Source organism: Elephas maximus, chromosome 2 (genome assembly GCF_024166365.1).
Source record: "Elephas maximus indicus isolate mEleMax1 chromosome 2, mEleMax1 primary haplotype, whole genome shotgun sequence".
Lineage (NCBI taxonomy): Eukaryota > Metazoa > Chordata > Mammalia > Proboscidea > Elephantidae > Elephas > Elephas maximus.
Genome location: NC_064820.1, coordinates 162,472,895 through 162,544,983, shown reverse-complemented (window position 1 = coordinate 162,544,983; position 72,089 = coordinate 162,472,895). Strand labels below are relative to the sequence as shown.

Genomic DNA, 72,089 nt, shown 5'->3' with positions numbered 1-72,089 from the left:
TGCTGAAGCTCCACGTGATCCCTGTGTCTCTTTCAGACAGGTACTACATGTCTGTCGTCCAGAAGAGTAAACACAGGGGAATGGAATCTTGGGCGTCACGGGGATTTTCGGAGTCCAAATTAGCCAAGGTGTGCCTAGAGAAAGCAAGTATTCTACATGGTCACTGGAACTGCATCACAGAAAGCATTTTCTGGGCACGAATCAGCTTGTTCATTTTTTAATCAAGACCTCAGTCAAATGCCAGTGATTTTTGATTTTTGAATCAAAATGACCAAAGGGCTCAATGTATGGTTTTTAAATTTAATTTGTAAAAAGAAAATTTTTAATTCACTTCGGAAAGTTACTAATAAACTTGAAATGATTAATGTTTAGCATTTCTCCTTTTTTTGCAAAGGAAAGAGAGCAGTCATAGTAAAGCTCTCCATATTTTAACTCCTTGAAAAAATGCATTTCATGTAGATTAGATGAATCTCATTAACTGTCATAACCAATTTATTGGGATTCCATAACTTTCTCTGAGGGAGCAGTTAAAGGTTTTTGGCTGTAACGATAATGAGAAAGTTTGTCTTAATTCATAAACAGCTATTTAAAATGTTAAATTTTTTCACTTTGAGAAAAATATATACATAATTCAGATATTGTCTCCTTTGTCTGAGGACATTTCTTTTCTTTTTGGAAAATGCACATCTGTAGAAACTTTAATTTGATCCATCTCAATATTTACAATGAATTTTCTGTCTTTAGAAATGGTGAATAAAGATTATCGAATCTGATCATCAAACAGGATGCTATGGCTTTTTTTTTTTTTTTTAATCACAAATGGAGCCTGACTATGATATAAACAAGGAAGATTTTCTTTTAATTGCCTCTGAGAAAATTTTTCAAAGACCTGAACTTAAAGAGAATAAAAAAGAGAGGAGAAAATAGCCGGCAGAGGGAAGAGGGAAGAATAATAAAAAGGGAGGAAAAACTATGCTTGCAAGCATTAAGAGCAGTTTCATTCTAAGGTGGCGTGAACACACACACACACACACACACACTCATATGTACATAATGTGTAAGTTCCTTACAGAAAGTTGTAGGTCAGATGCTAGACACTAAAAGTAAAAAGACATTAAAGAAGAATCTTGAAGTCATATTTAGATTTCTCCTGAACACTTTACGAGAAGAGGAGTCTGAGGGTATTTAGAAAAATATAAATGTAAAATTGTTTAAGAAAAGCCATGAAATTTTCAAGTAACAGTTATACCTGTCATGATATTGAACTGTTTTTGCCTTGTTAGGTGAGATAATGTAAAGAGCAGAGCCTTGAAACTTTAAAATGCATCACATATACTTCGTTTTGGGTACTGCCACTATTTTTTTTTTCCTCCTTCCCATACCACAATCACAGCTTTCTCCTACCTTTTGCCTTCTTCTCCTTGCCTTCTTCTCCTTGCCTTCTTCTCCTTTGTCATGGATTGAATTGTGTCACAAAAACATATCTGTCAACTTGGCTAGGCCGTGATGCCCAGGATTGGTTGATCGTACACCATTTTGTCATTTGATATGATTTTCCGATGTGTTGTAAATCCTGTCTCTATGAGTTAATGAGTTGGGATTAGTGGCCATTGTGTTAATGAGGCAGGACCCAATCTACAAGATTAGGTGGTGTTTTAAGCCAATCTCTTTTGAGATATAAAAGAAAGGAGGGAGCAGAGAGACAGGTGGACCTCATACCACCAAGAAACAAGAGCCAGGAGAATAGTGCGTCCTTTCTACCCAGGTCCCTGCACTGAGAAGCTACTCGACGGGGGGAAGATTGGTAACTAGGACCTTCCCCCAGAACCAACAGAGAAAGAAAGCCTTCTCCTGGAGCTGGCACCCTGAATTCTGACTTCTAGCCTCCTAAAAGACTGTGAGAAAATAAATTTCTCTTTGTTAAAGCCATCCACCTGTGGTTATTTCTATTATAGCAGCACTAGACTAATAAGACATCCTTCTTTGACTACAATGTATAGGGCTGATCTAAGCATAATCTCATGTCTAAAAATGACAACTGTTCATAAGCATTAAGAAATAATGAAAAATAACATAGCAGTGGTAGTCAGCAGTGTTGCATCATAAAGTCCACGGTAGCCTTTCTAAAATTTATTTTTAAACATCTCCCTCTCATCTGAATATTTTATTTATGGCCATTGCTTCTCATGCTTTGCTCTAAACACTTAAAATTGCTGTTCACCTGAATGTTGCTCTTGTCTTATTCACCATCTTGCTTAACTTTCTCAGCCTCTGACAACCTTCAAGAGCTTTTCTTCAATATGAGATTTTTGCTCTTTCTTGAGTAGAATGAGTCGACCCCCTTTTCTGAAAGTCTTCAGTTCTGCATAGTCAGCATTTACCTGGCTCTCACCACTACAGAGCTTTGGAGCTGGAAAGCACAACCTAAGAACTGGTTTGTGAGTGATGTAGGGGAACATTTCCAGCATATGTGCTTTAAGAAATCTAGCACTTTGGATAATAATTTTTATTAAATTTCTGAGGCCATCTAAAAGGTTTTTTTTTTAATAATTATTTTTATACAGCTTTAAGGATAGGGTAAGGAGTAATCTCTGAGGAATCAGCTTCTTAAATAAGAAGCTGAGATAATAGAAGGTTATAAAGAAGTTACTGGAAAAAAATGTTAACAAACACTATAGAAGCTGTGTGTAATTCTAGTCTTTTGGCTGCAGAGTAAGTAGATGAGAGCCTTTTAAGTTTTGTTTTCTGTAACACTTTGAAGGAAAAACAGGGTATGTTTTAAGAATCTTAACTTTTAAGGGTATTTCAATGAATTGATTCATGCAAAAAAAAAAATGAAACAGGGAAAAGAAAAAAAGAAAGGCAAGTGTAAGAGAAGGCAATAGAAATCAGGGCTCTTAAACAGACATACTAGAATGTAGTCCTAACATTCATGCAGTTGACTCCCAAAATATAGCTATTCACACTTTGTTTTATGTAATTAAAGACAAGAGTACTGTGAGATTATATTTTTCCATCTCTAATTTATTAAGTAAATACTATACTTTTACTCACAAATATCACCATTAGGGTAGTATCTACAAACTCATCCACATTTTATTTAATAAACATTTTAAGAGATCTTAATTTTGATTCTACAAGTTTTGCTACTGATTCGAAAATTGCATTTCATCTGCTGAGGTGCAGCTTCATTGTTTTTAGAATGCCTAGGTTGAGTCCAATACACATATATTTGTGTTTGTGTGTTTTAATATTTAATTGAAACATAAACATTTTCCGTCCCCCAATATTGCTCATACATATTAAAATGTACTGTTTTGAAATATCACTTCTCAGTCACTTGTATCCTTATGCCCTAGGCCCTTGAGGTCTTTCACCATTTAACCTAGGTCATGAGGTAAAGGCATATTTTCAAGGAGGGACAGCCACCATCTTGATAAAATCACTGCTCAACATTAAATTATGAAGGGGCCTTTTTAAGGTCCCTAGACAGCACTGGGTATGGGCTGGGTAGCCATATGCTAGAAGTTGTAGGGTGGCTATGAATTGGAATCAGCTCTATGGCAATGGTTCTTCTTTTTTTTTTTCTTTTCTAAGTGGTGCAATAGGTTAAGTACTTGACTACTAACCAAAAGGTTGGCAGTTTGAACCCACCCACAGGCACCTAGGAAGAGAGGCCTGGCTATCTGCTTCCAAAAGGTCACAGCCTTGAAAACCCTATGGAGCGCAGTTCTTCTCTGCAAACAAGGAGTCACCATGAGTCTGAAGCAACTTGAAAGCAACTAGTTACTGGTAGCCATATATTATTCTAAAATCAGGAATTTTTTTTTTTTTTGAAACAATTTGATTTTTGTTCAGAGAGAAAATTATTTTTCTTGGAACTCAATTTGACCACAGAGGAAACAGAAGAAATCTTTCCTAGCACTGAGGGGAAGGGTCTGGAAGACAAGGAAAAAGAAGTTCCAGAGTTAGAAGTCACTTTCCTGACTTAGCGCTCAATCCCTGCCTCGCGGAGGAGGATGAAGATGCATCGTCTAGCCTGAAATGGGTTCAGCAGAGTGGCAGTAACAAGGAGGTGTCTAGGTATTTTGAGTTGAGAGCAGTTTCATGGAATCTCTCATGTTTCAATGAAGATCAGAAAATGCAGCAAAAATTCATAGTACCCAGAATAGGTAAGTACCGAGAGAGCTGATGAACTGGAGAGTTTTGATTTCAGGGCGAGGAGGCACAAAGAGACATTACAAGAGAAAATTTAACAGGTGAGAACCATAATTCAGCAGAGGGTGCTAGCACATCAGACAGATAATAAGTGGAGGGGAGGGGGACAGGCAGGATGTACAGTGACCAGAGGAGACATGTTTCACTAAAGTAACTCCTGGGAGAATAGAAGTCAATATCCAGGAACCGACTGGTAAAAAACGCCTCACCAGGGACTGATGTAAATGAAACACTGCTCTGTCGATGTCATAAAGGTGTATAAGATTTCTCCTAGATTCATATAGCATGTTCAGGATTTTTCATGAATGAAGAATGAGGAGAACCAATGAAAAGGAAGAATCAGAAAGACACATTAACTTAGTAAAATGTGACATCCTTAAGGGGAGAAATTTTGTTGATTTTGTCCAATGTGATATACTCTGTACTTTTGATTATGGTTAACAATAGGTACTCAATAAAGGTTTTTCGAATGACTGAGATTGAAATACTTTAAGTTGGAAAGATAAACTTTTAGTGTTATTACTGTGAAATCAAGATGAGAACAGTTAAAATAAAAAATAAGAAAATTTTATTTTTTGATAGTTATAAACCATAGCTGATACAAAATTTAATCCCATTCTATTCAGTATATTAGGCCCATTCTTCAGTAATGTCATATCAGAAAAAAAGAGACTCATTCATTGATCGTGGCCTTAAGGATATTTACCTCATTCTTCCATTCAATATGGTTTAAAGAAACATTTACATTTCTCCTGAGAATAGACTTAGTACTTATAAATCATCACTCTCTGATTGATAAGAAAGAGCATAGAGCCCCTAAAAAAATAAAATACTTAGGAATAACTCTAACCAAGGATCTAAAGGACCTATACAAAGAAAACTACAAAACACTACTTAAAGAACCCAAAAGAGATTTACATAAATGGAAAAACATATCATGCCCATGGATAGGTAGGCTCAACATTGGAAAAATAATAATTCTACCCAAAACAATTTGCAAATACAATGCACTCCCAATCCAAATACCAACAACAGTCCTTAAAAAGATGAAAAAACTTATCGTTAACTCTATGCAAAAAGTGAAGAACCCCAGGTAAGTAAAGCACTATTGAAGAAGAAGAATAAAGTAGGAAGACTAGCACTACCTGACCTCAGAACCTACTGTACAGCTATGGTAGTCAAAACAGCCTGGTACTGGTAAATGACAGGTACATTAACCAACGGAACAGAATAGAGAAACCCAGATGTAAACCCATCCACCTATGATCACCTGATCTTCGACAAGGGCTCAAAGTCCATCAAATGGGGAAAAGACAGTCTTTTTAACAAACGGTGCTGGCAAAACTGGGTGTCCATCTGCAAAAAATGAAACAGGACCTATACCTCACACCATATACAAAAACTATTCAAAATGGAACAAAGACCTAAATATAAAGCCCAAAACTATGAAGTTCATAGAAGAAAAAATAGGATCAATGATAGAGGCCCTAATACACAGCATTAGCAGGACACAAACCACAACCAACAATGCCCAAACTCCAGAAGATAAGCTAGGTAACTGGGACTTTCTAAAAATTAAACATCTATGCTCATCAAAAGACTTCACCAACAGAATAAAAAGAGAACCTACAGACTGGGGGAAAAAAAAAAATTGGCTATTACAAATCAGACAAAGGTCTAATCTCTAAAACCTACAAGAAAATGTAACATTTCTACAATAAAAAGACAAATAATCCAATATGAAAAATGGGCAAAGGGAATGAATATACACTTTACCAAAGAAGACATTCAAGCGGCCAACAGACACATGAGGAAATGCTAATGATCACAAACCATTAGAGAAACGCAAATCAAAACCACAGTGAGATACCATCTCACCCCGGCATTACTGGCACAAATCAATAAAATAGGAAATAACAAATGTTGGAGAGGCTGCAGAGAGATCGGAACTTTTATGCACTACTGGTGGGAATGCAAAACGATACAACCATTTTGGAAAATGATATGGCGGTTCCTTAGAAAGCTAAAAATAGAAATACCATATGATGCAGCAATCCTACCCTTAGGAATATATCTTAGAGAAATAACAGTCACCACACGAATAGACATATGCACACCCATATTCATTGCAGCATTGTTCACAATAGCAAAAAGATGGAAACAACCTAGATGCTCATCAACAGACAAAAGGATAAACTGTGGTACGTAAACACAATGGAATATTATTCAACAATAAAGAGCAAAGATAACATGGATGAATCTGAAGGGCATTATGCTGACTGAGATAAGTCAATCACAAAAGGACAAAGATTGTATGAGACACTACTATAAAAACTCATGAAAAGGTTTACACACAAAAAGAAACAATCTTTGATGGTTATGAGGGAGGGGAATGGTGGGGATGGAAAAGCACTAAATAGACAATAGATAAGTGGTAACGTTGATGAACGGTAATACAGTACAGAGTACTGGGGAAGCCAGCACAGCTTGTGCAAGGCAAGGTCATGGAAGCTCCATAGACACATCCAAACTCCCTGAGGGTCCAAATTCCTGGGCTGAGGGCTGTGGGATCTATAGTCTCGGGGAACATCTAACTCAACTGGCATGACATAATTTATAAAGAAAATGTTCTACATTCTACCGTGGTGAGCAGTGTCTGGGGTCTTCAAAGCCTGTGAGTGACCATCTAGGACACTCCACTGGTATCACCTCTTTGGGGTCATGGAAGAATGAAGAAAACTAAAGATACAAGGCAAAGATTAGTCCAAAGAACTAATGGACCACATCTACCACAGCCTCCACCAGACTGAGTCCAGTACAACTAGAGGATGCCTGGCCACCACCACTGACTGCTGTGACAGGGATCATGACAGAAGGTCCCAGACAGAGCTGGAGAAAAATGTAGAACAAAATTCTAACTCAAAAAGAAAGGCCAGACTTGCTGGCCTGACAGAGACTGGAGAAACCCTGACTGTATGGCCCCCAGACGTCCTAAAAAACTAAAATAAAAAGAAAGAGCATAGATTTTGATGCCAGATGGACCTGGGATGTACCCTTCACTTCTGTCTCAGACTACGTAATTTGATAAATGTTAATTTACCTCTCTGAGTCTTAGTATTCTTAGTAAGAATGACTTTTTTTCTATCTTATACCAAGTTTACTGACTTGCTTGGCTCACAAATGCCTTTATTTTTTTGTCCAAACTTTGTACTGAGTCTCTCAAGATTGTTTTAGTCTTTAGTATGCCATCACATTAGCAAATTCTCCCAGTTTTTTAATCTATGATAAATTTATTAAACATGTCTTCTTAGTCATCCTCAATGTTACCGACAAAATGTTAAACAAAACGAAGATATTTCACCAATTTATCCCTAAGAGATTACTTTACTGAATTCAATATTCATATTTATTCTGGCATGATGCCAAGCTTTTCACCCTTATGAAATGCAATGAGGCAAGCTTGGCATGACATTCTCTTAATAAATCTATGTAGACTACTAGTCATCCTCACCTTCTTTCTTAAATGCTCATAATACTGTATTTCCTGCTCCTCCCCACAATAGGCCTTACACTCCTTCCAAAATAAAGTCTACATAGTTTCTCATTTATTTCTCTTATATTCCTGTTTTCCTACCTTAATTCATGTATTACCTTTACCAGTTCTGTAATCTCTACGTGTATAGATCATACAGTGAGAAGTCAATAAATCGTATAATGAGACATCTAAATTACAGTACTCTTCACGGAACCTTTCTTAATCCATTAAAGCAGACATCCTAAATTGGTAGCTTTAAGATCATCTCTGGCTTATCAATGTATTTCCTTTGTTCCACATGGTGGTTTTAATTTTTTTTTTTTAATTATCCCACAACTTTTAGAATTTGAGTATTTAACATAAAATAAAAATAAAAAACCATATTTTTCTGTTAACATTTGGGCCCCTCATTATTATGGTAAAGCCAGCTGGCATTTATTCATACCTGCTTCATTCCTATGTGCTCCTGTTTCACTCATTTGCCTAACTTGTTGCTGGCCACTGTAAACATTTCGGTTTGAGGGTCCTGCCTTTTGACAATAATATTTTTTTTTCTTATTAATTCTTATGTTACATATCTGTTCTCGTCTTGTGAAACTATTCTATCTTTTAATATTATACCCATTTGATATCTCGTCTATTTTTCTAGATGCTCCTTGTGGACATTCTATACCTTCTTGTTGTTATTATTAGTTGACATCTAGTCAGGACTGGCTCCTGACAACCTTACTATTACAGAGGAAAACATTACCTGGTCCTGAACCATCTTCATTATTGTTGGTATGTTTGGGTCCATCGTTGCAGCTATTGCACTAATCCATCTCACTGAGGGTTTCCTTCATTTATGCTAGCCTTCTGCTTTACCAAATATGTCCTTTTCTAGCAATTGGTCTTTCCTAATGACATGTCCAAAGCAAGTCAAGTCCCTTTTTCTAGGGAATATTCTGGTCGTATTTCTTCTAAGACTGATTTGTTCATTCTTTTGGCAGACCATAGTATTTTCAATATTTTTTCTCAACACCACAATTTGAACGCATCAATTCTTCCATCTTCCCTTGTCATTGTTCAACTGACACATGGATATGAGGCAATTGAGAAGACCACAGCAGCTTGGGTCAGATATGCTATGGTCATCAAAGTGACTTTTTTTTTTTAATTTGAAGAGTTTTGTTTTTTTTTTTTGCAGCAGATTTTCCCAATGTAACATGTCATTTGATTTCTTGAATGCTGTTTCTATAGGCATTAATTGTTGATGCAAATAGAATGAAATCATTGACAGCTTTAATTTCTTCTCCATTTATCATGATGTTATCATTCCATCTGTGAGAATTTTTATTTTCTTCAGGTTCAGGTGTAATCCATACTGTAAGCTGTAGTCATTGACCCGCATACGTGCTTCAAGTTGTCTTCATTTTTGGAAAGCAAGGTTATATTTCTGCATATGGCAAGTTGTTAACAAATTTTCCTCTAATGCTGATGCTGCATCATCTTCATATATTCCAGCTTCTCAGATTATTTATTAAGCATGCAGATTGAATTAATAAAGTGAAATAATATAACCTTGCTGCACTGTTTTTCAATTTTGGACCATGCAGTATCCCCTTATTCTGTTGGAACAACTGCCTCTTGATTCTTCTACATTTCCACATGAGCACAATTAAGTGTTTTGAAATTTCTATTCTTTGCATTGTTATCCATAATTTGTTATGATCCACATAGTTGAATGTCTTCGCATATTCAGTAAGGCACAGGTAAGTGTTTTATAGCCTACATCCGGTTAATCTTTAATTCTCAAATCCCATCTTGTATTTAGGAATTATTCCACAAATACTTATTCCAAAAATATGATTTTAAATAATCACATGTTTACCAGAGATCAATAATAACTATTTTAATCAACATTTTCCATAGTACATCTTATACCTTTTTATAAACATATAAATATCAGCTTAACTCTGGGTTTCTACCATTCTCCTTTCATTTTCTTTATTCCCTATAGATGTTTTTGAACAAGACTGCAGTCTTGTAAACTTTTATATCCCTGTATACAAGGTTCTTATACTCACTGATTCTCAAGCAAGAAAGCATAGACAACTTAACACATAACTGGGAGTCAGATTTTGCAATTTGCAGGTCCTTGAGTGGCAATTCTCTCTCCATCCAATTCATACAACCTGTACCATTCATCACCTCTATTTCACAATCCACACTTCCTTTATATCCCGTTTGAATAAGATCAAAGCCACTTTAGCTACAAAGAAAATCAAACTAAGTCATAAAGTATATTTTGCTATATAAAACTTTGAGTAGTTCACTGATATTATAAATCTTAATATAAAAACCAAAAAACCAAACCCATTTCCATGAGTTGATTCCAACTCATAGCTACCCTATAGATCAGAGTAGAATTGACCCGTAGAGTTTCCAAGGAGTGCCTGGTGGATTAGAACTGCCAACCATTTGATTATTAGACATAGCTCTCAATCACTACGCCACCAGCATTTAAATCTTAATACAGGATTAAGAAAATCTCTATTTTATTCAAATATCTCTCCCTTCCTTATTTGCTTTCTTGTTTTGTTTTTTCCTTTTTCTAGTTTTTGGATATTTCTTTTTGAATTCATTTTTTAAAGTTGAATTTTGTGTATGTGTTTTTATATTAAGCCTCCTCAAATCTCTTAAGTTTAAGGGTTGTAGCTGAACATTAATTCAGATAAGATTCAAGAAGCTATTTGTAAATTACGGGCTTAGGAACACCGTGATAAGAAGCCATGATCCTTAGGTATCAAAAACTTAGGTCAGAATAACTTTTTTTCTTCTTTGATGAGGTAACTAGAGTGGTAGGTTTGGGGAATACAGTAAACATAATAAGCTTGAACATCAGTAAGATATTAGATAAGTTCTTTCATGCAACACATGAAAATATATGAGTCACCCACTATAACTTGTTGAACAACTGAACATAAAGGTGCTGATGGACAAATTAATGTAACTAGGAGAAAGAGAATACTATCTCAGTCAATATTTTTATAACTGAACTAAACGAAGATATAGAAAGCATGCTTTAAATATGAAGTCATATGTCTACCATCCTGCCCTTATATAGTTCATTTTCTTGGCTTGCATAGAGAGCCTTGCATCAAGTTTCATTTTATTCAATTTGATCGGGAATAACTCCCTATATGTTGAGATCTTTTTGAGTCCTGACATAGACTCTCTCCCTCAATGATTGGATCAAGTTTATCAATAAAATTGTTCAAGGAACAGGGCTAAAGTCTATTCCTGTGATTTCTTATCTCACTCTTCTCAGAACTTTTATAAATTTATTCCACGTAGTTAGGTATTAAATTACTATGTTTCATTATTTTCTAATTGATTCATGTGTTCTAGCCTTGAAATTATAATGATCTTAAGGGTAAAGCAGGGGTATATCTTATTTTGCTTTTAAATTCCTCTACTGATTTTACTTTGAGTCCACACCAAAAATCATGAAGATGGTGTAGAACCAGGCAACACTTTACTCTATTATACATAAGATTACCATAAGTCAGAGCCAACTCGACAGCAACTAACAACAACTGATTTCTCTGGTCTGTGAGCAAGGTCATAAAGTATTTTTTTAATGAAAAAAAAAAAGCAATTGTTTTCATACTTTAGTTGCCCGTCTCATTTATTATTATTATTATTTTGGGTTATCTTCTCTAAACTGACTCAAATTTTCTATGCCACTCTTTGAATATTGAGTTTTTTTCAGTGATTTCGAACGATTTTTTGGCTTTGCCTCCTGTAAGTTCTCATAGCATAGGCACATACCTTAAATATAGTGCTTATAACATTGTGTTGTTCTTCGCAAGGAGCTCACAGTTTAGCAAGTCATATGTATAAGGTATAATTTGAATATAATGTGCTCACATTATAGAAAATATATGTTTGCAAAGTGCTACGGAAGCATAAATAATGAAGCAATTAATTTTGCTAAGATGGCGTCATCAGAGAAGGCCTCATAAAAATGATAGTGGTGCAAATGTCAATTTTGAAGGATAAATATGAGTTCTGTCACAAAATAAGGTTGGTTGGCTCTTTATTGGGATAGTAATGGGGGCTGCTGAAATCCATGATGATAGACATGAATGTGTGAAGACTACTGACTATGTGAATATGCAGTAGCTCAATGTGGCTAGAGAATAAGATACCTGGTAAGGATAGTTGAAAAGGAGACTGAAAATAGTGTGAGAAGATTCTTGATTGCCTTGCTAATGTTTGCATTGTGCATAGTGTCCCAAGATGAAAGATATAATAATAGGCATATTAGATGAAATGAGTGCTAACTATGGATCAGAGAGCAGTAAAAAATTCTTGCTCACATACTGACTTTCCCTACTGTCTACATGGTAACATTTATTCATCCTCTGGAAAATATGATGGAAAACAAGCTAGAGCGAATTGTGCATTGGCAACAATGGAAAAAAGGAAATAGTTCCAGCCCAACTAAATATCTGGCTTTGCCTGTTCTCTTTGAAGTTTAATTATAACCATCATGAGAAGCCTCTTAAATGTTTGCAAAGACACTCAGCAATATGAGGGGAAAGTTTGCCAAAATCTATTAAAATCTCAAGGAAGGCATACTGCCTAGGTCAGATGATTTAGTTCAAACAAGTCATTATTATGTTTGCCATAAACTCTGGGAAAAAAACCTCCGCAATATATATTATATATTGCAACAATTGTAACTGTTATTTCCCTAATAAACCCCATAATTGTGAGTATGGTCTGTGAGTTCTGTGTGGTCATTGCAGTGAATTATCGAACCTAAAAGAGTGCTGTGCAAGATATGGTTGGTGTCAGAATTGGTAAAAATGGCAGAGATAGGAGGCGAATCTGACCCCCACATCATAGGAATCAGCCTTAGGTTGGTAACCTTGATTCTTTCCCCTTACAAAGTTGGGGGAGGCCAGACTCCGCCCCCAGGCCATTTTTAGGTTTTCAATCTCCTCTGAAGCCTCAAATTTCTTGGTGTTCTCTAGTTCCCTTTAATCTCTACTTGTAAACTTCCAAATTCTTTCTTAAATTCATATTTTTTTTTGATAATTGCCTTAATTCTTTGTGTGGGGTGGAGGGGTGTGCGCGCGCATGCTTTAGGTGAAGGTTTACATCTCAAGTTAATTTCTCATGCAAAATTTATGCACATATTGTTACATGACACTAGTTGTAATTCCTATAATGTGACAGTACACTCCCCCTTTCCACGCCATCCTACCAGTTCCTGTCCCTTCCTGCCTTATCCTGCCACCCATTTTGTCTCATGTATCTGTTTGAACTAAGAAGAGCACTCTTTAAGAGTATTATGTTATGTTTTATAGTCCAGTCTAATCCTTGTCCGAAGAGTGGGTTTCGGGAATGGTTTTAGGGAGGTTCCTTCAGTCTCAGTCAGACCATTAAGTCTGGCCTTTTTACGTGAATTTGAGTTCTGCTCCACACTTTTCTCTAGCTCCCTCAGGGACTGTCTGTTTTGTTCCCTGTCAGGGTGGTCATTGGTGGTAGCTAGGCACCATCCAATTCTTCTGGTCTCAGACTGATGGAGTCTCTGGTTTATGTGGACTTTTCGTCTCTTGAGCTAATATTTTCTTTGTGTCTTTGGTGTTCTTCATTCTCCTTTGCTCCAAGTGGTTTGGGACCAATTGATATATCTTAGATAGCCGATCACGTGCTTTTAAGACCCCAGACATCACTCAACAAAGTGGGATGTAGAACATTATCTTATTGTAATAAATTTTGTTATGCCAATTGACCTAAAGGTTCCCCGAAACCATGGTCCCCAGACCCCAGCCCTAGCTAATCTGTTCCTCAAAGTATTTGGTTGTGTTCAGGAGACTTCTTAGTTTTTGGTTTAGTTCAGTTACACTGACGTCCCTTCTATTGCGTGCTGTCCTTCCCTTCACCTAAGATGATTCTTCTCTACTATCTAGTTAGTGAATTTCCATTTCCCTCCCACCCTCACACTCATAACCATCGAAGAATGTTTTCTGGGTTTAAACCTTTTCTTAAGTACTTATAATAGTGGTCTCATACAATATTTGTCCTTTTTTGACTGACTAATTTCACTCAGCGTAATAATGCCCTCCAGATTCATTCATGCTGTTGAGAAGTTCCATGGATTCATCATTGTTCTTTATCATTGTGTAGTATTCCATTGTGTGTATGTACCATAGTTGGTTTATCCATTTCTCTGTTGGTTGGCATCTTGGTTGTTTCCATCTTTTTGCTGTTGTGAACAGTGCTGCAATGAACATAGGTGTACATATATCTATTCGTGTGATGGCTCTTATTTCTCTAGGATATATTCCCAGTAGTAGGATTACTGGATCATATGGTACTTCTATTTCTAGCATTTTAAGAAAGTTTCAAATTGATTTCCAAAGCGGTTGTACCATTTTACATTCTCACTAGCAGTGCATAAGTATTCCAGTCTCTCTATAACCTCTCCAACATGTATCATTTTGTGTTTTTTGGATTAGTGCCGGCCTTGTTGGGGTGAGATGGTATCTCATTGTAGTTTTGACTTGCATTTCTCTAATGGCTAATGATTGTGAGCATTTCCTCATGTATCTGTTAGCTGCCTGAATGTCTTCTTTGGTAAAGTGTCTGCTCATATCTTTTGCTAGTTTATAAATAAGGTTATTTGTCTTTTTGGTTGCTGAAGTGTTGCAGAATCTTGTAGATTTTAGAGACTAGACACTTATTGGGTATGTCATAGTCGAATTTTTTTCTTATTGTATCATGCTAAAAGAAGAAAGTAAAAGCTAAAACACACTTTCATTCTGACTCTTTCAACCCTCTTTACTCCCTAGAATCTTGTAGGCTCTAGGTATGTGGTCTCGATTTCAATTTATCAGTATGATAGTTTTAAAACATAGTATTAAAATTGCATTTCTGTTATGTAGAGGAGAACTCTATGGCCCTTCCTCTGGAATCTGGGCAGACTAGGAATTTTGTCATGTAGTATAGTACATCTGAAGTGATGCCATGTGATTTTTATATCAAAAAAATAAAACCGATCCCTTTGACATTGTGTTCATCTTTTCTTAACATTAATGGTGTGTGTCCCTAGTCATGCCAGAATATGTCGAGCACAACTGAGGAAATTGAAGGAGGCTCTCCCCATTCTAATACACATATTCTGTTATTATTTTTTAAGTTATCCAGACATTTCAACCAAAAGAGAAGTCAAGAAGAATGATTTAGGCATGCTAATGTATGTATGTATACTTTCTACTTGGCAGTTCCAGTGGTTTCTAAACTACATTATATCCCAAACTAAATTCCCCTTCACCTCTACTGAATCAGTCTCATCTGCATGTCCTTTTCCTTGATCAGTAGTATCACAAAGAGAGGGTATTTTTCATCTCAGAGTTATTTTAGTTTTAAATATATACCTTGTTCTTAAATGTCTACATCATTCATTCATTAAGATAGTATATTCTTCCTCAGTCACATATTTTTGTAAGAAATAATCATAAATTATTAAGTTTGAACAGGCCTGATTTTATAGATGTCTGATAGTAATAATAGGAAGACCAGGAAACTTTTGAATATATAAATATTCAAAATCCCAAACTAAATCCATTATCTTTGAGTTGATTCCTATTCATAGTGTGCCTATGGGACATAGTAGAACTGTTCTATAGGATTTCCAAGGCTGTAATCTTTATGGAACCTGTACATAGATCAAGAGGCAGCCTTTCAAACAGAACAAGAGGATATTACGTTGTTTAAAGTCAAGGAAGGTGTATGTCAGGGTTCTATCCTTTCACCACACTTATTCAATCTGTATGCTGAGCAAATAATTGGAGAAGTTGGACTATATGAAGAAGAATAGGGCATCAGGATTGGAAGAAGGCTCATTAACAACCTGTATTATACAGATGACACAACCTTGTTTGCTGAAAGTGAAGAGGACAAGAAACACTGATAAAGATCAAGATTACAGCCTTCAGTATGAATACACCTCAACATAAAGAAAACTAAAATTCTCACAACTGGACCAATAAGTAGCATCATGATAAATGGAGAAAAGATTGAAATTGCCAAGGATTTCATTTTACTTGGATGCACAATCAACTCTCCTTGAAGCCGCAGTCAAGAAAAGAAAAGATACATGGCATTGGGCAAATCTGCTGCAAAAGACCTCTTTAAAGTGTTGAAAAGCAAAGATGTCACCTTGAAGACTATGGTGTGCCTCACCCAAGCCATGATGCTTTTAATTGGCTCATATGGATGGGAAAGCTGCACAACATATAATGAAGACCAAAGAAGAATTGATGCCTTTGAATTACGGTGTCAGCAAAGAATACTGAATATACCATGGACTGCCAAAAGAACAAACAAATCCGTCAGAATGCTCCTTAGAAGCAAGAAGGGTGAGACTACATTTCACATACTTTGGACATGTTATCAGGAGGGATCAGCCCCTAAAGAAGAAAAATGTTTGAATTTTCCTTCTTTGGTCCAGTTTTCACAGGTTTTACTATATTACTTTATAAAATTTTGTGAAAAAATTTCAGAGCTGTACTTAATCTATTACATTTATGACTTCAGTGTTGTGATACAGCCCACACAGCTAATTCATTTTTATTTTTTTCTTCATTCACTTTGTAAAGTAGAGGATCAGCAAAAAAGAGGAAAACCCTTGACTAGATGGATTGACACAGTGGCTCCAACAGTGGGCTCAAACATAGAAATGATTATGAGGATGGTGCAGGACTGTGCAGTGTTTTGTTGTATTGTACGTAGGTTCATTATGAATGAGAACTGACTCTACAGCATGTAAAAACAACAACAGTCTTTACAGAAGCAGACTGCCACATATTTCTCCCCTGGAGTAGTTGGTAGGTTTAAACCTCTGACCTTTTTGTAAACAGGCAAGCACTCAACCACTGCACCACCAGGGCTCCTCATAAATATTACTCCTTTCTAATTAGACCAAACACTTCATCGCTTCCCTAATTTTACAAGAATTACTTGGTATTTGCTTTAAAATATTTCTGCCACTTCCTGAATACTGTTCATAAGGTCCAGCACCATTAATAAGTAGGTTGGAGGAAATTTGAAATCTTCAAAACATAATGTTGAAAGTCTATGTCTTGATGATTTGGAATACCAAAAGAACAAAAGAGGTCATGATAATCTGAGGGACTTCTCTGTTCCTACTCCTTTAGTTATGTGGTTGTTGTTATGACAAGAAGAGATAATACATAGAAGCAATTTGCAAAAATGCTGCTATATGCAGTGAAAACTGTGAGAGCCATAACTCAATGGGACTGCCATCTTTTTCCAGGTCTCACAAGTTTTCCACCTTTAACAGGGTGCAGTCTTACTACCTGTCTATCACTCTCTACTAGTGAAAAATACTTGAGTTTTCCTTCTCTGACAAGTTTTTGCCTTACACAGGTTCCAGTTTTCACAGGTTTTACTGTATTTATAAAATTTTGTGAAAAAATTTAAAGCTGTATTAACCTATTACATTTATGACTTTAGTATTGTGATACAGCCCACACAGCTAATTCTTTTTATTTTTTTCTTTATTCGCTTGTCTAATACTTATACCAGGTGGCAGATTAGGTGTACAAAACAATTATAATTATTGTATCCACTCATAAAGCTTGTGACCTAATTATGAGAAAAAGGCATTAATAAAACTATATTTGTGATATGTGCTCATTCTTGAAAGACAGGTAGCTAGAGCTAATGATAGGTATAGTAAACAGATTAGATCTAATTTGAGGTAAGAGAAACCTTCTTTAATTGAAAATTAAACTGTGGTCTGACATTTTCCGTACTCTTCAGAGAGTCCTGAGAGCAACTTCCTATCCCACCCTGGCTTATCCTTTTCTCCCCACAGTTATAGGCATAAATATTGTAACCTGCTGGAACTTTCCCGGTTCCAGACTCCACCCCATTCTTTTGCTTTCCTGGGAGCTGGCCTGTGATTCACCAGGGGACTTGCTACCTGTTTCTGCTTCCCTTGGCTGTTGCCCAATATACATCAATCTTAGCTTAGCACCAAGTACTAGGAGATCTTCCTCCCACCCAGCTTCTCCCTTGAGTTTGCATCTTGAGAAATAGTATGGGATAAGAGCTAGGATACAAATAAAATCTTCCCTCTTCTGGTCACTGACTAAACTTCTTTGTTCTATGTTTAGTTGTCGTAGTTTTGTTTTTTCCCAGATGACTGCTTATAGAACCAAACCAAACCAGACCCAGTGCCATCGAGTTGATTCCAACTCATGGCAACCCTACAGGACAGAGTAGAACTGCCCCATAGAGTTTCCAAAGAGCACCTGGCAGATTCAAACTGCTGACCCTTTGGTTAGCAGCTGTAGCACTTAACCACTACACCACCAGGGTTATAGACGATAATCATAAATTCTTGGGGCTGAAAAGAATTTAAGACATCTTATAAAGCTTGCAACTGGCTAGACTCCATCTTCAATCTCCAGAAAAGCAGTTAAGAGCATTTAAATTTTGAATATTGTTGGGACAGATGGATTGCTTTTGCATGACCTTTCGTGCCATGGTCTTGTAACTCCCACCCAAGTGATTGGGTGGGACTGTGCGAATAGGGTAATTGTGGTCACTAAGGGTATTGGTCAGGTTTGTCATCCCACTAGGCTTGAAATGAGCCACTCGAGAGGTGGGAAAGAGAAGATCCCACCACCACCAAGGAATAACAGCCAGGAGCGTCCTTTGGACCCAGGATCCCTGCACTGAGAAACTCCTGGAACTAGGAGACCAAGAGAGAGCGAGCTATAACCCTGAAGACAGTGAGAAGCAGTGATAGGAGAAATTGGCAGGAGACTGTCCAGTGGGCTTTCTAGCCCACTGAACAAGAAAGCTGAGTGCCTGGGGTGCCTCAGGGGACTTACTGACAGGGGCTAAAAGAGCTTTATAACACTTGCCTGAGCAGGGCAGAAGCCTTCGGCCAGAGAGGCGTGCCTTCAAACACAGCCGAAAAGAGGCTCCCCTAATGGAAGAACTGTATCTTGAGTGGTCCTGAGTCTGAATTGTAGCCTGTCACTTTCCTATTAAACACCATAATTGTGAGTATTGTCTGTGAGTTCTGTATGGCCCTTGCAAGGAATTATCAAACCCAGTAGAGAGTGCCATGGAAGGGATGGTTTGTGTCAGAATTGGTAAAGATGGTGGAGAAAGGAGGCATGTCTGATCTCTGCCTTATAGGAATCAGCCTTGGGCTGTTGACCTTGATTATCCTCCCACCTTGTGAAAAGATAGGAGGCCAGATGCCTCCCCCACACTGTTTTGACACAGACTTTATTCCTTTAGGAAGCTCCTTCCAATTGTTAAACTGCACAATTAGAAAATGCCTTCTTATATTTACACCTGCCTCCGCGATACTTCTCAGTTGTCCTAGTTCTCCACCTTGAAGCAACACAGATCATGTTGTTTCGTGCTTCCACTTGATAGAATTTCTCTCTTTCTCTCATTTTTTAAGTATATTTCATGCTTTCTGTCAGTATCATCTTCCCTGGGCTAAAAACACTCAGTTTTTTTAATCTCTTAAATAAAACTATCTAGTATTTTCATTACTTTGATCAAATTTGTCTATACAACTTCCAAATGTTGTATAATTGTTTACACATGTTGTTGTTGCTGTTAGGCACTGTCGAGCCGGTTCCTACTCATAGCGACCCTATGCACAACAGAATGAAACACTGCCCGATCCTGCGCCATCCTTACAATCGTTGTTATGCTTGAGCTCATGGTTGCAGCCACTGTGTCAATCCACCTCATTGAGGGTCTTCCTCTTTTCCGCTGACCCTGTACTCTGCCAAGCATGATGTCCTTCTCCAGGGACTCATCCCTTTGACAACATGTCCAAAGTATGTAAGACGCAGTCTTACCATCCTTGCCTCTAAGGAGCATTCTGGCCGCACTTCTTCCAAGACAGATTTGTTTGTTCTTCTGGCAGTCCATGGTACATTCAATATTCTTTGCCAACACCACAATTCAAAGGCGTCAACTCTTCTTCGGTCTTCCTTATTCATGATCCACCTTTCACATTCATATAATGTGATTGAAAATACCATGGCTTGGGTCAGGCACACCTTAGTCTTCAGGGTGACATCTTTGCTCTTCAATACCTTGAAGAGGTCCTTTGCAGCAGATTTGCCCTATGCAATGTGTCTTTTGATTTCTTGACTGCTGCTTCCATGGCTGTTGATTGTGGATCCAAGTAAAATGAAATCCTTCACAACTTCAATCTTTTCTCCATTTATCATGATGTTGCTCATTGGTCCAGTTGTGAGGATTTTTCTTTTCTTTATGTTGAGGTGTGATCTATATGGAAGGCTGTGGTCTATGATCTTCATTAGTAAGTGCTTCAAGTCCTCTTCACTTTCAGCAAGCAAGGTTGTGTCATCAGCATATCACGGGTTGTTAATGATGCCCATTCTTCTTCATATAGTCCAGCTGCTCAGATTATTTGCTCAGTATACAGACTGAATAGGTATGGTGAAAGAATACACTCTGACACACAATTTTTCTAACTTCAAACAACACAGTATCCCCTTGTTCTATCTGAACAACTGCCTCTTGATCTATGCAAAGGTTCCTCATGAGCACAAATAAGTGTTCTGGAATTCCCATTCTTCGCAGTGTTATCCATAGTGTGTTATGATCCACACAGTCGAATGCCTTTGCGTAGTCAATAAAACACAGGAAAACATCCTTCTGGTACTCTCTGCTTTCAGCCAGGATCCATCTGACATCAGCAATGATATCCCTGGTTCCACGTCCTCTTCTGAAACCAGCCTGAGTTTCTGGCAGTTCCCTGTCAATATACTGCTGCAGCCGTTTTTAAATGATCTTCAGCAAAATTTTGCTTGCATGTGATATTAATGATATTGTTCTATAATTTCTACATTTGGTTGGATCACCTTTCTTGGGAATAGACATAAATATGGGTGTCTTCCAGTCAGTTGGCCAGGAAGCTGTCTTCCATATTTCTTGGCATAGACGAATGAGCACCTCCAGCGCTGCATCTGTTTGTTGAAACATCTCAATTGATAAACCATCAATTCCTGGAGGCTTGTTTTTCGCCAGTGCCTTCAGAGCAGCTTGGACTTCTTCCTTCAGTACCACCAGTTCCTGATCATATACCACCTCTTGAAATGGTTGAACATTGACTAATTCTTTTTGATATAATGACTCTGTGTAATCCTTCCATCTTCTTTTGATGCTTCCTGCTTCGTTTAATATTTTCCTCGTGGAATCCTTCACTATGCAACTCAAGGCTTGAATTTTTTCTTCAGTTCTTTCAGCTTGAGAAACGCCCTTTTGGTTTTCCATCTCCAGCTCTTTGCACATGTCATTATAATACTTTGTTTTCTCGAGAGGCCCTTAGAAATCTTCTGTTCAGTTCTTTTACTTCATCAATTCTTCCTTTTGCTTTAGCTACTCAACGCTCAAGAGCAAGATTCAGAGTCTCCTCTGACATTCACCTTGGTCTTTTCTTTCTTTCCTGTCTTTTCAGTGACCTCTTGCTTTCTTCATGGGTGATGTCCTTGATGTCATTTCACAACTTGTCTGGTCTTCGGTCACTAGTGTTCAATGCGTCTAATCTATTCTTGTTTATACCTAAAAAAAAGAAAAAAATTTTTTTTGTTTGTTTATACATACGTACATATATATACATATATACATGTATATATGTGTGTATATGGAAACCCTGGTGGCGTAGTGGTTAAGAGCCACTGCTGCTAACCAAAAGGTCAGCAGTTCAAATCCACCAGACACTCCTTGGAAACACGATGGAGCAGTTCTCCTTGTACTATAGGGTCGCTTTGAGTTGGAATCGACTCAACGGCAATGGGTTGTTTTTTTGGTTTTATATATGTGTATGTATATACATACACATATATGCATATAAATTGCCTCATCAAAGTGGAGTTTAATAGGTCTAGTAGTTAAATCAGTCTCCAGATTAAACAATCTAACTCCATTTGATGTCTTTCCCCATTACATGGATTTAGCACTATAATATTTTCTCACTTTTTGTCCTCTTCTTCTCTTCACTTTTCGCCTTTCTTCTTGCCTCAACTATTTACTGAGTGCCTGGTATTTACTAAGCTAAACATGATATGAGTTTTAGTTCCAAAGGTCTAATTTAACATTAAGAGTGGGCATTTCAAATTTCTAAAATAATTATGAGTAAGACAAAGATCATTTTGTGTAAGCATGAATCTTAAGTAATCTTATTACTCTTGAAATTTTAAAGCCATGGGAATCAGGTAAAGTCTAGGTCCACTCTTGCTTCAGAGAGAGGTTTTTATATATATACATATATATATATAATTTTTATTGTGCTTTAAGTGAAAGTTCACAAATCAAGTCAGTCTCTCACACAAAAACCCATATATACATTGCTACGTACTCCCGATTACTCTCCCCCAATGAGACAGTCTGCTCTCTCCCTCCACTCTCTCTTTTAGTGTCCATTTCGCCAGCTTCTAACCCTCTCCACCCTCTCATCTCCCCTCCAGGCAGGAGATGCCAACGTAGTCTCAAGTGTCCACCTGATCCAAGAAGCTCACTCCTCACCAGCATCCCTCTCCAACCCACTGTCCAGTCCAATCCATGTCTGAAGAGTTGGCTTCGGGAATGGTTTCTGTCCTGGACCAACAGAGGGTCTGGGAGCCATGGCCACCGGGCTCCTTCTAGTCTCAGTCAGACCATTAAGTCTGGTCTTTTTATGAGAATTTGGTGTCTGCATCCCACTGCTCTCCTGCTCCTTCAGGGGTTCTCTGTTGTGTTCCCTGTCAGGGCAGTCATCGGTTGTAGCCGGGCACCATCTAGTTCTTCTGGTCTCAGGATGATGTAGCCTCTGGTTCATGTGGCCCTTTCTGTCTCTTGGGCTCATAATTACCTTGTGTCCTTGGTGTTCTTCATTCTCTTTTGATCCAGGTGGGTTGAGACCAATTGATGCATCTTAGATGGCTGCTTGCTAGCATTTAAGACCCCAGATACCACTCTTCAAAGTGGGATGCTGAATGTTTTCTTAAGAGATTTTATTATGCCAATTGCCTTAGACGTCCCCTGAAACCATGGTCCCCGGACCCCTGCCCCTGCTATGCTGGCCTTTGAAACATTCAGTTTATTCATGAAACTTCTTTGCTTTTGGTTTAGTCCAATTGTGCTGACCTCCCCTGTATTGTGTGCTGTCTTTCCCTTCACCTAAAGTAGTTCTTATCTACTGTCTAATTAGTGAATGCCCCTCTCCCACCCTCCCTCCCTCTCCCCTCTTGTAACCACAAAAGAATGTTTTCTTCTCAGTTTAAACTATTTCTCAAGTTCTTATCATAGTGGTCTAATACAATATTTGTCCTTTTGCAACTAATTTCACTCAGCATAATGCCTTCCAGGTTCCTCCATGTTATGAAATGTTTCACAGATTCCTCACTGTTCTTTATCGATGCGTAGTATTCCATTGTGTGAATATACCATAATTTATTTATCCATTCATCCATTGATGGGCAGCTTGGTTGCTTCCATCTTTTTGCTATTGTAAACAGTGCTGCAGTAAACATGGGTGTGCATATATGTATCTGTTCATGTAAAGGCTCTTATTTCTCTAGGATATATTCCAAGGAGTGGGATTGCTGGATCGTATGGTAGTTCTATTTCTAGCTTTTTAAGGAAATGCCAAATCAATTTCCAAAGTGGTTGTACAATTTACGTTCCCACCAGCAGCGTGTAAGTGTTCCAATCTCAGAGAGAGGCTTTTATGTATATTTTATATGCTGCAGAACTATAACTTCTGATGACTCTTCTAAATGCTGCTTTCTCCTAAACATTGTAGACACTTATATGGCAAAGACAGATCAATATGAATAAAATAGTGTTCAGACTAGAAGTTGACTTCTCTGCCCCACTCATTATAGCCACAATCACTTAGAGCAGAATTTTATTTCAACTTGGACCATGATAACACCCTCAGAAGTATCTCTTTTCAAATATTAGAATACTAAATTACCTAGATTTTATATAATAGTTCAGGGAAAATTTCTCATTCAACTCTCTCTAATTTTTAAGCTATATTCTTATGAAGGATATTCTAGCTCTTTTCCTACCGAGGAAAACAACAATTGTCTTGCCACTGAGTTATTCAATCCTTTTTATAAATGTTTTTCCCTTGGCATTGAGTTCTTTTTTAAATGGAAGTGTAACACACAGAGTAAAATGTGTGCATTCTTCAGTGTCAAATTTTCAGTATACTGCTTGATGAATTTTTCCATAAGATTATATCCTTGTGGCTATAACTCAGGTAAAGATATAGAAAATTAACAATACCCAAGAAAGTTCCTTTTACTTTTCCCCCATTCAATGCTTTCTAAAGTGTACACCCACTTCTCTCTTATTAACATGGTTAGGTTCCAAAACCAAGTTGATATGTGAAAATCAGCACTATGCAAAAATGGAGAACGACCACATCAGATCACAAAATGGAGAATGAGTACATTATTACATCACTGCCAAATTACATCATTACATAACTGCCAAATTACAACATTACATAGCTTCAAAATCACTGAGAATCATGAACAAGCCAAGTTGACACACAACTTTAACCATCAATGCCAGCGTTACTCTCACCTTGCAACTAGGCATTCACTATTGCCAGAGGTACATCATTAGTGTACAAAATAGTTGGATGGTAGATTTTTACTATTGTTGCAAATGCAAAATGTCAGATAACAAGACAGTTGATAAGAGAGGAGTAGTGTGCTGTAATAGCTTATTTTACTATTGATTAGTTTTACCTGCTCTTGAAAGTAACATAAATGAAATCAAATGGAGTGAACTCTTCTGTTTGGCTTCTTTGTCTTAACAAATTGAGCAATTCTTTCATATTGTGTTAATCAATTTTTCATTTTTCTATAATCGTGTGATATTTCATTGTATGAAAATACCACAATTTCTTTATTATCTTTTGGTTGATAGACATTTGGATTATTTGCAGGTTCTTGATATTATGAATAAAGCTGCTATAAACACTCGTGTACTCATCTTTTGTTGGACATATGGGTTTATTTCTATTCCATATATACTAGGAATGGGATTGCTATGTCATTGAATAGGTTTTTTGTTTTGTGTTGCTTTGTATTTTGGGTTTTCTTTTTAGCTTTCTATAGGACAGAGTAGAACTGCACCATAGGATTCTCAAGGCTATAAATCTTTATGAAAGCAGACTGCTACATGTCTCTCCCACAGAGCAGCTGGTGGGTTCAAACCGCTGACCTTTCCATTAGCAGCAGAGTGCTTAACCATTGTGCCACCAGAACCCCTCTTTAATAATTTTAGTTTTAGTAGTAATCAAACAGTTTTTCAAACTTGTAGCAATTTAATTTCCCACTGGTGATATATGTGACTTCCAGTTGCTCTGCATCTTTGCCTACAATTAGCATTTTTAATTATAATCAATTTTTTTAATTATAATCAATTTAGAGAGTATATGTTGAAACTCCCCATTCAAGAACATGGTACACTTTTCTAATGTTCATGTTTGTGTCCTTCAAAACATTTTTGTTTTCTTCATAAAGATTCTAGAAATATAATTTTTTTTAGGTGTATCATTCTTTTGATTGTCCCCCAAGTCCATTCTGCGATGTGTATGTGTGTGTATGAGAGAGTCAGGGAGGGAGAGACAGAGAGCTGACACTAGGAACTATATTGCCCAAATTCCCTTACTACTAAGAATAAACAGTACATTTTTAAACAATAAAACTTGTATTGCAGAGTGGTAGCAGAAATCATGTGTACAGCATCAGCATCACTTGCTTAAAAATAATTTGTTCAGTTTCACCAGAATTGGTCATGACAGGGGAACAAGATGGAGGGTTTCTGGGTCCCTGAATGCCATTTGTTAGGAGCTGAACTTGACTACTTGTCCAGATTGACAAGATTATAACGCGGATAAGAAATAAGTGTTCATCTTCTTTAAAAACACTATATTATTATTCTCTCGTTATAGCCTTAACCCTGACTAATGCATTAAGTATTTTAGTTTTATATTTTGTTCATTTGCTATCTTTTTCTTAAAATCTTTCTTACATAGTATTTCTTACTTGAAAGAGCTCAATTTTTTTTTTACCATTACTTGTTGTTTGCTGTTGAGTCTATTCCAACCTTTACTTAAAGCTTTTAATTATGATAATGTCAAATTTGTCAATTAAAAAAAAGTATAGATCAGGATTTTAGAATCGTATGTAAGAGCTCTTTGACTAAATCAAAGTCATGAAGATTTTCTTCTAAGTTTTGTCAAAGTAGTTCTACAGATCATGTTTTACAGTTAAGTATGTGATCAATTTTAAGTTATTTCTTAAATAAGTATAAAAAAATTTTTTTTTACATACATTAGATATCCAATTGTTATAGAACTATATGCTCAAAATACTGTCTTTGCTTCATTGACTAGACTTTGCCACTTTATCAAAATCGTTTGACATATTAATGTGGATCTATTTCTCACCTCTCTATTCTACGTATCCATGTATCTCTCCTTTTGTCGTCACATTGTTTAATTATTACAACTTCATTATAAATCCATAAAATGAGGAGTTTTCTAACTCTTCTTTTTAAAAATTATTTTGGTTATTCTACTTCTCTTGTCTTTCCACATAAGTTTAAGATTCAATGAATTGATATTTAAGTAACCTTCTGTTGGGATTTTAATTGGGATTGTGTTAGATATATGTTACTATAGTTAGTTAGTTGACTCATGGTGACCCGAGGTACAACAGGATGAAATATTGCCCAGTCCAGTGCCATTTTCACAGTAGTTCAGTATGCTTGAGTCCACTGTTCCAGTTATTGTAGTGTTTTTGAATCTAGGGGAGTCATCTTCCAGGACTATATTGGGCAATATTCTGTTGTGATTCATAGTGTTTTCATTGGCTGATTTTTGGGGGAAAAAAATTGTCAGATCTTTCTTTCTAGTTTGTCTTAGTCTGGGAATTCTACTGAAACCTGTCCATCGTGAGTGATTTGCTGGTATTTGAAATACCAATGGCATAGCTTCCAGGATCATAGCAATATGAAAGCCACAATAGTACAACAAACGGACGGACAGGGGGTTGTGTTAGCAGACTTTCAAAATAGAGGTGTTCAGAGAGTGCTCATGAACCACTCTCAGGTAAGGAAGGAAAGAGGTGAAACATGTGGCTGTTCTAGGAAAATATGATAGAAATGTTCTTGGAAAATGCTTGCACCACCTTTTCTCAGAAGCCTATGTATAAATAAACAGATTTAGAAATAATCATTTGTGGTTTTTCGTCACTCAAGCTCTTGTGTATAAAAAGCCCTTTCTCCCCCATGAATTGTGAAGCAGTTATATTTTTACCTAGTACTGCCCAGCTTTAAGGAGCCCTGGTGGTGCAGTGGTTAAAGCAACAGGCTGCTAACTGAAAGGCTGGCAGCTCAAAACCACCAGCTGCTCCACAGGAGAAAGTTGTGACAGTTTGCTTCCGCAGGGATTTACAGTCTTGGAAAACCTATGAGGTCACTATGAGTTGGAATTGGCTTGACGGCAGTAGGTCGGTGGCTCACTATAGCTATTTCTATTCCTCAATACAATTTTTTTACTCCTAAAAGAGCATGAATCTAGCATCATCAAAACTAATGGTTTTATACTAGAAAGTTCACATTGTTTACCCATGTTTTTGTTATTATTCAGATATTTAGAAACTTGATAATCTTAGCATACTCTTCATATATCCTGACTAGCATTATGTCTCAAAAAAAAAAAATCTTTTTTTTTTTTTTTTATATTTGAAAAGGAAACCCTGGTGGCATAGTGGTTAAGTGCTGTAGCTGTTAACCAAAGAGTCGGCAGTTTGAATCCTCCAGGTGCTCTTTGGAAACTCTATGGGGCAGTTTTACTCTGTCCTATAGCGTCGCTATGAGTCAGAATCGACTTGATGGCACTGGGTTTTGTTGGGTTATATCTGAAACTCTTTGAAAATAAGGTTAATCATTATGTTTAGAAATGTTTTCATCTAAATTTTTTTAATTAACTTTATTTAGTTGTACATTAGTTTTGTTATTAATTCCTATCAAGTCTTTCACTTTTAAGAATTATTATTATAAGTTAACCCCGGACATTTTTAAGTTGCCATCTGCACGTAAGTTTTACTTTTCTGAGTTGCTGAAAACACTTGACCAAAATATTTCAACAAAAATAGACTGTATTAGACTTATGTAGAGGACTACAATATTTTGAACATGAATATTATTTGACTAAATAAAGATTTCTAGAACTCTTATGTTGCAACTGATGAGGTTTTCAGACTACTGCTGGTCCAGAATTGCAAGGAACCAAAGTTAACTACAGAGAACTGAGCATATTGCTGACGTGCAATGTTTTATTTTTGAGATAAAGGAAACCATTTTTTAGATTTTTCCCCCTTTTTAATGTAAGAATCAGCTTGAAAAATCCATTCATGAATTATATGCTACCATGACCCAAATTGTTGATGATAGATTTCAGACAGAATATCTGCCAAACAAAAATTGTTAGAATCACTTGTAAATGTAATATTAAAAGAAAAAGAACACATTGCTGTCAAGTTGATCTCAACTCGTAGCAGCCGTACAAGACAGAGTATTAAGTAATAGAATATCTCTTGATTTCCTTCCAGCCCAACAAGGAGGAGTGTATGCCACTGGCAATCCCTCCTGTTGTGCTTGGATAAATTCCACAGAAGTAGAAAAAGATATTACAGAGATCCACTAGAAGGCTACTTAGTTACATTCAATACCGCCTATGCCTGACTCTCCTTTTTAGATATATTTAGTTGATTACCTAACAGTATTATTTCCTCGTTACACTCCGTATTATACATTAAATTAATTTTTTGAATTATCATCAACTTAATTTAAATTTGTATGAAATGCCTGCTTAACGCTTGTAGCCAGAGGTTCCCCTTGTTATGCAGAGATATGTACCTTGAAGAAATCTAGAACCTATGAGCATCCTAAGCTTTCAGTTCTTATCATAAACTCACGTTATCTTCAAAAAAAAATTGAAGAAGAACTCTTTTGCTTCCCAGTGTGTTTCGCGTGGACTCTTATTCCTTAAGCTTGATCTGAAACTGTTCCTCCAGTGTTACTTTGTGTGCTACACTAGCCCCAATAAAGTCAGCTTATCCTGAAAATTAGGCCTAATAACATGACAAGGTGAAGGAAATGAACATGAAGTAAAATGACAACAAGAAGTAAAAGTCCTTGCAGAAGAAAGGCAACTCCATTGTGGGTGACCAATATCCCCTGGTGAGGGCTTGATCAAAAGGGGAGAATGTGTCAGTGGACCTTCAGAATAGAGGGGTTCAGAAAGAGCTTACAGTAATGGGTTAACATGAACCACTCGAGTAAGGAAAGAAAGGTGAAATATGTGGCTGTTCTCGAAAAGTATGTGATAAAAGTGTTCTCAGTAAATGCTCACATCAACTCAGCAGTTCTCAGGATCCTATGTATAAATTAACAGATTAAGAAAGAATTGTTTGTAGTTTCTTGTCATGCTAGCTATTGTACACAGAAAGCACTTTCTCCCCATGAACTCTGGAGGTCTTTGTGTTTTTACCTAGTGCTGCCAAGCTATAGCTGTTTCTACTCCTCAATAAAACTCCTTTTCTTTTACTCCTAACAGAGCATGGGATTCTCTTCTTGACGTTGAGGATATTTAATTTTGCAGGGAGAATGGACATCTTAACAATGTTTAATCTTCCAATCCATGAACATAGTATATATACACATATTTTTAATTAATTTATTTTTTTTATTTTTTCATTAGTGTTTTGTAGTCTTTTAGTATACAGATACTGCACATATTGTGTTAGATTCATGCTATTGTATTTCTGTTCATTTTTGCTAATCTGAATGATACAATTTATCATTAACACATAGAAATATTGTTAATTTTTATATATTGAGCTTGAATTCTGTCTTCGATAAACTTACTAAACAGTTCCTGAAGCTTTTTGTATATTCCTTATGACATATGATGTAGACGTTTATGTCATCTATGAATAGAGATGGTTTTATTTATGACTTACTTTCCACACTGTATACGTCTTATTTCTTCATATTGCCTTATTGCACTGGCTAGAATTCCAGTATAATCTTGAGCAGTAATACCAAGAATGGATACCCTTGCCTTCTTCCAATCTTAGGAAGAAAGCATTCTCCTTCTAACATTAAGTAGAATGTTACACTATTAACCGTGATGTAGACTATAGTTTAATTCCATCTTGATCAGAAAACAATTGCATAATTTCTATTCTTTTAATTTTTTAAGGTTTTATATATATGTATATTTTATATATATATACATATATAAAAAAATTTTTTTAATACATATATATGTATCCTAAAATAGGATCTCTCTTGGTGAATGTTCTATGTATATTTGAAATACAGAATGTGTATTCTACTATTGCTAAGTGAAGTCTGTATGTTATTTCTACCAATTATTAAGAAAGAAATGTTGAAATGGCTAACTATATTTGTAGATTTCAGCATTCTACTTTACAGTTCTAACAATCTTTGCCCTGTTCTGTTACCAGATGAATACACGTCTAGGATTTGTTATTAGGCGAAAACACATCTAGGATTGACTCCTTTATCATTAGTTAATTTTCCTCTTTGTCCCTAGTAAAATTTCTAATTTGGAGTCAGCTTTGTCTACTTGAGTGGCTTCTTTCAGGTGTCTATTATGAGTTAAGGAAGCAAGAAGTGAACTAAAACAGAATTGTTTTCATTTTCAAGCTGAATTTAGGGGAAAGATACAGACCTCAGCACTCTCTCTCCAGGCAGTAAAACTGTTTTTAAAATAACAAATATCATTGATTGCAGAGCTGCTGAATGGAGGAGAACTGAAGCATCATGGCCATAATCACAGCTGAGATCCCAGTCAACAGACAGCACCAATAGCCAACTATGTGAGTGAGGCCATTTTAAACTCTCCAGCCTTCTCAGCATTTCGGCTGACCCCATATGAAACAGTAGAATTGACTTGTAACCCCAAAAGTTGTGAGATATAATACATTAGTATTGCTTTATTAAGCCACTAAGTTTTGGGTTGACTTGTTAGTTAACTATACAAAATCAAAGCTGAATGACAGAGTGAATTCAGATCACAGAATTTCCTTTTTCTAAATCTAAACTAAAAACTAAAATTTGATAAAAAAAAATTTTATCAGCATCAAGAAAAGTCATGTGAAACAAATTTCAAAAATTGAAAGCAAGGAATGATAATGAATAGTCCAGTCCACCTTAGCTCCTAATCTGACAAAAATTAAGCCTCTTTGGTGAGTTTGTAGTGTTACACTGTGGTTTCAATATTTAATTTTTCCAAAGACTGATGAAGTTGAGCATATTTTCATGTATTTATTGGTCTTTTTTTATTGTACTTTAGATGAAAGTTTACAGAGCAAATTAATTTCTCATTAAACAATAAATACGCATATTGTTTTGTGACATTGGTTGCCAACCCCATGACATGTCAACACTCTCCCCTTATCAACCTTGTTTCCCCCATTACCAGATTTCCTGCCCCCTCTTGCCTTCTCATCCCTGCCCCTGGGCTGGTGTGCCCACTTAGTCTCATTCTGTTTTATCGGCCTGTCTAATCTTTGGCTGAAAGGTGAACCTCAGAAGTGACTTTAGGACTAAGTTAAAAGGGTGTCCAGGGGCCATATTCTTGGGGTTTCTCCAGTCTCTGTCAAACCAGTTACGTCTGGTCTTTTTTTGTGAGTTACAATTTGTTCTCCATTTTTCTTCAGCTCTGTCCTAGATCCTCTATTGTGATCCTTGTCAGAGAAGTTGATGGTAGTAGCTGGGCACCATCTAGCTGTGCTAGCCTCAGTCTGGTGGAGGCTGTGGTACTTGTGGTCTATTAGTACTTTAGACTAATCTTTTCCTTGAGTCTCTGGTTTTCTTCATTCTCCCTTGCTGCAGATGGGATGAGACGAGTAGAGTGTCTTAGATGGCTGCTCACAAGCTTTTAAGACTCCAGACACTACCAACCAACGTAGGATGTAGAACATTTTCTTTATGAAATATGTTATGTACATTGAGCTAGATGTCCTCCAAGACCATGGAGCCCTCAGGCAGTAATTTGGTCCCTCAGGGAGTTTGTGTGTGTCTATGAAGCTTTGACAACCTTACTTTTGACCAGGCTGTGCTGGCTTCCCCAGTACTGTGTACTGCCTTAACACTTCATCAAAGTTACCACTTATCTATTGTCTATTTAGTGTTTTTCCCTCCCCTTCCTCTCCCTCATAAACATCAAATTTCTTTTTGTGTGTAAACCTTTTCATGAGTTTTTGTAATAGTGGTCTCATATACTATTTATCCTTTTGTGATTGACTTATTTCACTCTGCATAATGCACTCCAGGTCCATCCATGCTGTGAGATGTTTTGCAGATTCATCATTGTTTTTTATCGTTGCATTGCATTCCATTGTATGTATGTACCACAGTTTGTTTATCCATTCTTCTGTTGATGTGCACTTATTTCCATCTTTTTGCTATTGTCAGTAATGTGCAATGGATGTGTATGTGTCTATTTGTGTGATGGCTCTTATTTCTCTCGTATGTATTCCTAGGTGTGGGATTGCTGGACCATATGGTATTTCTATTTCTAGCTTTTTAGGAAAGCAGCATATCATTTTCCAAAATAGTTGTACTATTTTGTATTTCCATATTTATTGGCCATTTTAATACACTTGTTTCATATTTTGAACATTTTTCTATTAGGCTGTTGGTGTTTTTCCTACTGATTCATTCAAATTATTCATATATTTCTGCTATGAGCCATTTATTGCATTTGCTATTTTAATGCTTTCAGAAATAATAACTTTTATGTAAGTTTTATTTTCTATTTATTTATTACCACATTTGGAACACAGCTTTTTTTTTTATATTGACCTTGTATTCAGAAAACTCTCATTGCTAAAGTAGAATGTACAGTGTGATCTTGCTTTCACGATATCATTCCTGTTCCTGTCCTAATCTATATACTTAGTTTTTAAAAGAATGAGTTCAGAAAAGAGTTTCATCTAAAATCAATGGCAGTGATTCTTGATGGTAATTTTTGCTTAATTTTATTATTTTTTTAATTAAGATTTACTTTTCCGTAATTCTTGATTTCTTCTTAAAGAGTATACATTACTAGTTCAAAACAAATATTAAATGCAAAGTTAAAATTTAACAAAACCGTCCACTGAATAAGTTGTTGTCAAGCTGTTTTCATAGTTATTTTTTTAAAATAACATTTTTGGCTGCCTATGCAGTCCTCCCCCACAAGTCTGTCTGTTTGTTGTACTGTGGCAGCTTGCATGTTGTTGTGATGCTGAAAGATATGCCACTGGCATACAATTACCAGCAAGGTCACCCATGGCAGACAGGTTTCAGCTGAGCTTCCAGACTAAGAAAGAGTAAGAAGAAGGATCCAGAAGTCTACTTCTGAAAAGAATTAGCCAGTGAAAACTTTATGAATAGCAGCAGAACATTGTCTGAGAGAGTGCCAGAAGATGAGTCCCCCCCCCCGACCAGGTGGGAAGGCACTCAAAATACTTCTGAGAAAGTTTTGCCTCCTCAAAGTAGAACTGACCTTAATGACTTGGATGGAGTCAGGCTTTCAAGACCTTCATTTGTTGATGTGGCTTGACTCAAAATGGGAAGAAATAGCTGCTAACATCCATTAATAATCAGAAGGTGGAATGTACAAAGTATAAATCTAGGAAAATTAGAAATAGTCAAAAATGAAATGGAATGCATAAACATTGATATCCGAGGCATTACTGTGCTGGAATGGACTGGTATTGGGCATTCTGAATCAGACAATCATATGGTATACTATTCCTGGAATGACAACTTGAAAAGGAATGGCATCGCAGTCATAATCAAAAAGAACATTTCAAAATCTATCCTGAAGTACAATGCTGTCCAATATAGGATAATACCTATATGCCTACAAGAAAATAATGTGACTATTACTCAAATCTACGCACCAACCACTAAGGCCAAAGATGAGAAAATCGAAGATTTTTACCTACTTCTGCAGTCTGAAACTGATTGAATATGCAATCAGGATGCACTGATAATTACTGATGATTGGAATGTGAAACTTGGAAACAAAGAAGAAGGATTGGTAGCTGAAAAATATGGTCTTTGTGATAGAAACGGTGCTGGAGTTCACATGATAGAATTTTGCAAGACCGATGACTTCTTATTGCAAATACCTTTTTTCGGCAACATAAATGACAACTGTACATATAGACCTCACCAGATGGAATACACAGGAATCAAATTTACTATATCTGTGGAAAGAGAAGATATAAAAGCTCGGTATCATCAGTCAAAACAAGGCCAGGTGCCAACTGCAGAACAGAATATCAATTGCTCATATGCAAGTTCAAGCTGAAACTGAAGAAAATTAGAACAAGTCCACAAGATCCAAAGTATGACCTTGAGTATATCCCACCTGAATTCAGAGACCATTCCAAGAATGGATTCGATGTATGGAACACTAATGACCAAAGACCAGTTGTGGGATGAAGTCAAGGGCATCCTACATGATGAAAACAAGAGGTCATTAAAAGACAGGAAAGAAAGAAAGGACCAAATGGATGTCAGAAGAAGACTCTGAAACTTGCTCTTGAAATTCGAGCAGCTAAAGCAAAAGGAAGAAATGACAAAGTAAAAGAGGTAAACAGAGATTTCAAAGGATGACTCAAGAAGTCAAAGTAAAGTGTTATAATGACATGCACAAAGGCCTGGAAATGGAAAACCCAAAGGGAAGAACACACTCGGTGTTTCTTAAGCTGAAAGAACCGAAAAAAAAAGAAAGAAAAATTCAAGCCTTGAGTTGCAATATTGAAGGATTCTATGGGGAAAATATTAAATGATGCAACAAGCATCAAAAGAAGATGGAAGGAATACACAGAGTCACTATGCGAAAAAGAATTGGTCGATGTTCAACCATTTCAGGAGGTAGCATATGATCAGGAACTGAAGGAAAATGTCCTAGCTGCGCTGAAGGCATAGGCGGGAAAACAAGGCTCCGAGAATTGATGGAATACCAACTGAGATGTTTTGACAAATGGATGCAGTGCTAGGAGTGCTCAATCGTCAATGCCAAGAAACTTAGAAGATAGCTTCCTTGCCAACCAACTAGAAGAGATCCATATTTATGCCTATTCCCAAGAAAGGTAATCCTACCAAATGCAGAAATTATCAAACAATATCATTAATATCACACCCAAGTGAAATTTTGCTGAAGATCATTCAAAAGTGGCTACAGGAGTATATCAACAGGGAATTACCAGAAATTCAAGCTGATTTCAGAACAGGATGAGGAACCAGGGGTAACATAGCTGATGTCAGATGGATCCTGGCTGAAAGCAGAGAATGCCAGAAAGATGTTTCCTTGTATTTTATTTCCTATGCAAAGGTGTTCAACTGTGTGAATCATAACAAGTTATGGATAACATTGCAAAGAATGGGAAGTCCAGAACAATTGTGCTTATGAGGAACCCCTGCATAGATCAAGACACCATTGTTTGAACAAAATGGGATACTGTGCAATTTAAAGTTAGGAAAGGTGTACATCATGGTTGTATCCTTTCACCCTACCTATTAAATCTTTATGTTCAGCAAATAATCCAAGAAGCTGGACTATATGAAGAAGAATGGGGCATCAAGATTGTAGAAAGATTCATTAACAACCTGCATTGTGCAGATGATGCACCTTGCTTGCTGAAAGTGAAGAGGACTTGAAGCACTTTTAATGAAGATCAAAGACCACAGCCTTCAATATGGATTACACCTCAACATAAAGAAAACAAAAATTCTGATAACTGGACCAATAAGCAACATCATGATAAATGGAGAAAAGTTTGAAGTTGTCAAGGATTTCATTTTATTTGACTCCACAGTCAACATCTATGGAAACAGCAGTCAAGAAATCACACAAAATATTTCATTGGGCAGGTCTGCTGCAAAAGACCTCTTTAAAGTGTTAAAAAGCAAAGATGTCACCTTGAAGACTAAGGTGCTCCTGACCCAAGCCATGGTATTTTTAATCACCTCTCATGCGTGTGGGAGCTGGGCAATGAATAAGGAAGACCGAAGAAGAATTGACACCTTTGGATTGTGGTGTTGGTGAAGAATATCAAATATACCGTGGACTGCTATAAGAATGAAAAAATCTGTCTTGGAAGAAGTACAACCGGAATGCTCCTTAGAAGCAAGGAAGGCAAGACTATGTCTCACATACTTTGGACATGTTATCAGCAGGAATCAGTTCCTGGAGAAGTACATCATGCTTGGTAAAGTAGAAGGTCAGCGAAAAAGAGGAAGACCCTCAACAAGATGGATTGACACAGTGGCTGCAACAGTAAGCTCAAGCATAACAATGATTGTGAGGATGGCGCAAAACTGGGCAATATTTCTTTCTGTAGTACATAGTGTCGCTATGAGTTAGAACTGACTCGATGGCACCTAACAACAACAACAACATACAGTCCTACTCTCCAACTTATCCCTAATTTTTTTGTTTTCTGGAAAATATATTACAACATTTTATTCACATCTATTGAATTTAAGTAACTTTCTTGGGGCAAATAGGATTTAATTACGAAAAAAATAAAATAAATTTCATGGAATCAGAAGAGTAATGCTTAGTACAAGTGGAAACATATCCCAAGTATCCCATCTAATGTGAGACCTGAATAAGCACTAAACGTGGAGTATGTTAGGATATTTCACCTTCCTGAGAAGAAGAAAAATAATCAAATCAGATCACAAATTTCTGGAACCTTTATCCATTTCAATCTCCTCCTCCCCTTATTTGGGTTCAGAAATTGAAGGTGTATAATCAGGTACTAAAGAGAGGCCCTTTCGCTTCTCCTACTTGAGGTTTTGTCCACTTCTGTTCATTCACCTGGGCCAACCCAGTGCCCTTGAGTAGATTTCGACTTATGGTGACCCTATAGGACAGAGTAGAATTGCCCCATAGAGTTTCCAAAGAGCACCTGGCGGATTCGAACTGCTGACCCTTTGGTTAGCAGCCCTAGCGCTTAACTACTATGCCACCAGGGTCACCTGGGCATACCTAGTTAAACTTTCACGGAGCTTCACTTCCCCTCCAAATCAGGTTTGTGCAATTATTTATCATTAAGTAATGAAAAATCTACAACTCATAGACCACTAAAGACTTGTCCAAACACATTGTGCTGTGTGGCAAAAGATGTGCTTGGGCTAGTTTTAGTCAACCAGTTGTTGGTCTAAATAGCTATGCTTTGCTGCCACCTTATGGGCAAATAAGATAGGGATAGTTAAAATTCCTACAATAATTAAGGCTGAAGTTGGATTTTGGCAAGTGTTGGTAGAAGATAAAATGAAGTGCATTTTAAGTCATACTAAGGTGTTTGTGGAAGCTTTGTGGCATAGTGGTTAAGAGTTTGGATGTTAACCAAAAGGCCGGAAGTTCAAAACCACCAGGTGCTCCTTGGAAACTGGAGGGGGCAGTTCTACTCTGTCCTACAAGGTCACTGTGAGTCAGAAATGACTCGACAGCAATGGGTTTTCTTAAAGACATTTGTATTATACTTGATAGTGACTTTTTTTTTTAATAATTTTCCTTGTGCTTTAAGTGAAAGTTTACAAATCAAGTCAATCTCTCACACAAAAACTTATATAACCTTGCTACATACTCCCAATTACTCTCCCCCTAATGAGACAGCCTGCTCCCTCCCTCCACTCTCTCTTTTCCTATCCATTTCACCAGCATCTAACCCTCTCCACCCTCTCATCTCCCCTCCAGGCAGGAGATACCAACATAGTCTCAAGTGTCCTCCTGATCCAAGAAGCTCACTCCTCACCAGCATCCATCTCCAACCCATTGTCCAGTCCAATCCATGTCTGAAGAGTTGGCTTCAGGAATGGTTCCTGTCCTGGGGCAACAGAAGGCCTGGGGGCCATGACCACCAGGGTCCTTCTAGTCTCAGTCAGACCATTAAGTCTGGTCTTTTTATGAGAATTTGGGGTCTGCATCCCACTGCTCTCCTGCTCCCTCAGGGGTTCTCTGTTGTGTTCCCTGTCAGGGCAGTCATCAGTTGTAGCCGGGCACCATCTAGTTCTTCTGGTCTCAGGATGATGTAGTCTCTGGTTCATGTGGCTCTTTCTGTCTCTTGGGCTCATAATTACCTTGTGTCCTTGGTGTTCTTCATTCTCCTTTGATCCATATGAAGTTGGTGACTTATTTCCCCATCTCATTAAATAATGTCATTGGGATTTGGATTGGAATTGCATTAAATGTATAGATAGCTTTTGGTAGGATAGTTTTATAATATTAAGTCTTAATATTTATAATATTAAGTCTTCCTGTCCATGAGCAAGGTATGTTTTTCCACTAATATAAGTCTCTTTTGGTTTCTTGCAGAAGTGTATTGTAGTTTTCTTTGTATATGTCTTTTACATCTCTGGTAAGATTTATTCCTAAGTATTTTATCTTCTTGGGGGCTAGTGTAGATGGCATTGATTTGGTGATTCCCTCTTCCACGTTCTTTTTGTTGGTGTAGAGGAATCCAACTGATTTTTGTATGTTTATCTTGTATCCCGATACTCTGCTGAACTCTTCTATTGGATTCAGTAGTATTCTTGAGGATTCCTTAGGGTTTTCTGTGTATAAGATCATGTCACCTGCAAATAGAGATAATTTTACTTCTTCCTTGCCAATCTGACTGACGTTTATTTCTTTATCTAGCCTAGTTGCTCTGGCTGGGACCTCCAACACAATGTTGAATAAGAGTGGTGATAAAGGGCATCCTTGTCTGGTTCCCGATCTCAGTGGGAATGCTTTCAGGCTCTCTCCATTTAGGGTGATGTTGGCTGTTGGCTTTGTATAAATGCCTTTTATTATGTTGAGGAATTTTCCTTCTATTCCTATTTTGCTGAGAGTTTTTATCATGAATAGGTGTTGAACTTTGTCAAATGCCTTTTCTGCATCAATTGATAAAATAATGTGGTTCTTTTCTCTTGTTTATTTATATGGTAGATTAATTGTTTTTCTAATGTTGAACCATCCCTGCATACCTGGTATGAATCCCATTTGGTTACGGTGAATTATGTTTTTGATATGTTTTGAATTCTATTGGCTAGAATTTTGTTGAGGTTTTTTGCATCTGCGTTCATGAGGGATATAGGTCTATAATTTTCTTTTCTTGTGGTGTCTTTACCTGGTTTTGGTATCAGGGATATGGTGGCTTCATAGAATGAGTTTGGTGGTATTCCATCTCTTTCTATGCTCTGAAATACCTTTAGAGGTAGTGGCATTAACTCTTCACTGAATGTTTGGTAGAACTCTGCAGTGAAGCCGCCTAGACCAGAGCATTTTTTTGTTGGGAGTTTTTTGATTACCTTTTCAATCTCTTCTTTTGTTATGGGTCTATTTAGTTTTTCTACCTCTGTTTGTGTTAGTTTAGGTAGGTAGTATGTTTCTAGGAATTCATCCATTTCTTCTAGGTTTTCAAATTTGTAGAGTACAATTTTTCATAGTAATCTGATATGATTCTTTTAATTTCAGTTGAGTCTGTTGTAATATCGTCCATCTCATTTCTTATTCAGGTTATTTGCTTCCTCTCCTGTTTTTCTTTTGTCAGTTTGGCCAATGGCTCATCAATTTTGTTGATTTTTTCAAAGAATCAGCTTTTGGTCTTGTTAGTTCTTTCAGTTGTTTTTTTCTGTTTTCTATTTCATTTAGTTCAGCTCTAATTTTTATTATTTGTTTTCTTCTGGTGCCTGTGGGTTTCTTTTGTTGCTCTCTTTCTATTTGTTCAAGTTGTAGGATAATTCTTTGATTTTGGCCCTTTCTTCTTTCTGGATGTGTGCATTTATTGATATAAATTGGCCTCTGAGCACTGCTTTTGCTGTGTCCCAAAGGTTTTGATAGGAAGTGTTTTCATTCTCATTGGATTCTCTGAATTTCTTTATTCCATCCTTAATGTCTTCTATAATCCAGTCTTTTATGAGCAGGGTATTATTCAGTTTCCAAGTGTTTGATTTCTTTTCCCTGCTTTTCCTGTTATTGATTTCCACTTTTATGGCCTTATGGTCAGAGAAGATGCTTTGTAATATTTCAGTGTTTTGGATTCTGCTAAGTATTGCTTTATGACCTAATATGTGGTCTATTCTAGAGAATGTCCCATGTGCACTAGAAAAGAAAGTATACTTGGCTGCCGTTAGGTGTAGTATTCTGTATATGTCTATGAGGTCAAGTTGGCTGATTGTGGCATTTAGATCTTCCGTGTCTTTACTGAGCTTCTTTCTGGATGTCCTGTCCTTCACTGAAAGTGGCGTGTTGAAATCTCCTACTATTATCATGGAGCTGTCTATATCACTTTCCAGTGGTAATAGAGTTTGTTTTATGTATCTTGCAGCCCTGTCATTGGGTGCATAAATATTTAATATCTTCTTGGTGTATTGTCCCTTTAATCATTATGTAGTGTCCTTCCTTACCCTTTCTGATGGATTTAACTTTAAAGTCTATTCTGTCAGAAATTAATATTGCCACTCCTGCTCTTTTTTGATTGTTGTTTGCTTGATATATTTTTTTTCCATCCTTTGAGTTTTAGTTTGTTTGTGTCTCTAAGTCTAAGGTGTGTCTCTTGTAGGCAACATATAGACGGATCTTGTTTTTTAATCCATTCTGCCACTCTCTGTCTCTTTATTGGTGCATTTAGCCCATTTACATTCAGCGTAATTATGGATAGGTGTGAATTTAGTGCTATCGTTTTGATGTCTTTTTTTGTGTGTTGTTGACAGTTGCTTTTTCTCACTTAACTTTATGTGCTGAGTAGATTAAATTTTATGTGCTGAGTAGATTATATATTGTCCTTTCCTCATATTTGTTGTTGTTGATTTTGTTTCTGCTGGTCTCTATTTTTTTCTTGTATTTTATTTTGATGAGTAGGATAGTTTGTCTCCTTTGTGGTTACCTTATTATTTACCCCTATTTTTCTAAATTTAAATCTAATTTTTATTTCTTTGTATCGCTGTATCTTCCTCTCAATATGGAAGGCCTATGATTACATTTCAGTCCCTCTTTATTATTTTAATGTTGTCTTCTTTTATGTAATAACATTGCTGCTATCCTGTTTTGAGCTTTTTTTAAAAAAATCTTGCATTTTTTTTTGGATTTCCCTGTCTGGGTTGACTTCTGGTTGCTCTGCCCAGTGTTCTAGTTTTGGGTTGATACCTGATATTATTGATTTTCTAACCAAAGAACTCCCTTTAGTATTTCTTGTAGTTTGGGTTTGGTTTTTACAAATTCTCTAAACTTCTGTCTATCTGGAAATGTCTTAATTTCACCTTCATATTTAAGAGACAGTTTTGCTGGATATATGATTCTTGACAGGCATTTTTTTTCCTTCAATTTTTTAAATATGTCAACCCATTGCCTTCTTGCCTGCATGGTTTCTGCCGAGTAGTCTGAGCTTATTCTTATTGGCTCTCCTTTGTAGGTGACTTTTCATTTATCCCTCGCTGCTCTTATAATTCTCTCTTTATCTTTGGTTTTGGCAAGTTTGATTATAATATGTCTTGGTGACTTTCTTTTAACATCTACCTTATATGGAGTTCGATGAGCATCTTGGATAGATATCTTCTCATCTTGCACGATATCAGGGAAGTTTTCTGCCAACAAATCTTCAACAATTCTCTCTGTATTTTCTGTTATCCCTCCCTGTTCTGGTACTCCAATCACTGGTAGGTTATTTCTCTTGATAGAGTACGACATGATTCTTAAGGTTTCTTCGTTTTTTTTTAATTCTTTTATCTGATTTTCCTTCAAATATATTAGTGCCAAGTGATTTATCTTCACGTTCAGAAATTCTAGATTCTACTTGCTCAATTCTGCCCCTCTGACTTTCTATTGAGTTGTCTATTTCTGTACTTTTATTGTTTATTTTCTGAATTTCTGATTGCTGTCTGTCTATGGATTTTTCCAGCTATTAAGGTTTTCATTATGTTCCTGAATAAACGTTCTAATTTCTTCAATTGCTTTATCTGTGTGTTCCTTGGCTTGTTCTGCATATTGCCTCATTTCCTTCCTGATGTCTTGAAGGGTGCTGTATATTAAACTTTTGTATTCTGCATCTGGTAATTCTAGGAATGCACTTTCATCTAGAAGATCCCTGGATTCTTTGTTCTGAGAGCCTGTTGAGGTGATCATGGTCTGTTTCTTTATGTGACTTGATATTGACTGTTGTCTCTGAACCATCTATAAGTTATTGTATTAGTTTATGGTTGCTTACTGTGTCATAGCTGCTTGCTTTGTTTTGTTTTGATATACCCAAATGGGTTGCTTGAGTGAGCCAGCCTGATTATTTTCACCTTTGGAGCTCTGGTGTCCTGTCCCCAGCTGGCTAGAGCTGTTTTCAGGTATATCTGTCTAGGAGTCCACTCATTTTTCTTGTATGAATTCAGCTCAGGTTTCCAGGTAGCTGATCATCAAGTGTGTGGTACAGGCTCTGTCCTACAGTCTTAGAGAGGCAGAGGTGATTGGCATATATACTGGTATCTGATTGTAGCAGGGGTTCATACTCTGAACAAGGCAGGGAGCTGAGAAGTGACCCCCAAGTGTCTCTGAGGAAAGTGCGTTCCTGTTCCCTAGAGCATGCAGGTGGGTGGGTTTCTCAGATGGACCATGCACACCCAATGTTTTTGGCTGTAAGGACTGGGAGGTACCAGTTATCCTTGGACCCCTGTTGCAGGTGGCTGGGTAACCTGAGTGGAGCTACCAGTGCTTAGGTCCCTGATGTGGATAGGTGAGGACCTTGTTTAATAGGCGAAGCAATGTCAAACATCACACACCCACCTCTCCACCCCACAGCTGAAATGGTTGAAGTCTGCCAACAAGGGCCTATTCTCCTGAAATAGGCCCACACAGGTCCGTGCAGAAGGGAAAGGAGCTCAATGTCCATGGACTGTTTATGCCTAGAGAGGAGCCACTTCTGTCTTGAGCTCACCGGGTTATTGGAGCTAGAAAATTATCTTTCCCTCCAATTGCAATTTTTTTTCCTTCTCCAAGGCTGGGAGTATGACTCTAGGCACTCAACAGGGCCTATTTCAGGCCCAGGGACATCAGCTGCTGAAGCTGCCTTGGGGTTGGGGGGCATGGTAAAAAATATGCAAGTACTTAAATTTTGCCAAGAGTGCTGTGCTTCTCAGGTTCCAGAGGTGTGAGTAGGCTGTGCGGCTGGCTTCTTCTCCCTGAGGAAACTGTGGCCAAACGCTAGTTCCAGCCTGCCACTGCTGTTTCGGGAATGGTGCGTGAGGGCTCCCCACAATTCAGGTCTGGTAATTCTTCTCCACTTCTGAATGGTCTCTTCCTTCCCCTTCCCCTCAGTTCATTTTCTAAGCTTGCCTTTGAAGCTCAGGGCAACCAGTTTGTCATAAATATAGTTGTTTCACTTGTTTTTGGGGGTCTTTTTTGTAAAAAGGGTTTGCCTGAAGCCATCTATTCTGCCATCTTGGCTCCACTTCTAGTGATGTTTTAAGGATTGCTAACATGACCGTATTCAAGTAATTATAGAATGGAGAAAGGATTATGGTTAGGAGTATACAGTGGTGGCTGTAATAGCAAGATAAATATCAAATTAATCTTTTAAAAGATAGTGAAGACTTAGATTAAATTAATGTCCATGGGTTTAATTATACCTGAGATAAAATAAGGAACATATAGAAATTATATATTGAAATTGAGTTGGAAGGAGAAAGGGCTCAGAAAGAGTAGTGGCATTGACTTAATTTTAAAAAAATTTGGAGAAGCACATTTATAAAGAAAAAAAGAACATATAATGGATAGATTTATTTGAAAGATTCTGTCAATGAAAGTAAGACACCTAGTATCTGATACTAAGAAGATGGGTACAGTCCAGTGATATGGCTATGTGATTTATAAGTATATAGATATGAGTGGGATGATCAAGCAGAGGAAGTAGGGCAGAGAAAGAAAAGAGAATTACAAAACCTGGGACTGATGACTAACTTTGTTATTAGTTAGTTGCCTTTGAGCAGGCTCTGACTCATGGTGACCCCAGGCACAATGGAATGAAATACTGGCTAGTCTTTCGTCATCCCCGTGATCAGTTGCAGACCAGACAATATTCTGTTTTGATTCATTTTCATTGGCTGGTGTCTTAGGCTGGATTCTCCAGAGAAGCAAAGCCAGTGGAGCATATAAATATATGTACATAGAAAGAGAGAGAAAGAGAGATTTATATCAAGGAAATGGCTTATGTGGTCATAGAGGCTGTACTGTCCCAAGTCCATGGGTCAGAAGAGAGGCTTCTCCTGATTCACGTAGCACAGGGGCTGTCAAACTCAAGATCAGCAGGCGGGAGAGCAAGGCTGTTGCTTATAAGCTGTGAAGATTGATAAATCCCAAGATCAGCAGGCAAGACCTTAGGTAAGCTGCTAGCTCCAGTACCAAGAACTGGAGGTCAGATGAACAAAAGCCAGTTGCAGGATCCAAAACAAGCGAGAGCCCCTGAGCCCTGCCTGAACGTCCGCACACACTCCCAAGGAAACGCCCCTTCAACTGATTGGCTACTCACAGCAAATTCCATCATGTGGGTGACCACGTATCAAATCTTAACAGGGAAGTGATCACAACATGATATGACTGCCAAAACACTGAGAATCATGTCCCAGCCTAGTTGACACACAATCTTAACCATCACAGCTGTTTTTTGGAAGCAGATCACTTGCCCTTTCATCTTAGTCTTAATCTGGAAGCTCCACTGAAGCCTGTCCACCATGGATGACACTTCAGGTATTTGAAATACTGGTGGCATAGCTTCCAACATCATAGGAACCTATAAGCCACCTCAGTACCACAAACTGACAAATGGGTGGCGGCTGTACATGAGGTGCATTGGTCAAGAGGTGAGAATTCTATCATTGAAACACCAATGCCTCATGATCAATAATTGGAGAATAAAACATAAGGGGAACAAGACAGCTGGTACTGGAGAAAGAGGGGAAGAGGGAGAGAGGGAGGGAGGGAGAGGGAGAAGCGGAAGGAGCGAGGGGAGAAGGAGGAAGGGAGAGAGAGAGAAGGAAAGACAGATAAAGCAGAGTGCGAGCATGCAGGCAGTGGTTGTCAGAGCTAGGACAGCTAAGGGGGAAGCACCTTTTGTATTGGCAGTGGTAGATACCTATGAAAATGATCTGATTTTATGGTTACACTGGAGGGAGGTCAGTCTTGCATATAGAGATACACTGACCTCCTTTCCTTCTTAGGAAATGTCAACTATCAGATAAAAGAAAAAGTATTTATCAAAGTCCTTTTACAGTATGTGTAGCAAATTTCAACAAATGCTTTATTACTCACTGAAAAGATTTGGATTATTATGGGGCACAAGTCTTATCCTTTGGAATCTTTAGAAAAAATACAATATTGGCATTGTAATCTAGTCTAGAATTTAAAGGTATCAGGGAAAAAAAATAAGGACAATGGCATGATAAAGCAGACTTATGCTTTCAGACAGTAAAAAGTAAGGGAAGCCAGGTATACTGTCCTACTGAAAACAACAGCAACAACAACAAAAATCAGACAAACTATGTGAAACTATGACACTAGACATCAGACAATCGACAATTCCTGACAGAATAATTAATGGGAAATAACTGAGGTGAGTCTTATGGTTGCCCTAGATTTCTGCATTCTAGAAATAGGAAAGGAGAACCCAGATGGAGCTAAATGGACTTACTGAGTAGGACAGAACTGAGAAGAAGGAGAGAACAAAGCAGTCAGAAATTGCAGAAAAGATTACTGGAGATCGGCACACAGGAAGATCTTTAAAGCTCGGTAGAGGACTGATGGGTGTTTGTGTGTGAGGAAACTACCAAAAGACAGGAAGGAACACAGAGAGGATTAAAGATAATAATGCCCAGGTCTCACTCAGGGCTGGTAATGTGTCTGTTATCATCAGCCAGACTAGCAAACGTCATAATTCATGGGGCATTAGGTAGAGTACTCAAAAGAGTCTCTCGTCAGTAATGGGGAATAATTAGCCAATTTAGTGAATGCTGCATTGGTCCTACCTAATAAATTCTAAAAACAATATTTAAGAGGGTCATGTTGTTTCCAAGGAATTTGACTGTGTCCCAGAATAAAACTCAAGAATATTTCTAGAGAGGCAAAAATACCCAGCATCCAACAAGATAAATTTCATAATGCCTGGCATCTGAAGATACAATCCATAATGAGGAGAAAAATCAACCAATCTAAACCAACCCAGAACTGGCAGAGATGTTAGAATTAGTAGACAGAGACAAAAATAGTTACTATAACTATATTCCAGATATTCAAAAAGTTAGGGACATGGAAGATATTTAAAAAAAAAAAAAAAATCAGACTTGAAGAGGTGAAAATTAAAATGTTTGAGCCGAAAAATCTACTAGACAGGATTATTGGCAGATTAATTATTACAGAAGCAAAGATGCATGAACAGGAAGTCAGAGCAATAGTATCAGAAGGCAATACTCCCTGGATTTCTCGGTGTTCCTACATGGCCTGGACTTGGAGAATGGAAACTAACATGCTATAAAGATAAGTATCATTTTCACCAGAGCTATTTTCTCTTCATATTCTAAAGGTGATAAACCCAAAGCATTTGTGTCCTTATCCCTGGAGCCATGTGTTCACCTGGGCAAAGGGTGTGGTGATTAAATTCAATATCATCTAACAGAAAATATAAATACTCTGACCACAGCCTTACAAGGTGTCAGGAAGTAGAACAGATGTTCTTTCTCAGACTAGCAGGGAGAAAGAAAGTTGACGAGGTGAATAGAGTATACTTGTCCATATTACTCTGTTCTCCTTATTAAGAGCATATATGTGTACAGAAGAAATATAACTCAAAGATGAGCACGTCCCTATAAGCTTCAGAAGTTAAAATGTGTCAATGAAATTTTAGGAAGAAACTACAGTACAATGAGTTTCTCTTATATATGGCCTATCTGGCCCTGGGTTTGTAATCCTGCCCAAAAAAAAAAAAATTGGTTAGACAGTAGTCTACCCTGTGAATGGTCTATTTTACTTACCATGTAGGGATTGGTTGGTTTACTAGTCAGAAAGGTAATGAGTCAAACCACCCAATAGGATTGATCAACTTGTTGTCCATTGAAGGAATCAGTTGGTTCCTGGTCCTGCTGGGAGGAACACACCTTGAAATTGACAGGGAGTTTGCTTATATAAGCCACCAACCCCACAGAGTTTTTTAGAGAGGTGAGAAGTAAACCTCAAGACCAAGAAGAGCCTAGAGCTCAGCAGTTTGGACCCAGTGTTCCTGCATGGGGCACCTCCTAGAAGAGCTGTAATGCAGGTCACAAGCTATAACACTAAAGATGGTGGAAGACCCAGTAGAGGCCCAGTGACAGAGCCAGCAGCTGAGAGGACCTGCACTGCACAGTTGAGAGTGCCTTCACTATATGGTTCAGATAGCTTGCACTACATGGCTGAGAGGGCCTGCGCAGCTGAACAGGGTTCTGTGCTGGCTATGAGCTCGGCCAGCTAGCAGTACAGAGGCCAATGGTGGAGAGGCCTGACTTCAGAGGGGCCTGACGACAGAAAGCAGATAAGGGAGCTGAGCGGGCTGCTACGCTGTACACGAGCTGGTCCTTTTAGCAGTGGAGAGACCTGATGGCAGAGGTGCCTGATGGCAGAAAGACTGAAGGTTAAAAGCTGTCCTGAACTAAAGATGGAAAGGATGTGCTCTCCAATTTGGTGTAGCCTTCCAGACCTTATCTAAGTGCTCCCTGACCTCATCCTGTTTCTGTTACTTCCAAGTTGATGCTAATCTGGAGCTGTAGCCTGTTACTTTCCTAATAAACTACATAACTGTGTGGGTATGGTCTGTGAGTACTGTGTGGCCATTGCAACAAATTATCAAACTCAGCAGAGAAGTGGAGAGTGCAAGGATGAAGTGACTGTTGTCAAAAATTGTAAAAAAAAAAAAAAAAAAAGTTGGAGAGTGAAGGTATGTCTGACCTCCACCTCAGAAGAAAGAGTTTTATGCTAATCTTGATCCTTATCCTTTATGCTGCATTACAGTTGGTGCGAGATATAGGATATGTTCCAATGGTTATTGATTCATGGAAGCATGGGATTGTGGAAGGAAAAGGATGAATGTGAATGGGATGAAAAGCTTTTGAGTCTTGAATGGTTATTTTGGTTGCTGCTATCTTTAATGGTTAAAAGGAAAATAAGAGATGTTATGCTGCAACAGTGGATAGGAAAAATGCACCTGGAGTGGCTTGGAGCTAAAGTCTTGCAGGTTAAACAAGATGATTTAAAGGGAGTCAGTGTCTTCTGGTTTGACCCAGCCAGAGATCCAAGACCATATGCTAGCAAAAAAAAAAGGCTAAGAAAATCAGGGGGTGGAAAAGAGAAGATGAAACCAGAATGATTAAAAAGGCAATGTTATGTGTTTATATGAGTGTACTATGAATATTGGTCTTACTGAAAAATGTTTACCCTACCTGGTGTAGTAAAACAGACAGACCTAAATGTATGATGAAAGTGAATATTAAGTATTGAATGGATATGCTAAAAAGGGAAATAGTAAGCGGGGCCTATGCCAAAAGTCTGTGAGATCAGGAGATTTGCATTTGAGACAATTATGTTGGGTTTGATTGAGAGTAGCATGACAATTAAAAGTCTGGTTGGCCAAAGAGCTTCTTAGTAAATTATAGTAAAAGGATGCCCATGCGGGCACTGCCTTGTGGAATCTGAAGAGTTGTTGGAATAGGCATGTCAGCGCCCATCAGAACCCCGTTTCAGAACTAGAAGTTAATGGGAGCCAGCAAGTAGATAACCTGGTGTGCTTGCTTGAGGTGACCACATGGGTCCATGAGACAAATGGAAGTGGGGAGGTGCAGCAATGAAGAGACAGATTGAGTTTAGACATGGTCCCCTGGCACCCATTGACCTAGCCCTGGATAACTAGGGATATAAAAGAGAGAGAAAAGAGGTTGGCTGGTCTGAAGGACAGGGAGATGTGTGGACTCCCAGGCCTACAGCTGGCACCTATTGACCTAGCCTGAACAGGTAAGTGTGAATGACCTGGCCGTGTATAAAGGGAAATGAGATGACCTGGTCCTGGATAGCATAGGCAGCAGGATTCACTCCAATATTGTGGCTTGCCCTGGACTGGACTTTGTTTATGGATGCAATCGTTCTGAGTTCTAACCAGGAGATTCTTCAGACCAAGGAACATGTTTGTCTCCTCATGGTACTGGTGTGATAGTGATGGGTAATTTAAACATTGGCTGTCTGAATCGAGGGGAGATAAAGGCATGAAATGGCTGGCTTACACACTTTCGTGAGTGTGCTTACACTTGAAATGAGGGGGACAAGGAAAGTTTCCCACTAAATGGATTCCTCTTTTCCTGATAGGTCTGGCAAAGAGAGAGTGGGGGAAGATGATGATAGTACTATAATTCAGGTGTAAGTAATGATTACTAAACAGAGCCAAATGTAATTGTGGAAAATGTAATTATAAAAGCAGTAACTGAAAGAGTAGACTATGAGGGAGGCACATGCCTGGCCACAGCAGTATAGTTACAAAACCTAATGTCCCCTGAAGGTTTTGGTATGCTGATACATCAATAGAGGCTCAGAGCAAGAAATGTGGTGATTTCTTACCCCAACAATCCCGCATACTAGAAGCGAAGTTGAGATGACATCTGCTTGTAGAACCTGACTAGAACAGATGGACACTGCAGCAGTCTTGAGTGATTGGTACTTGAGTTACTTCACTCTGAGAGGAATTTTTACCCTGCCAGTGGACTAACTGTTAATGACTTATTTGGACTGGTAAAATGTATGGGGAGGGAGAAGTAACCCTCCAAATATTAAATATATATAAAACCCGTGTCCAGAAAAAAGGCAGAAGGTGGCCTGACCTTTTGGCCTGCTCATTGACTTACGGTGTAGTGAATTTTCTCTTGTACATGGCCTTTATGGCCCTGGGTTTGTAATTATGCCAGAAAGTAATTGGTTCGGCTGAAGTCTGCCCTGTAATTTTCTGTTTTACTCACCTTTCAGGGGTTGGTTAGTTAACTAATAAGAAAGACAGTAAAACCACCTAATAGGTTTGAGCAACTTGTGGTCTACTGAGGGTAATGCTCAGTTTGTAGTTCTGCTGTGATGGCCACACCTTAAAATTGACCAGGAGTTAATTTACATAAGTGGCCAACCCCATAGAGGTTTTTAGAGAGGAGAGGGGTGAACCTTAAGATCGAGAAGAGCTTAGAGAAAAGTGGTTTGAACCCAGGGTTCCTATGCAAGAAACCTCCTAGAAGAGCTGTAATATGGGTCATGGGCTATAACACTTAAGACTGTAAGAGGTCCAGACAGGGCCCAGAAGAAGAGCTGGTGGCAGGGAGGTCCTGTGCTGCAAGACTGAGAGGGCCAGCACTGCAAGGCTGAGAGGGTCTGCACAGCTGAGCAGGTTGCTATGCTGACTATGAGCTGGACCAGTAGCAGTAGAGAGGGCACTGGCAGAGAGCAGCTGGAAGAACTATCCTGGTTAAAAGCTATCCTGCACTAAAGAAGGGAGGAATGTACTCTCAGTTGTGGGGGAGCCTTCCAGACCTTGTTTCCTGATCCTGATATTGAGGTGTTTCTATTACTTCCAAGTTGATCCTAATCCCCAGTTGTAGTCTGTTACTTCCCTAACAAACCACAACTGTGATTGTGGTTGGTGAGTTCTTTGTGGCCATTGCAACAAATTATCAACCCCAGCAGAGAAGTAGAGGGTGCCTTGAGGGGAACAACTGGTGTCCAAAATGGTTAAAAAAAAAAAAAGAGAGAGAGTGGAAGTGTATCTGACCTCATCGGAACCAGTGTGCTGATCCTGATTTTTATCCCTCATAAATTTAGAGATGTATTACATGTCATTATAGACAAAAAAACCAAAGATACAATGGTAGAGACCATCCAAGTCGGTCACCTTATAGGGAGAAAAGTGGGGCCAGTGAAGATTCTGAGCCATGTTGATCCATACTTCTTGTTGTTGTTGTTAGTTGCCTGTGAGTCAATTCTGACTCATGGTGACCTTATTTGTTGCAGAGTGGCATTGCCCCATAAGAATTTCTTGGCTGTAACCCTAAAGAAAGCAGATTGTCAGGCTTTAATCTCTAATCTTCAGGTTAGCAGTTGAGCACAAGCTGTTTATACCACCTCGGGATCTTTGACCCAAGCGAGACGTGAGTAAATTCCTCTGCCTCAAGTCTGAGACTAAAAGTGAGGTTGTTTAATGAGGATTTAGCAGAAGATAGACAACACGGATGGCCAGGCAGGGCTAAGTTCTCCATAATTCCTGTTAATTGGTTTTAAAAATGCCAAAGAAATATGAAACAAATTTCTTATTCCTTGGAAAACAGCCTGAAGCCCTTTACATGGATTATTCAATTATCCAAAGTATCAGAGCTGATTAATCCCAATGTTTACCTTTAACCCTTGACCGAAATAGTCATTCTGTTCGACTTCTGAGACTAGACACTGATTTGAGACTCAAGTCAAATGAGACTTTCAAAAAAGTTTATTTTTTAGGAACAAAATAGAAGGCAGTGAATCATTGAGGAAAGATGCTTGAAGAAGGAACAGGATCTTTATTTACCGGCTACAAGCTCAGTAGGTATACCTCTCTTTGACCAAGCACACATGCAAGGAGGGGCAAAGGGTAAAAGTAGGGTTGTTGTGGTGAAGAAAAAGAAGACGTCTCCTACATCCAACTCCACTCAGCTAGCAGTATCCGTCATGAGAAAACTTAATTATTCCCCTAGATTTCCTAAAGAAAGAGTTAGAATACACATTTCATTAAATAATAGAAAGTCAGAGCTAAAAGAATACTTCAAAAAGTGATCTTATCTAAGCCGTTTCCATCGAGTTGATTCCAACTCATAGCAACCTTATAGGACAGGGTTTCCAAGATGCAGCTGGTGGATTCAAACTGCTGGTCTTTTGGTTAGCAGCCAAGCTCTTTAACCACTGTGCCACCAGGGCTTGCCAATCTTATACAATTCCTTTATTTTATATTCAGAGAAACTAACAGCCAGAGTATAAAGGCAACTGACTAAATATAAAAGTCAGGTTATTTGGACTTCTCATTCAGTCATCAAGGAGCCCTGGTGGTACAGTGGTTAAGAGTTTGGCTACTAACCAAAAGATCAGCAGTTCCAACTCACCAACCACTCTCCTTCCATAAAGACTACAGCCTTGGAAACACTATGGGGCAGTTCTACTCTGCCTATAGGGTCACTATGAGTTGGAATCAACCCAATGGCAATGGGTTTGATTTTTTTGGTTGGTATTTCATTATTCTAAGATACCACTAAAGATATTATGACATATGCTACAGTCTCTTTGATAATGAGCTTTTTAATCAGCCTGAGCTTCTGATATGTGAGCCATATCAGTCCTCAGCTTATTCTGTCAATAGTCCCACACTTTAGCTGAATTATTCATCATTGTGGATAAACTGGGCTTTACACATTCCTGTCATTTCTCCTTAAAGAAAATCATAAAATGGTTGTTGGGCTGAGAACTCCATTCTGAGGCAATGGGGAGAGATTTTCCTCCTTGCAAACTATACTGACTGACTTATACAGGAGTCGAACCTGAAATCTCAGTGTCTAATCACTGATATCATGCTATATAAGCCCCAAAACACAAAACACTGACTCTTAGCTGAAGGAGCCAGACATTTCAACTACCTCAACCTAGCTCAGGAAACCCTGGTGGGGTAGTGGTTAAGTGCCATGGCTGCTACCCAAAATGTCAGCAGTTTAAGTCCACCAGGAGCTCCTTGGAAACTCTATGGGGGCAGTTCCACTCTTTCCTATAGGGTCGCTATGAGTCAGAATAGACTCGATGGCAACGGGTTTAATTTTTGGTTTGGTTAACCTAGCTCAGAGGTTCAAACACTTGAAGGGTTGAAGATATTTGAGAAAAGGCATAACCACAATTTATCTTTAAAAGAATTTCAGGACTTCCAGGGATAGTTGAGGAACTCAAGTGGAAACCCATCAAATGGTATATAGGAATACGAGGGCTCAGAGAGAAGAAAGAACCTAAATAACACCATTGGGTGCGAGGGGTCTGCTTTCTACTCCAGTGAGATTTCTATTACCATATGCTCTTCTGAGTGAGGCCTGATTATTATCTGTCCAAACTTGAGCAAATTCCTACATTCAAGGCTAACATGCTTGGTGGGAAGGGTAGACAGTAATTTCTGTGGAGTGAACTTATTCAATGTTCTCTTCCCCAAATGATACTCACATGCTTTCAGTACACAAGATGCAGGGGTTGTCATAGGTTTGGACATTTGTGCCACAGATGGGTTGATGTACATCTGAGCATGGATTCATTGTGCTAGAGTACCAACTCAAGTCTACTTTTCTATAAGGACATTTCACCTGAAATTGAGTTGAAGAGAATGATACAATTAGAATCACTGTCACTGACAGATAAGCTATTGGAAAACCTAAAGATAGTGCGGTGTCCCAGAATTACAAAAGCTGTCACAGCCCCTGCCTCCACATAACAATGGAACTGGCACCTATTTGTTCCCCATCTGATAACCACATGATACCTTCATTTTCAGGATCTCCTCCATAATAAAAAGCAGAGCCTGCTATGCAACAGTGGGAAAAGGAAAAGTGAATAAACAACATTCTGCCAAATTTAGCTTCTCTCTTAATCTCCTTTATTCCTAGATTATTAGACCTTGGAGGATTTTTAGAGGTTTTTTATGGCAGCTCAATCAAAGAAACTGAAGACCATTAAGTGGAAAAGATACTTCCTGGAAATCCACACGTCTTGATTTTAAATAGTTTCCACTATCTATTCTCAAAATCCCTAAGCCATCTCCTACCTTGAACACATGAAATGTGAAACCATTTAGATCAACTTCCTGATTTGTAGAGAAAATTGAAAATAAAGAAGGATGTCCTTATTTTCTGAGAAAATTCTTCCCTGAACAATAGTGACATCGATGATAATTTGGCACCTCCAAAGAAAACCCAGATTAGAATCTCAGAAATCTAGTGGTAGAGTACCTTAAAAGATCCTGATGGTGGCCACCACTCTCGATGTCCTGAAACCGGAGTATAATTGAAAATAGTTATACAGGTGAATCTCTGACAAAGCATACCTAAATTTGTTAGTAAAATAAAACTGTGTTAATTCATTATCAAGGAAGCTGGCAATAATTGAAAATATGATTTAACTTCTACATATATTCATACTTTTTATGGAAAATGTGGAACAACTCTACTACTCCTGTTAGATATGGTGAAAGACTAAATAGATGCATCACTACCTAATAAATATTGCCAGTCCGGAGTACCAAATAATTTCCTATAGATTTTTAATGAACATTTGTTAGCCTGGGCTTGACAGGATTCAACATATGAAAGAAATGAGCACATGGAAGAAATCAGGACATACTAGAGCTTTGAAGTGATCTTTTAGCCCAATCCCCATATTTCAGCGAGGGGAAAGATACTGGCTTATATAATATCCAGGAATTCATGGTAGATGCGTGGAAAAAAAAAAAAAAAAAAGCCTCGAGTCTTTAAGTTTAGGTCTCTTTATAACTTGCTACATGACTTCTTCTCTAGAATAGGACACAAAAGATAATGATCCATTCAAATATATGGCAATGGATTCTCCAAGGGTATGAATTATTGAGTTGTGCTCTTGTTGAGGCACATTGCCAGTCATTTTCAAATGTTGCATTGCTGATTCATCTAAAGCCTCTCCTTCTTCCGCATGTAGTAGATGGGAAACTAAAGCCCCTGACTGTTGGTCTGAAACAATTTGCATCTCACTTCTTTGTCTCTGTCTTTATAGATATACAATAAAAAAAAAAAAAAATTTTATATTTATTAAAAAAAAATTTATAGATATGGTAAAATGATCCACTTGAAGAATTTTTCTTTTTAATTTTAAACATTCTCTTTTGAATTATAATATCAGAGCCCACAAATCAAACTCACGTGCCAACCAGGGCCAGCCATTTAAATTACTCACCAGAAAGTACCACAGAATACATCAGGTTGAAGAATAAAAGTGAGTAGATTACTGGGAAAGAGTTGGCCATTTTTCCTCCTGGTATGTTCTTAGCTTGCTGCTCTGAAACACCGTCACAAAGTGTTGGACTCTAACATGATCAGTTAAAGCAAAGACAATCAGGATATTAAGACTGCTTTTGAAATGAATACTCAACTCCAGTCTGTCCATTTTATCCTCTATACACTGCACCTGGAAGGTTTTTTCACCCTTCCCCAAAAACAAATGCTTAGGAAAGGTTTATACTTGATTAAACACAAATAAAATAAATACAGGTCTGTGACCACCCAGAAGTCCAAAGTAAATCAAAGTGTATTATTTTACGGTGAAGTTATCTTAGATGTTTTGGAAAGACAACTCTTTATGTGAAGAGTCACTCAAATGTATTGTTTGAGAAGATACAGAGAAAATGATAAGGCTACCAGAGGCTGCTAAACAGCAAGATCTTTTCAACAAAGAAAGCAGGCCTCTACCGGCTACAGGCTTATGAGGCAGAGACTACATTTTGGGACTAGGGTAAAGATTTCTAATGTTCTAGAAATGCTCCTCTGTGCTGAAAACCTTTTGACTTTGAAAGCTAGACTCTCTTGGGACATTATAAGAGAGTTCAGGAAGAAAAAGCTTTCTGTATTGTTTCATGGGGCCACAAAGCTACCTTAAGCCAGACACAGAAAGGGAGAAGCCAGACAGCATATCCTCTCTCTGGAATACTTCCCCTTGTAGCAGCCTTCCTGAGTCCAGAAAATGATATTTGCAACTTCTAGGGCCTGACCAAGGATTATATTTGTCTCTACCTATCTTCCAAAACTAACAAAAGTGACCTGATTCTCCCTATATCCATTAGGCCTTTATCCACGCTTTTCTGCATGTGTCAATAGATAAATAAACTCTTTACTGATATGCTATGGTATAACATGCTAACCAAGACACTGAAATGTCTCCAGGATCATCCATTCCCTAGGAGAGTTGAAGTTCTTGGCACAATGTCCAGGGCTGTCTACTCTGCCTGCTCCTGACATTCTGCAACACCATGTTTGTGCTATGCACATACCACATCATCCTGCAACCTTCCCTAAATTCCTCCAAAAAAGCAGCAGGAACAGAGGGCAAGCTATCTACAGCCAGAAGCCTAAAGTATGATGCCTGGTGCCCACTCTCCCCACCCTCCATCCCCGTGCCCCATTTTACCCACCTCAGAAAGAAGAGAAAGGCAAGCTGCCCCTTTGTGACTGTGCCTCTCCTCTAAGAACTGTGAGTTAGGGCCTCAGGAAGGGATAGAGTGGCTGGTGCCCAGGAGAGAAAAGGCACTGAGGCATTGTGGGCTGGGTAGATCAGACTCTGGGGGGCCCACCATTTGAATTGAAACAAGGTCAGTCCTCAGGAGGGGTTGCTGAGGAGAGCATCAAAGAGCTACCTGGGAGACTTGAGAGGGGTTGGGTGGGAGCAGATAGCTGAACAAGACAGAAATCCAGAGAGAAGCAATAGCGTGAAAAAGCCTAGCACAGCATAAAACAGCAACGTGTTCCACACAATAATTAGAACTTTTGCTCAGAGTGTGGAAATAGCAGAAGAGAGAAGGCTGAATAGGAGGTTGTAGTGCCAGACAATTTCCTTAGATGCCATTTGCAGTGGGTTCAGCCTTATGCCTGTAGTAAACTAGAGTCTTTTCAGTTTTGTAACAAGGAAAATACGTTGTCATAGCCGAGTTTACTCCTGTTATCTGAACTTCCTGCCTCTACCTTCCTTTCTGTAAAGAACAATTATTCTTCTATAAAGGAAATACATGTTCACTTTAGAAAATGAGGAAAACAGAAATATAAAACAAATGATCTGAAATCACAACTCATAATTATTAAACACATACTGAATTATTAAATTCATTGAGAATCCCAGAACACTCAATTATGCTCATGAGAAACTTGTACATAGATCAAAAGGCTGTCATTTTAACAGAACAAGGGGATACTGTGTTGTTTGAAGTTAGAAAAATTGTGTGTCAGAGTGTATTCTTTCACCATACCTATTCAGTCTGTATACTGAGCAAATAATCTGAGCAGCTGGACTATATGAAGAAGAACGGGGCATCAGGATTGGAGGAAGACTCATTAACAACCCGTGATATGCCGATGACACAACCTTGCTTGCTGAAAGTGAAGAGGACTTGAAGCACTTACTGATGAAGATTAAAGACTACAGCCTTCAGTGTGGATTACATCTCAACATAAAGAAAACAAAAATCCTCACAACTGGACCAGTAAGCAACATCATGATAAATGGAGAAAAGACTAAAGTTGTCAAGGATTTCATTTCACTTGAATCCGCAATCAACACCTATGGAAGCAGCAGTCAAGAAATCAAAGGACACATTGCTTTGGGCAAATCTGCTGCAAAAGACCTCTTTGAAGCTTTAAAAGGCAAAGATGTCATCTTGAAGACTAAGGTGCACCTGACCCAAGACATGGTGTTTTCAATCACCTCATATGTACTCAAAAGCTGAACAATAAATAAGGAAGACCTAAGATGAATTGATGCCTTTAAATTACGATGTTGGCAAAAAATATTGACTATTCCATGGACTGCCAGAAGAATAAACAAGTCTGTCTTAGAAGTACAAACAGAGTGCTCCTTGGAAGAGAGGATGGCAAGACTTCCTGTCACGTACTTTAGACGTTATTAGTAAGGAATACTCCCTGGAGAAGAACATCATACTTGGTAAAGTACAGGATCAGCAAAAAGAGGAAAACCCTTGACTAGATGGATTGACACAGTGGCTGCAAAAAATGGCCTCAAGCATTACAACGATTGTGAGGATGACACGAATCTGGGCAGTGTTTCATTCTGTTGTACATGGGGTCACTATGAGTCGGCACCTACTCGATGACACCTAACAACGACAACAGTCAATTTGGGGAATTTGGAAATTCAGAAAAAAATGAACATAATAGTAAAGGACAAGGACATTATTGCATTACTTCATGCATAAGTATGTTAATATTTATGACAACAAGATCCAAATAGTGTTGGTAAGTCATTTACCTTTTCAGCATTTTGTCAAATTCTGGTTTCACCTTCTCACTTGGCATTTTCTTCAGCTTCTCTTAAACTGTTAAGAAAAGTCAACATTCGATCAGTTTATGGTTCAATCATGTGTTTAGTGTTTTATCCTTGGCTAAAAATAAATTTTTTTTTTAAGTACTTGCACATCTTTTGCCATAACTTGTCGAAACTGTTGCACTTACATGAGACAGAATTTCCCCGTCTTAAATGTCTGAGCTAGGGAAATAGCCAAAGGTAATGATGGGTGTGAAACTGACTCACTGACAGTCCTTTGGAAGCTTTGTTCTGTGAGACTGGATGGGTGTACACTTTGATTGGCAAACGGAAGATTGCTAAGAAAATTCCCTTTAACAAGCAGGACCAAGAGCTTCACAACAGTGCTTTGACAAAGGTGAAGCCAAACTGAGCATCTGAGGTATTGCTATCCACACCCTCACCAACAGCTTTTTATACCTTGTAAAGTATTTGTTTGCCTTCACGTAAAAGCATGGTTGTTAATAAAAGTCACGTTTAAATTGAGCTTTCAAGCCCTTTCATATCTATATCTAATTTTAGTCTCATCCTGGAGACCCAAAAAAAACCCATTGCTGTGGAGTTGATTGTGACTCATAGTGACCCTATAGGACATAGTAGAACTGCTCCATAGGGTTTCCAAGGAGCTTCTGGTAGTTTCAAACTGCCAAACTTTTGGTTAGCAGCCATACATCTTAACCACTGCTCCACTAGGGCCCCTATCCTGAAGACAGGAGTTACTATTTCAGTTCTACCCAGAAAAGAAACAGGAGTTAGGGAAGCAAGAATTCTCTTGTTCAGGTAGAACATGAATTGAAACAGGAAACCACAGGTTTAACCACTGAAAGTATGTGCCTCCTAGATAAGAAAGATGATATCGGGCTAATTTCCTGTCTGGAAAGCAGTTATAATCACTGTTTAATGAACCTGAAAGGACTTGCCCTTGAATTCTACAATAGTTGACTGTAGTTTAAGTTTTGAATAGCTCAGGCAAGTGTGAAGTTTATTAATCTGATAAATCTTTCTCTGACCTGCTTTTAAAGATCCAGAGATTTAAATAGAATACTTTAAGACATGTTGACATGCGGACTAGAGAGTCTATACCTTGTTTAACCATCAGAATATTAAAGACTCATTGGCTCTTACTCATATCTGAGTCTCTAGTGCCCAGAACAGTGTCAGACAGTCAGGGAAAGATTCTTGAGTGAAAGATTAACCCAGGAAGATTCATCTGCATTTTGCACTAACAATAAATTCAGCCTTATGACATGATTATTATTTTTTGAATTAGACTGTGATTATTCAGTGAGGGTCTCTGCATATGCCAATATTAAGCAGTGCATGTCACATGACTGACTGTCCACCATCACTCCATGTGAAAGTGGTGCTTTCTAAATGTTTTAAAATTCTGTGCCTTATAAATACTATGCATTTTCAAGTCACTATAATTAGGACAATTTAAGAGCCCTAGACTTAATAACTAGTGTAACTAACTTCCTCCAAGTGTCTGTCAGTTTGTCATGCTGTGAAGGCTTGTGTGTTGCTGTGATGATGGAAACTATGACACCGGTATTCAGATACCAGCAGGGTCACCCATGGAGCTTCTAGGCTAAGATAAACTAGGAAGGAGGACCCAGCAGGCTACTTCTGAAAAGCATTAGCCAGTGAACACCTTAGGAATAGCAGCAGAACGTTGTCTGATATAGTGCCAGAAGATGAGCCCCTCAGCTTGGAAGGCACTCAAAAGATGACTGGGGAAGAGCTGCCTCCTCAAAGTAGAGTCGACCTTAATGACATGGATGGACTAAAGCTTTTGGGACCTTCATTTGCTGATGTGGCACTATTCAAAATGAGAAAAAAACAGTTGCAAACATCCGTTAATAATCAGAATTTGAAATGTATGAAGTATGAATCTAAGAAAACTGGAAATTGTCAAAAATGAAATGGAAAGCATAAACATCAATATCCTAGGCATTAATGGGCCAAAATGGACTGGTATTGGCCATTTTGAGTCAGACAGTCATATCCTCTACTATGCCGCGAATGATAACTTGAAGAGGAATGGTGTTGCATTCATCGTCAAAAGGAACATTTCGAGATCTATCCTAAAGTACAATGCTGTCACGGATAGGATAATACCCACACACCTGCAAGGAAGATCAGTTAATATGACAATTATTCAAATTTATGCACCAACCACTAAGACCAAAGATGAAGAAACTGAAGATTTTTATCAGTTTCTGCACTCTGAAATTGATTGAACATACAATCAGTTTGCATTGATAATTACTGGTGACTGGAATATGAAAGTTGGAAACAAAGAAGGGTGGGTAGTTGGAAAATATGGCCTTGGTGATAAAAACAATGTCGGAGATCGGATGATAGAATTTTGCAAGACCAACAACTTCTTTATTGCAAATACCTTTTTTTACCAACATAATTGGAAACTATACACACGGACCTCGCCAGATGAAACACACAAGAATCAAATCGACAACATCTGTGGAAACAGACGATGGAAAAGCTCAATATCATCAGTCAGAATAAGGCCGGGGGCGACTGTGGAACAGACCATCAATTGCTGTATGCAAGATCAAGTTCAAACTGAAGGAAATCAGAGCAAGTCCATGAGAGCCAAAATACAGCCTTGAGTACAACCCACCTGAATTTAGAGACCATCTCAAGAATAGATTTGATGTGTTGAACACTAATGACCAAAGACTAGACGAGTTGTGGAATGACATCAAGGACATCATCCGTGAAGAAAGCAAGAGGTCATTGAAAAGACAGGAAAGAAAGAAAAAGCCAAGATGGATGTCAGAGGAGACTCTGAAACTTGCTCTTGAACATCGAGGAGCTAAAGCAAAAGAAAAAAATGAAGTAAAAGAACTGAACAGAAGATTTCAAAGGGTGGCTGAAGAAGACAAAGTAAAGTATTATAATGACATATGCAAAGAGATGGAGACAGAAAATCAAAAGGGAAGAACATACTCAGTGTTTCTCAAGCTGAAAGAACTGAAGAAAAATTCGAGCCTCGAGTTGCAATAGCGAAGGATTCTATGGAAAAAAAAAAATATTAAACAACACAGGAAGCATCAAAAGAAGATGCAAGGAATACACAGAGTCATTATACCAAAAAGAATTAGTTGACGTTCAACAATTTCAAGAGGTAGCATATGATCAGGAACCGATGGTACTGAAAGGAAGAAGTCCAAGAGGCACTGAAGGCATTGGTGAAAAACAAGGCTCCAGGAAATGACGGAATATCAATTGAGATGTTTCAACAAAGACATGAACTGCTGGAAGTGCTCACTCATCTATGCCAAGAAATTTGGAAGACAGCTGCCTGGCCAACCAGTTGTAAGAGATGCACGTTTATGCCTATTCCCAAGAAAGGTGATCCAACTGAATGTGGAAATTATCGAACTATAGCATTAATACCACATGCAAGCAAAATTTTGCTGAAGATCACTCAAAAGCGGCTGCAGCTGTATATCAACAGAGAACTGCCGGAAATTCAGGCCAGATTCAGAAGAGGATGTGGAACCAGGAATTTCATTGCTGATGTCAGATGGATCCTGGCTGAAAGCAGAGAACACCAGAAGGATGTTTACCTGTGTTTTATTGACTATGCAAAGGCATTCGACTGTGTGGATTATAACAAATTATGGATAACATTTCGAAGAACGAGAATTCCAGAACACTTAATTGTGCTCATGAGGAACCTGTACATGGATCAAGAGGCAGTTATTCAGATAGAACAAGGGGATACTGAATAGTTTAAAGTCAGGAAAGGTGTGTATCAGGGCTGTATCCTTTCACCATACCTATTCAATCTGTATGCTGACCAAATAATCTCAGAAGCTGGACTATATGCAGAAGAATGGGGCATCAGGATTGGAGGAAGACTCATTAACAAGCTGTGATATGCGGATGACACAGCCTTGCTTGCTGAAAGTGAAGAGGACTTGAAGCACTTACTGATGAAGATCAAGGACCACAGCCTTCAGTGTGGATTACATCTCAACATAAAGAAAACAAAAATCCTCACACCTGGACCAATAAGCAACATCATGATAAACGGAGAAAAGATTGAAGTGGTCAAGGGCTTCATTTTACTTGTATCCACAATCCACACTGACTGCAACAATGAGCTCAAGCATAACAATGATTGTAATGATGGCGCAGGACCAGGTAGTGTTTCGTTATGTTGTGCATAGGGTCACTATGAGTCAGAACTGACTCGACGGCACCTAACAACAACAACGCTCCATCCTATAGGGTTGTTATGAGTCAGAAATGACACGATGGCAATGAGTTTTGTTGTTTATGTACTTATTTATTTTGGTATCTTGCTTTGATTTGGGGGTTTTCTTACTCACAAAACCAAATATTCATTTTAAAGAAATTCCTGACCATAACTAATTCTGCTAGAGGTTTTTCTTTCACACAAATTTGCAAACCCTAACTTTCATGTTCCAAGACTTGCTCACTAAATTTTAATTTCAAAAGGTATGGCTGAGTGGTTGGTTTTGATTTGGTTTATGGCTGAGTGGAGGGACGGAGACCATCTTGTGACCTGATATCAACGTGATCTCTGTAGAAGAAGGAAGACAGAGTTCACTCAATCGTGTTAAAATTAGCTAGTGGTTGATCTTCTGTATTTCTTCCCCCACTTCTCTTTGTAAGCCTCTTTGTACCTAGCTTCTTCAAGCCATTTGCTTTTTCTGCAATCAGAATGATTTCCCTATATGCATATAGTACAACTGCTCAGAATAAACCTTATTTTATAACTTTGTTGAGTTTTGATTCTTTTTAACAATTTGGTATTAGAGGAAACCCTGGTAGTGTAGTGGTGAAGAGCTATGGCTGCTAACCAAAAGGGTGGCAGTTTGAATCCACCAGGCACTCCTTGTAAACCCTATGGGACAATTCCACTCTGTCCTATAGGGTCGCTATGAGTCAGAATCAACTCCACTGCAACAGGTTTGGTTTTTTGGTGTTTTTTGATACCAGAAGTGGGACCCAGAAAAAATTGCTGAGCCTAGAGGCCCATTTAGTTGTGAGAGATCAAAGAAAAAAATGGAACCAAGCATAGGTCTGTTGAACCCAATTGTTGCCTCACTATGGCTGGAGAACTTGATAAAAATCTCCTGGGTTCAAATTCCACTCCTTTTGTGTTGAACTCTCTGGGTTTATAGCTGAGCAGTTATGGACGTCCTTTTGCTTGGTAAGTTAGCCTTTTGCACTGTCTTTTTGGTGAATTGTGTTCCCATCCACTCTGTCTCTCCTCCCCGCCCCCAATTTGTGGAATTTCTGTTTGTGCTCAGGTTTCATAAGGAGTTTCCCAATTGTTTATTTGAGCACTTGCCTTAGTTTTGGTGCAAAGGAATACTCTCCTGATTTTGGGTGCAAGGGATCTTGGACTGGGTCCGAGGGAAGCCTCAGATAATTTTAGTTGAATACTTGAACTGGCTACAAGGGAACTGGGTTCAAGGGAGACGTGAGGTAATTTTAAGATTGGTTGTTGATCCAAGTGAAACAGCTTGGAAATGCAGTAGCTACTTTTGTGAGTGCAGTTGCCTCCACAAATCAGTGAGTGTGCACTTCTCACCAAAAAAGTCACCCACTTGGTTGAATTTTGCAGTGGGTCACCTATAAATCTGGGCATTGTTGTGTCTTGAAGACTTCGGTTTTGACCTAGGGAGAGCTTTCACACTGTGTCCCCCGCCCCCCCGCCACTGCATGTCTTCTTGAGGTCACTCTAAGCCTTAGTTCCAAGAAAAAACTGTTTCATGTGCCTGCCATGATTTGGGCTTTCAGGGGCTACTTTAAGAAACTTGATACAATTTGGTTGATTTGGAAAGTGCACTGAAAAAAAAAGGATGAACTGTTTATTTTGATTGAAGCCTCAAAAAGATAAAAATTATTCTAAATTTACTTCTCTAAAAGATTCTTCAAAGTGCACAGAAGATAGTATTATAAAAATGGGATATTTTCCTACCTCTGAATGTAGTATTGAATTAGATCATAAAATTCTATCAAAGAGTTTTATTCTGATTGGTTAATGATAAATATGCACTTATATAAATTTAATAGTCCAAATAGTCTCAGGAATTAATGAAAATAAAGTCCTTCTGAAAAAGTTTTATGTCAATTTAAGATCAGTTTCTAAGCTAGATTAAGTATATAGAATATGTTTTGTTAAGAGAAAAAACAGTAATTTTGTTCTAAAGTGAAAGGAACTGGTTCTTCTAGAGTGAGAAAGAGAAAAGAAAATTAGGATGGATATGTAAAGTTAGAAAAAGGTTAAGAGACAGTTAAGTGGAAAGTTGAGATGAGAAGGTAAAAATACTTTTCAAGAGAATAGTAAATTAAAAAAAAAAATTGTTATTGAAAATAGCCTGAGAAATGAAGGCATCTTTTTTTTTTTCTTTAAAAACTACTTGAGGCAGAGCCAAGATGGCAGAATAGACAGACGTTTCTGACAAGCCCTCTTTACAACAAAGACCAAAAAAAAACAAGTGAAATGAGTATATTTATGACAAGCTAGGAGCCCTGAGCATCAAAGGCAACCTTAGAAAATGATCTGAGGGGCAGGGGGAGGAAGAGACAGTTCAGAAGCAGAGAGGAGTTACAGGACCTGAATCACGGGGACCCTAGGCACCATTCCCAGAGCAGTGGCAGTGGGCTGGTACTAGCGTTTGGCCTCAGTTTCCTCAGGGAGAAACAGCCAGCCACACAACCTACTCACACCTCTAGAACCTGAGAAGAATGGTGCTCTTGGCAAAAGCTAAGTACTTGCATATATTTTGCCACCCCCGCCCCACCCCCAAGCCAGCTTCAGTGGCTAAATTCCCTGGGCTTGAGATAGGCACTGTTGAGCACCTAGAGCCATCGTCCCAGCCTTGGAGAAGGAAAAAATTTGCAACTGGGGGAAAAGATAATTTGCCAGCTCCACTAACTGGGGGAGCTCAGGACAGAAGCAACTCCTGTCCAGGCAAAAAGGGTCCATGGACTTTCAGCACCTTTCTTCTCTACATGGGCCTGTGTGGGCCTATTTCAGGAGAATAGGCCCTTGTTGGCAAATTCCAACTGTTTCAGCTGTGCATTGGAGAGGTGGGTGTTTGATGTTTGACATTGCTTTGCCTATTAAACAGGGTCCTTACTTACCCACATCAGGGGCCTAAGGATGGTAGCTCCACTCAGGTCACCCAGCCACCCACAACAGGGGTCCAAGGATAACTGGTACCTCCCAGTCCTTACACCCCAAAACATGGGGTGCCCATGGTCCAACTGCAGAACACACCCACATGTACACTCTAGGGAACAGGAACACACTCTCCTCAGAGACACTCAGGGGTCGGTTCTCAGCCCCCTGCCTTGTTCAGAGCGTGACACCCTGCTGCAATCAGACACTGGTACTTACACCAATCACCCATGCCCCTCTAAGACTGTAGGACAGAGCCTGTACCACACAATTAATGATCAGCTACCTGGACACCTGAGCTGAATTCATACAAGAAAAGTGAATGGACTCCTAGTCTGATATACCTGATAACAGCTCTAGCCATCTGGGGACAGGACGTCAGAGTGCCAAAGGCAAAGATAATCAAGCTAGCTCACTCAAGCAACCCATTTGGGTATATCAAAACAAAACAAAGCAAGAAGCTATGACACAGTAAGCAAGCATAAACTAATAACTTATAGATGCTCAGAGACAACAGTCAATATCAAATTACATAAAGAAACAGACCATGATCATCTCAACAAACTCTCAAAACAAAGAATCCAGGGATCTTCTAGATGAAAGAGCATTCCTGGAATTACCAGAGGCAGAATACAAAAGATTAGTATACAGAACCCTTTAAGACATCAGGAAAGAAATGAGGCAATACGCAGAGCAAGCCAAGCCAAGGAACACACAGGTAAAGCAATTGAAGAAATTAGAAAGATTATTCAGAAACATAATGAAAAATTTAATAAGCTGGAAAAATCCATAGATGGACAGCAATCAGAAATTCAAAAGATTAACAATAAAATTACAGAAATAGACAACTCAATAGAAAGTCAAAGGAGTAGAATTGAGCAAACAGACGCCAGAATTTCTGAACGTGAAGATAAATCACTTGGCACTAATATATTTGAAGAAAAATCAGACAAAAGAATTTTTAAAAAATGAAGAAAACTTAAGAATCATGTGGGACTCTATCAAGAGAAATAACATATGAGTGGTTGGAGTGCCAGAACAGGGAGGGAAAACAGAAAACACAGAGAGAATTGTTGACGATTTGTTGGCAGAAAACCTCCCTGATATTGTGAAAGATGAGAAGATATCTATCCAAGATGCTCATCAAACTCCACATAAAGTAGATTTAAAAGAAAGTCACCAAGACATGTAATCAAACTGGCCAAAACTAAAGATAGAATTTTAAGAGCAGCTAGGAATAAACGAAAAGTCATCTACAAAGGAGAGCCAATAAGAATAAGCTCGGACTACTCAGCAGAAACCATGCAGGCAAGAAGGCAATGGGTTGACATATTTAAAAAATTGGTGAGATTATGGAGAAATTGGAACCCTCATCCATTGCTAATAGGATTGTAAAATTGTGCAGCCACTGCGCAAAACAATTTGGCTATTTCTCACAAAGTTCAAAATAGAATTACCATATGGTCCAGCAATTCTTAGGTGAATAGAAAAAAGAAAGTAGAAATTCTGTTATTCTAATTTCAGATTATCACTATTTAGAAATTTGAGGGATCCAATAGCTTGAACCACCTCTCAGGCACCCTTACACTTTCCCTTTTTTCACAATGTGATGGGTATTTTAGATGTTACACATACTTGTATTTTACGTTTGTTTAATATACGTTTATATCTTTTGATCTATTAATGCTGGTCAGTAGTTCCCCAAAGATTTGAAATAGAATTTTTTTTATACTTGGCGCTTATTCTTGAATATTGAATTGACAGAAAAAAATTGCATTTTTTAGCTTCTCTTCTATTAATTAATTAAGTTTCATGTTACTTTGAATCTTGGAGCAGGCAGGTCAATGTACTTATCTGAGAAACAACCTCTTCTCAGATAAAAGAATATATTCTATGTAAAAATAATAAGTTTAAGCAGAATTGCAACCTTAAAAAACTATGTGATAATGCTGTTCTAAATTCTTTGTTTGACAAAACTCTTAACCATGGGGGGAGGGGCGGGATCCTGAAATACTTTCATAGTTTGCAGAGAGAGAGAGAGAAATTAAAGGAATATTAAAGAATCTTTAACTAGGTCCTTGATTCAGGAGAAAAAAGTGGGATGTGAATGGGGGAAATCCGAGGAAGAGTACAAAGAAGAAATCAATCTTCTTGTGTACCTGAATCTAAACAAAGCTCAAAAATGACTGGGTTATAGAAAAAATAAAGGATGAAATAAAGAAATTCATAGAATCAAATGGGAATGAAAACACTTCCTATCAGAACCTTTGGGACACAGCCAAAACAGTCCTCAGATGTCAATTTATAGCAGTAAATACACACTTTCAAAAAGAAGAAAGGGCCAAAATCGAAGAATTATCTCTACAACTTGAACAAATAGAAAAAGAGTAACAAAAGGAGCCCTCAGGCACCAGAAGAAAGTAAATAATAAAATTAGAGCAGAATTAAATGAAAAAGAGAATAGAAAAACAATTGAAAGAGTTAAGGAGACCCAAAGCTGGTTCTTTGAAATGATCAACAAAATCCATAAAGCACTGGCCAAACTGACAAAAGAAAAACAGGAGAGGAACCAAATAACCTGAATAAGAAATGAGATGGGAGATTCCACAACAGACCCAACTGAAATTAAAAGAATCATAAAAGAATACTATGAAAAATTATATTCTAACAAATTTGAAAACATAGAGGGAATGGACAAATTTCTAGAAACACACTACCTACATAAACTAACACAAAGAGAAATTGCACAACTAAATAAACCTATAATGAAAGAAGAGATTGAAAAGGTAAATAAAAAAACTCCCAACAAAAAAAGTCCTGGCCCTGATGGCTTCACTGGAGAATTCGACCAAACTTTCAGAGAAGAGTTAACACCACTACTACTAAAGGTATTTCAGAGCATAGAAAAGGAACAAATACTCCCAGACTCATTCTATAAAGCCAGCATAACCCTGATACCAAGACCAGGTAAAGACACAACAAAAAAAGAAAATTATAGACGACTATGAGGAAACAGTGGTGGCATAGTAGTTAAGTGCTACGGCTGCTAACTGAAAGGTCAGCAGTTGGAATTCACCAGGTGCTGTTTGGAAATTCTATGGGGCAGTTCTAGTCTGTCCTATAGGGTTGATATGAGTCAAAGTCGACTTGACAGCAACAGGTTTTGTTTTGATTTTTTGGTTTATCCCTCATGAAGTTAGACACAAAAATCCTCAACAAAATTCTAGCCAATAGAATTCAACAGCATATCAAAAAAATAATTCACCATGACCAAGTGGGATTCATACCAAGTATGCAGGGGTGGTTCAACATTAGAAAAACAATCAATGTAATCCATCACAGAAATAAAGCAAAAGACAAGTACCTCATGATCTTATCAATTGATGCAGAAAAGGCATTTGACAAAGTCCAACACCCATTCATGATAAAAATTCTCAGCGATATAAGAATAAAAGTGAAATTCCTCAACATAATAAAGGGCATTTATGCAAAGCCAACAGCCAGCATCATCCTAAATGGAGAGAGTCTTAAAGCATTCCCCTTGAGAACGGGAATCAGACAAGGATGCCCTTCATTACTACTCTTATTCAACATTGTGCTGAATGAAGGTTCTAGCCAGAGCAATTAGGCTGGAAAAAGAAATAAAGGCATCCAAATTGGTAAGGAAGAAGTAAAAGTATCTCTATTTGCAGATGATATGATCTTATATGCAGAAAACCCCAAAGAATCCACAAGGAAATGACTTGAACTAATAGAAGATTTCAGGAAAGTATCAGGATACAAGCTAAACATCCAAAATTAGTTGGATTCCTCTACACCAACAAAGAGAACTTTGAAGAGGAAATCATCAAATCAATACCATTTACAATAGCACCCAAGAAGATAAAATATATGGGAATAAATCTAACCACAGAGGTAAAGGACATACAAAGAAAACTACAAGACCTTACTGCAAGAAACCAAAAGAGGCCTACGTAAGTGGAAAAACATACCTTTCTCATGGATAGGAAGACACAACATCATGAAATGTCAATTCTACTCAAAGGTGATCTATTGATACATGTAATTCTGATCCAAATTTCAATGGCATTTTTTAATGAGATGAAGAAACAAATCACCAACTTCATATGGAAAGAGAAGAGGCCCCGGGTAAGTAAGGCACTACTGAAGAAGAACAAAGTGGGAGGCCTCACACTGCCTGATTTTAGAACTTATTATACTGCTGTGGTAGTGAAAACCGCCTAGTACTGGTACAACAACAAACACTTAGGCCAATGGAACAGAATTGAGAACCCAAATGTAAACTCAGCCACCTATGAGCAACTGATATTTGACAAAGGCCTGAAGTCCATTAATTGGGTAAAAGACAGTCTCGTTAACAAATGGTGCTGGCGTAACTGAATACCCACCAGCAAAAAAATGAAACAAGACCCATACCTCACACCATTCACAAAAACTAACTCAAAATGGATCAAAGGCCTAAATATAAACTCTAAAATGATAAAGATCATGGAAGAAAAAATAGAGACAATGCTAGGACCCCAATACATGGCATAAACAGAATACAAAACATAACTAACAATGTACAAACACCAGAAGAGAAACAAGATAACTGGGAGCTCCTAAAAATCAAACACTTATGTTCATCAAAAGACTTCACCAAAAGAGTAGAAAGACAACCTACAGATTGGGGGAAAAAAAAATCGCTATGAATAAGGAAGACAGAAGAAGAATTGATTCATTTGAATTACGGTCTTGGTGAAGAATTTTGAATACACCATGGACTGCCAGAAAAGTGAACAAATCTCTTTTGGAAGGAGTACCACCAGAAGGTTGCTTACAAGCAAGGATGGTGAGGCTTTGTCTCACTTACTTTGGACATGTTATCAGGAGGGACGCATCCCTGAACAAGGACATCATGCTGGTCAAAAAAGAAAAAGACCCTCAAGGCAATAGATTTACACCGTGGCTGCAACAATGAGTTGAAACATAATGACAGTCATGAGGGTGGCACAGAACTGGGCAGCATGTTGTTGTGTTGTACATAGGGTCACTATGAGTCAAAAACAAGTCAAGGACACCTAGCGACAATGAACGCTTGGTAGATTTAATATAACTGCTGTTGATGGGCAGTTCTCACTAGAGGATCTCTTGGTGTCCAATGGAGAAGTGCTCTGCTCTATTGGGCCTAGTAACAAACTAACAGCTTTTTTTCAAAAGGTGTATAATTTTGTACTACATATGGTTTGTCTTTTTTGCAGAATCTTTGGCATTTTCATTGTGTTTTTCCTGCTTGGGCTTTCTCTATACCATACATGGAGTATTTTTCCACCATTGATACCTCTAATAACACATGGTCTGCCAGGTTATATGGCCCAAGGGATAGAACCTCTTTTACCACAGTCTATTCTTTCTTGGAAACCCTGGTACCATAGTGGTTAAGAAAAACGGCTGCTAACCAAATGGTCAGCAGTTCAAATCCACTAGCTGCTCCTTGGAAACCCTATGCGGCAGTGCTACTCTGTCCTATAGGATCGTTATGAGTCAGAATTGATTTGATGGCAATGGCTTAAGTATTCTTTCTTCAGAGCCCATTTCAGCTCTGGGGCCCATTCACAGATGACTATCTCATTCCACCTGGTATATGTATTGAAACAGTATTCCTGCATGCTAAATATGATGCCTCCAGTTACTCAAGAGGCTTACCAGGCATCGTGCTTCCTTCTTAATAACGAGAAATTCCCAGGCATTGTACTTCCTTCTTAACTACAAGAAAGTCAAGATGCAATGACTTAACCCTTACTTTGGAGATATTCTGGCTTGCTTCCTGATCATTGGACTCTAAAAATTTTATTGATGTGGCTGTGGCATAACTGAATTTTTATAAGGTTTATACTCAGCCCTCTGGAACCCATGTGGCTTTTCAAAGCTTCCAAACTCATAACCCTTTTGTGCTTATCCATTCCTTTTGCACGACATTGTCCATATAGTGGGCCAGTGTGATGCTTTGCAGGATGTCTGGATGACCCATCTTTTCAGATTCTTATGGCCCAAGAGGAGAGAGTTCAACACGGCCATGGGACAAAACTAATTATATGATTTTGTCCGTTCCAAATGAAAGCAAACTATCTCTGGTCCTCTCTCTTGAAAGGAATCAGAAATAATGCATTTTCCAGATCCATTGTAAATTACTAAGTGCTTGAACTATATTAATCTGCTCTAAGGAAGATACTACATCTTTTGTTTGTTTGCATGTTTTTGTTTTGTGTGGTCTAGGCTGATAAAATAAATAAAAAATATGACAGAAATCATCACCCCTGCAAACATTAGGTCTATAAGGATGGTACTAATTTCTGCTTTTTTTTCTCCAAGAAAGTTGATATTATATCTTTGCCAGAATGAGAAAACTGTCAGTTCTGGAGGCTTCCACTTGGTCTTACTCACTATGATATCAAAAACAGCAATATCGCAATATAGGCATTGTCACAACTACTAAATGTATTTACTCTTATTATTTATTCAGGGATCAAAAAGATAGTGATCAAATGGGTCTACGGACCAAACTGACTCATTGTGAACTGGACTTGGACCTGGACATCATTTATATAGGCCTCATAAGCATCCACTTTAAAATGCAAGCCGCGATAACTTTTGAGTCCTTGGGTAGCAATGTCAACCCAGATCCTGTTCTAACAGTTTTGAAATACATAAGTATTCACCCTTTTTCTGTGTACAATTACCTAAGGAAATGACTGTAGATCCTTTAAAGGAAGTGTAATGTAAGCGCTTCCTGCTATAAATTTCCACTACGAACAGCTCTAGCAGGATTCCATAAA

General features: G+C 38.1%; 1 protein-coding gene across 1 annotated transcript; it reads right to left on the bottom strand.

Moving 5' to 3' along the window:
- Positions 1-53,176: 53,176 nt before the first annotated feature.
- On the bottom strand, positions 53,177-55,005 carry SPINK14 (serine peptidase inhibitor Kazal type 14 (putative)). Its single transcript, XM_049868760.1, has 3 exons — positions 54,936-55,005; positions 53,960-53,997; positions 53,177-53,317 (listed from the first exon to the last, which is right to left on the bottom strand). Exons 1-3 carry the CDS (start codon positions 55,003-55,005, stop codon positions 53,177-53,179), a joined length of 249 nt encoding a protein of 82 aa, XP_049724717.1.
- Between the last annotated feature and the right edge of the window lie 17,084 nt (positions 55,006-72,089).

Excerpts from the sequence above, each read along its gene's own strand:
- SPINK14 (XM_049868760.1), bottom strand. The coding sequence starts at position 55,005 with ATGGCCAACTCTTTCCCAGTAATCTACTCACTTTTATTCTTCAACCTG. Across the intron at positions 53,998-54,935 it reads GTATTCTGTGGTACTTTCTG|GACATCGAGAGTGGTGGCCA; the intron begins GTGAGTAATTTA and ends CTCCGGTTTCAG. Across the intron at positions 53,318-53,959 it reads CACCATCAGGATCTTTTAAG|GTGAAATGTCCTTATAGAAA; the intron begins GTACTCTACCAC and ends ACTCAATTTCAG.